At 52.9% G+C, this 69,743-nt stretch overlaps 2 protein-coding genes, 1 long non-coding RNA gene and 1 pseudogene across 3 annotated transcripts; 2 read left to right on the top strand and 2 right to left on the bottom strand.

Moving 5' to 3' along the window:
* Positions 1-9,575: 9,575 nt before the first annotated feature.
* On the bottom strand, positions 9,576-35,955 carry PLEKHO2 (pleckstrin homology domain containing O2). The gene is made up of 6 exons (XM_007112744.4): positions 35,811-35,955; positions 29,486-29,635; positions 24,482-24,598; positions 20,105-20,209; positions 18,507-18,605; positions 9,576-16,158 (listed from the first exon to the last, which is right to left on the bottom strand). Exons 1-6 carry the CDS (start codon positions 35,820-35,822, stop codon positions 15,142-15,144), a joined length of 1,500 nt encoding a protein of 499 aa, XP_007112806.2. The 5' UTR covers positions 35,823-35,955; the 3' UTR covers positions 9,576-15,141.
* Positions 35,956-37,699: 1,744 nt separating this feature from the next.
* On the bottom strand, positions 37,700-52,414 carry LOC112066270 (uncharacterized). The gene is made up of 4 exons (XR_002892516.3): positions 52,295-52,414; positions 51,667-51,766; positions 46,764-46,939; positions 37,700-42,560 (listed from the first exon to the last, which is right to left on the bottom strand). It is a non-coding gene; the product is annotated as an uncharacterized lncRNA (long non-coding RNA).
* PIF1 (PIF1 5'-to-3' DNA helicase) lies at positions 46,934-54,246 on the top strand. The gene is made up of 12 exons (XM_024128918.2): positions 46,934-47,704; positions 48,570-48,702; positions 48,787-48,912; positions 49,031-49,184; positions 49,276-49,390; positions 49,466-49,572; positions 50,789-50,928; positions 51,299-51,405; positions 52,104-52,191; positions 52,348-52,493; positions 53,113-53,304; positions 53,515-54,246. The coding sequence occupies exons 1-12, from the start codon at positions 47,060-47,062 to the stop codon at positions 53,572-53,574; spliced, it is 2,013 nt and encodes a 670-aa protein (XP_023984686.2). The 5' UTR covers positions 46,934-47,059; the 3' UTR covers positions 53,575-54,246.
* Positions 54,247-66,728: 12,482 nt separating this feature from the next.
* Positions 66,729-67,628, top strand: LOC102987890 (glyceraldehyde-3-phosphate dehydrogenase-like; annotated as a pseudogene).
* The last annotated feature ends 2,115 nt before the right edge of the window (positions 67,629-69,743 follow it).

Below are 69,743 nucleotides of genomic sequence, written 5' to 3'. Positions count from 1 at the left end.
CATCCCTGTGAAGGGAGAGCTCACTATTAGAGAAGAAGGTGGTTCCTTCCACCTAACTCCATCCCCAATTTCAGTACCAAGCGCATTGAGAATAGCCATCCTTGAAGCCTTAGTTGCCTATACCTTAGTGTGAGTGAGTGGATGATCATTGTGACCGTGTACCATAAATGTTTTCTCACTTAGCATCTTATTTAGTCCATGCCCAAAAGAGCAGATATCATTATGCCTATTTTACATCTGAGGAACACAAGACTCAGGGAAGTGTGGTGACGGGTTCCACAATGCCCTGGCCTGCACTGCAACCAGCCCCTCTGTTGGGTGGGTCAATCCATCCACCACACAGCCCTTCTCTCTCAGTACCTGTCTCCCAGAGCACATTTTGTTAAGAGGAAGGGGAGCCAGCGTGAGGAACCAGGACCCCAGAGAGAGAGGGCAATGAGAGAGAGAAGTAGGCTGCAAGGAGAAAACAGAGACTATCTGGACGATCGCAGGTCATCCTGATTTTGGCTGTCCTTGGTGGGCTTCTAGGGCTGCTTGCGGGAATGTAAGGGCCGCCCTTTATGAAAGCAAGACAGCTGTTCTGTGTCTTCTCCCCGAGAGCCCGCCACCGCCATCCTCTTTTCTAGCCATAAGACCTCCATTCCTAACCATTCCTCTTAGGACATTGCCTAATTACAGTGAGTATGAGAGAAACATGCGTACGACTCAAGGTTGTTTTTCAGTTACGTTAAACAATGTCAGTGCCTGTTTGGGGGAAAGGTTTCTCTGCTAATAGGATGTTAAAAGTGTTCACCTGGAGAGCTGTGGGTTGCTCACCGTCCGGTGATGGCAGGGAGTTGAATTTCACTCGAGTAAGTAAAATAAACAGATCAGCATTCAACTTTCTGATATAACTGGAAAATAGTTTTTAAAAAATCAGGATCCTCTCAAAATACTGCAGGGCAGGCCTAGATCAGGGGCTCGTACCCTTGTGTGTTTGTGCCATAGCTTCCTTTGTCATATGGTGAAGACTATGGATCCCATCTCAGAATGATGTTCTTAAATGCATAAAATAAATAACATAGGCCTACGAAGGAAACCAAATATATGAAAATGTAGTTATCAAACATTTAAAAAAAATTTTGATGTAGATGGTGCTTCCTAATTAATGCATGAAATATCAAGATCTAGCAATAGGTCTAATAACTACTGTAGTTTTAAAACAGTGGTTAATGTAAACCATATTTTGAAATATCTGAAAAAGTTAATTTGAAAATATCTGTAATTCTGTCAGTGACACCATCATGGGTCCTGCTAATACTGCTGTGGTTTGTTGCCACATCTTTGAAGAGGAAAAAAAAAAATTCAGGTAGAGGTCAGTGAAAATAAAGATGTATTTTTTTTCTCTTCCCGATTTTCAGACTCCTGAATTCTATCCTTTGATCTCTAGGGATCCCACAGACCCCAGATTAAGAACTCCTGGTCTAGTTCTATCTTTTATAGCACATATGTGTAATTGTAACAAATGCAGTTTTCAAAACCTGATTAAATTTACAAATAAATAAAGTGCCTTACAGGTAGGTCTCCATAAATGAGAATCTCTGTGCCCAGGGCCTGGAGCTCCTGCTAAGGTTACTCCATTCGTTCTTCTAGGGAAAACAGAGCCTCTGTTTGCTCACCCACAAAGTGGAGCTCCCAGAGCTACATCAAGACGTTGTGCCCCAGATGCCCGCAGACCGCTTGGCACTGAGCCAGGCCTTCCTCCACCAGAGGGGTCTTTGTGCCCCTCCTCACACTGATGCCACTTGGCAGGAGAAGAATTGCGTTGGGTCTGGGAAAATTTTCACTAGCCCTCGACCCTGGGAGGAGGGTGGCTTCACAACAAGCCCTGGGGAACCCCAGCCTCACAGGCACCCTGAGGCTCCCGCCCCCAGAGCCTCGAGCTGCCTGCATCCTGGGAATTCCCCGGAAGCCCTTAGGCACCTGCTTCCCCTCTTGACTCATTTGCGGTCACATGAGGAACACAGTCACGAGCCAGTGTGATCAGGTCATTGCTGACAGGCTCACGAGACACTTGGCCGGGAATCAGGCAGCAGACGGTGGCGGCTGAGCTGGAAGGTCCTCAGAGCCCAGAGGGCAGACGGAGGCCTACAGCAGAGGCTGACTCCAGGCCGTCAGGCTCTGACTCCCCAGAGTTCATGCCCCACTCCTCCTTTTCAGCCTCCCCACCATGGCCAAGCCACCCCTCCCCGTGCCAGAAATGTCAATGCCCTGGGGATCATGCTCTTCCCTCTAGCCAAGGTCTGACATCCAACTGCCCCTTCTCCGGAAACTTTTCCCCTCATCCCTTCCACTTTCCTATCAAAACCCACCTGTTCTGTGTCCCGTCACCCTCTGCTCTAAGGCAACTTCCAGTTACCTGAGGTACGAGGAATTCGGAGTTAAAGACCTTCATTCAGGAAGCAGGCAAGATGGCGGAAGAGTAAGACGCGGAGATCACCTTCCTCCTCACAGATACATCAGAAATACAGCTACACGTGGAACTTCTCCTATAGAACACCCACCGAACGCTGGCAGAAGACCTCAGACCTCACAAAAGCTTTTAAAAATTTAATATGTGTGTGTTTTAACTTTTTGTTTGTCATAATTTCAAACTTACATAAAAGTTACAAGAATAAAAAAATAAATAAAAAAAAAGACCTTCATTCAAGTCCTGGCTCTGACTAGCTATGAAGTCCTCTGCCTCTCTGAACCTTGTTCAATGTCCTCACCTATTACATGATGTGTTTAAATTGCTGCCCTACCTTTCATACCTGTTATGAGGACCAAGAACACTTTTAGATGTGAAATCACTTCATAAGCTGTAAAGCATTTTCAGAGCTGTAATATGGGACTAATCACGGCTGACAAGCTGATGTGTTTCAATTATCAGGGTCCTTCTGGAGAAATGACGGTGGTGGTGTTTCAGGAGGGGTGAAGATCCATTTACCTAGAGGGCCCTGCCACATAGTCCCACCCCATCCCCTAAATCATACCCCAAGCAAGACATGCTCTTGTAGGCAGAGTCTGGTCTTGGATCTGAGTGGGAGTTTGAGAACTCTGAAGAAATAAAACCCCCCTAAACCCAACCCAGGAAATTGATCAAGTAGGTGCTGGGGGCGATACAGATTTGCTTCTGCTTTAGATGTGATTCACCCAGTTTGTCTCAATCATTGTCAAGCCAAGAGGGAGACGGAAGGATGGAGCCTCTGTTTCTGAGGAGGGAAGCTGGAGAGGTGCTGCGCCTCAGGGGCTGAGGAGTGCATTTGTTGGCTTGGGGGCCTGGAGGGTGACCTGCTGGGAATCATGCAGGGTTTAGCGGCAGAAGGCCTGAATTCCAGACCCTGCTCTGCCATGCCGAAACTGTGTGTCCGTGGGCAGGTCACTGGCCATCTCTGAGCTTACACAACCTGTGAGTAAAAGGGCTGCGATAACCCCCAACTCAGCAGGGTCTTCCCAGGATTCATGAGTTCACTGCGTGAGACACAGAAATGCCTGCAGTTGGGTCGCAGGGTGAAGTGCCACCCACCCTGCCTCCCAGGGTGCCAGCCCCCCTGCTGCCACCCAGCACGGCACTTGTCCAGGCCTCATATGTGTTCATCTCCTCACTGGGCTGATTCCCGCAAGAGAGAACATTGCTTCTCATCTTATACTCACAACGCCGGGCACCTGTAAGCAGGGCCCAAAGCCCAGGAAGACCCCTTACCTCCCTGTGAGACTATGATCACATGTCTACAGTTGTATTGTTTTCAGATATTTCATTTAGCTTTCCCCTCTGGGGTCGCAGAAAACCTCAGCGCCAGCTGGCATTTCCCCAGCACCTGGGAGAGTTTCATCAATGCCCTCTCTTCCTTTTTTGGGGCTAGACTGTCTTGTTCAAATCCCAGCTTTGATACTTACTAGCTATAATCTTGGGCAAGTCACTTAACCACTCTGTGCCTTGGTTTCCTCATTTGGGAATAATAATTCAAACTACTGCTGGGTAGACGTATATTCAGCTTGACAGGAAAATGTCAAAATTTTTTCTTTTCTTTTCTTTCTTTTGGCCATGCCTTGAGGCATGCAGGATCTTAGTTCCCTGACCAGGGATCAAACCCGCACCCGCTGCAGTGGAAGTGCGGAGTCTTAACCACTGGACGGCCAGAGAGGTCCCTCAAATTGTTTTCTAAAGTGGTTCTGCCAATGTATATTCCCAATAGCTGTGTTTAAGAGATCTCATGTGAGTATAAGTCCATATCCTCTTCTACCTTTGTAATGTCAAACTTTGGCCAGCCAAATGGATGTAAAATGGAATTCATTATGGTGTGTGTTTGCATTTCCCTGAATGCTAATGAGGTTGAGTACCTCTTCATGCTTACTAGTCACACATATTCATATCTTTTGTTCATTTTTCTGTTGTATTGTTTATCTTTTTGTTAACTGATTTGTAGGAGTTCTGTTTTTTTCTATATATTCTTAATACTAATCCTTTGTTGGTTGTATAAAATAATTATCTTCTCCTCGTCTGTAGCCTTGTCTTTCATTTTATTCAAGGTGTCTTTTGATGAGCAGAAGTTCTTAATTTTAATGAAGTAGCACATCAGAAAGATATTCACCAAATTTTTTTTGAAAGGTTTTGACGTTTAACTTTTAAGTTCTTGATCCATCTAGAGCTGATTTTTGGTGTATGGTGTGAGGTGGGGTTTTTATCTTTTCCATGGGGATGATTAAATTTTCTAGCTGCATTTGTGGACCAGTCCTGCAACTAACTTTCTTTCCCCCCGCCACCCCCACCCACCGACCCCGGAGCCAATCTTAACAGATCTTGAGGGGACAGGAAGGGAGGGCCCAGATGAAGTCTTAGTGACACAGAATTCCCTCCTGACAAGGACTTCCGGAGGCGGGGTCACATCCAAGGAGGCTAGAGACAAAAGAAGCCACATGGCAGCTTTGCCCAAGCAGCCCCTGCCTGCATCTGAGCTCAGCATTAACTATTTTATTAAAGACGTAACACACAGGGCTTCCCTGGTGGCTCAGTGGTTAAGAACCCACCTGCCAATGCAGGGGACATGGGTTCGAGCCATGGCCCAGGAAGATCCCACATGCTGCGGAGCAACTAAGCCCGTGTGCCACAACTACTGAGGCTGCATGCCACAACTACTGAAGCTCGTGTGCCTAGAGCCCGTGCTCCACAAGAGAAGCCACCGCAATGAGAAGCCCACACACCGCAATGAAGAGTAGCCCACACTCGTCGCAACTAGAGAAAGCCCGCGCGCAGCAACGAAGACCCAATGCAACCAAAAATAAATACATTAATTTTTTAAAAAATGTAACACACAGATATGGCAAATAATGATAATAACAATCCAAATAGTGCTCAAAAGTATCAAATGAAGTTAAATTTTCCCACCTCCAGAACTCCTGCCCAGTGGTAATCACTTCAGTAGTGGCTTAGTAATGATTTTTAGCTCTCATGAATTCTCTCCTTGACTGCAAATAATGTGCTTGGTGCCTCTATTTCTTGATTTATCAACTCTAGAATAACTCTAGTTATTCTCTGCTGGAAAAGTTAGTTTCCTTACATCTACCCCATCTCTCTTCCCTTCTCACCACATTCTCAATATGTTTTTTTTTTTTTTGGAAGGGGCACCCAGATCTGAACCGGGGACCTCTTGATCCACAGTGATTTTTTTTTTTTTTAATGAATGCTAAATGTTATGTCAACTCCTGCAGTTGCTGCCACAGCTGTATTTCAGGAAGCCCAGCCCATTGAGGTTCCCACCCCCCACCCCCACCCCTGGCAGGAGGACGTCAGACAGGACACTTCCCATCACCCTGCTTCCTGATTCCAGGCATCAGCGCTGAGCTGGACATAAGGAAAACAGCCTTTCGGTGTCTGGGGCTCTTCCCAACAATGGTGCAAATGAAAGGACTGGGCCTGTTTCCTGAGTGGGGGTGGAGAGCCCTGGAGAGGGCGGGAGGAGAATGCTGCATGTGAATCCAGGCCGGTTGATACCCTGCCGCAGGCTCCCTGTGTGACCTTGGGCAAGTCCCTTCCCTGTCTCTCCATCTGCAAAATGCAGGTTACTGAGATCCCTCTCACCATGGACTTTCTGTGATAAGATCACAGTGGTGGCTCTGAGGAGACCTTCTGATAAAGGGTAGAAAAGGCTCTCCTGAGATGAGAGACAGTATACTACTAATACAATGACAATAAGAACAGCTGCTGTTTCCTGAGTGCCTCCCATGGGCCAGGCACTGTCCAGACAGTTCACTTGCCTGACCTTATGTAATGCTTATAACTTTCAGGGGGGCATTATTCTCCTCATTTAACAGATGAAGAAACTGAGATCAGTGAGGTTAGGCAACTTGTCAGAGGTCACAGTGCGGGAAGGTCTGTGCCACCAATCCAATCCATCACCTAGCCCTGGTGAAGAACCTGGATATTTGAAAGTGCTGAAAATCTCCAGGGTCCCTCTGGGTCTCCAGAAACAGGTTGCGAGGCCAGAGTTATCCCTTCCTGAGCTAGCGGATAGCCTGCCTCCCAGACCCACTGCGGAGACTGACCCTGGCCCAGGTCCAACAGGTGATTCGGAGGTCAGTTTCTTTCAGGAGGCTTTTGCATAGCCAGAGAAAAGTGGGGGGCTGTTTGGCCTGGGGATACCTTTGCTCACCCACAGCAGGGACCCCAGGCAGCTCAGAATGGTCTGGGGGCTATTTCTCTCTCTAGCCGTCCCCAGGGGCAGAGCTGTTCACACACTCCCCACCCACGGACAGGCACACTCTTGGCCACATCACGTCCTAGGGACTCTGGGGACCCACAGGCCTAAGCCCAGCATGACCTGGCACTGGCCGCAGTTGGGCAGGCCTGCTTCCCTTCAGACCCAAGGCCACAGGCCGGGAAGGAAATGAAGGTGGGAGGAGCCCAGAAACGCTGACTTTGTTGGAAAGCTGCCTGGGAGGGAGGAAGCACAGAAAGACCCGGCCCGGGGCTGTGGGCAAAACCAGCAAAGGCGCCCTGGCGTCTCTGTAGATTCAGGGCCACGAGGGCCTCTCCTGGGCCACCCAGCCCTGGCTTGTGGCTAGGAGGCTGGGGGAAGAGGCCTGATGATGTCGCACTGTAAATGAGGGACTGAGCCCAAGCCTGGCCCTGGCTGCCCAGACTATAGGGCTTTTTCCCTCACCAGCAGCCAGGGGCGGGGGGTAGCAGCTGGTGGGCAAAGAAACACCTATAGCTTAAACAAACCCCTTCCCTGAGAGTCCAGCCTGGGAATCTGCACTTCTGAGCCCAACATCAAGAAACGAATAAAACAAAGATACACAAATGAAACAAACAAAGGCCCTTCACTTTTGTAAGAGGGCAGAAGCCCCTCCAAGCTGAGGCAAATCTGACAAAACCCTTGAGCCTAGATCTGAGCTCCTGAACCCCCCTGACATGTGGCCTATGGGGGACTGGTGTCTTGCCGGCCCACAAGTGACTTGACCACTCACTCTGCACTCACTTTCCTGGTTGTGGCAATGGGACTATAAATTGTCTGCTGAGGTCAGGGTTTCTCAACCTCAGCACGACTGACATTTTGGGCCAGATACTGTGGATGGCTGTCCTGTGCCTTGTAGTATGTTTAGCAGCATCCCTGGTCTCCCCCGCTGGAAACCCCTCCCAGTTGTGACAAACAAAAATATCTCTAGGCTCTGCCAAATGTCCCCTGGAGGACAACATGGTCCCCAGTTGAGAACCACTGCTCTAGATCCATTCTTCCCTTCTTTGGTAATAAGACTTTTGATTTTCAGCTGACACATAGCCACCAGGATCAAAGACCAAGGAGCAAGACCACCCTTGCAGTTATGTGTGGCCATGTGACTCAGATCTGGCCAAGGAGAGGTAGGCAGAAGTGCAACTTCCAGGAAGTGTCTTTAAAGGGAAGGTGTGTGTCCTTATGACCTCTTCTCCATTCCCACTGGGTAGAATACAAGTATGATAACCAGAGCTGGGTCACTCATGGGTCATGAAGTTGTTGTCAAGTGCTAAGATGGCAGAACACATGGTAAGAGAGAAAGAGGCTGGGTCCTGGGTGACCATGGAGCTGCTGTGGTAGAGATGGGCTCTACCGCCAGACTTCTCACATGGGAAGACTGAACTTGAGTCACTGCTATCTTGTCTATCTCCCCCAGAGCCGATTTTAGCCTCTGATGAACTCTCCTGATGCCATGGCCTCTTGTCAGTCACAGTCAAATCTAATCCTGAGTAACTCATAAGATATAATTCTGCTATCCTTGCGGCTTCAATTACCCACCGTCTACATGTCCATGACCTTCAGATTTGCCCCAGCCCAGTTCTGGTAGTTCACTGGACTACTCCACGCAGCTGCTGTCCTCTCCCCAACCTGCCCCTCCCCGGATACTCCCCATCTCAGGGAAGGGCACCTCCACACCCCCAGCCCCCACCGTGAGGCATCTCTGATTCCCCTCCCCCGACTCCATCTCTCACATCCACAAGACCCAAAATCCCCTATTCTGCTTCCTAAAAAGGATCTATTCCTCCACTCCACCTCCAACGTCAGTGTCTCAGCTCAGGATCTCACCACTCCACACCTGGTCCATTGCAACCACCTCATGACTGGTCTTCTTTCCTCCAGTCCCCACCCTGCAGCCTGTCCCTGCCCTCTTTAAAACCCTCCCATGACTCCCTTTGGTCCATATTTTCTGGGGAACATCATGACCCCCTGCCTTCTGACACCTCATTTCCCATCCCCTCACCCTTCCCTCAGCACCTCCTACTACAGGATACTACACAGAATTTGCCCAGTTCCAGGAATATGCTGTGATTCTCTGTTTTTGCACATGCTGTTCCCTCTCTCAAATACTCTCCCCAGCTCCTGTTCGGTAAACTCTTACTCCTCCTTCAAGGCCCAGGCAAAGGTTACCTCCTCCATGAGGCCTTGCCTGATTCCCCCAGCAAAAGCGGCCTGTTGATCTCTCCTCTATGATGCTGCAGAACTTGCCCCTCTAACTCAGGGCTGATCCCACTGTGTTCACTGAGTCAGGATGGCTGTCTCATTTTATCGTACTTGGAATCCACAGCACCTAATGTAATGTTGGCAAGGCGTGGGTGTCCGACACACAGTACTGTTACCCATTTACTAAGCCGTTACTCTGTGCCAGCCTCTGAGCTAGACGCTTTATTGAAATTACCTCATTTTATCCTCAAGATCACGCTGCTGGGAGAGATGAGACTGAGATTCAGAGAGGTTGAGCAGCTACTTCAGGTCACATAGCTTGTGTACAGCCGTGTCAGAGACTGATTCTCCATCTGCTACACTTGATTCCCCCTTAGGATCTGGCCTCACCCCCACTTGCCAACCCGAGGGTCTCCAAGGAAGCACCAATCACCAGAGCTAACCAGACCTCCTGGGTGTGGAAAAAGCCCTTTGTTCTTTTCTTCAAGTAACAAGTTGGGATTTGTTGAAAAGGAACTTTAAATAGGAAACCAAGAAAAAGCACCCTCAAATATAAATATATATATATATATATATATATATATATATTTTTTTTTTTTTTTAACAAAACAGATGGGCAAGTTCAGGTCCTCCCTCTGAGCAGTTATGTTACTTCCTCCACTCTAAAACCAGCAGGAGATGGTCTCAGAGATCCTTATCAGTCCTGATATCCTGTGATTCCTCAATTAGTTTCTCAGATGGACCAGATCTTTATCAGTCCTGATAGCCTGTGATTCCTCAATTAGTTTCTCAGATGGACCGCGGGCTGGTAGGTTTTGTTGGGCCACAGCTAAGGAAGGAGGAGAGTAGGGTCCTGTTGCAGGCTGCTGAGCCCCCACCCAGCTCTCCTCCCCTTTAGGACTTGACCTTAGAGGGCGAAGGGAGAAAGACACTTGCCCAAGGGCCTCCTCCTGCCTCCTCCCGACTCTCTCGCCCAGACCTGCCTGACCAGCCTGAGGGCTGGGCTGGGCTAGATAGGCCTACAGCTTGGAGTCCAGACTGCATGCTTCCTGCAGGGCCTGCAAGAGTCCTGTCCCCTCTCTTGGCCTGTTTACTCATCTTCCCTCCATGGGTCACCACCCACTCTGACGTCCCAGGCCCTGGCTCCTCCTCCCCACTCCTGCCAGTGGGACCCTCTGGAAAGCCCCACTCAGAGCCGACAGGAAGGGGAGAAGGGAGGCTCGTGGGCGAGTTCCTGTGGAGGCTCAGGCTCTCAGCTGTAGCTGTTGGAGCCTGTTGTTTCCCTTACCCCGCCCACCCAGCCGGGAGGCCGAGAAGTTTCATCACTGCCGAGTTGTTGTCCTTATAAGGGAAGGGCCTCCCGAGCCTCTCCCTTGGGCCCTGGCTGGCTGGTGGAGAGCCAGGCCAGCCTCGGGGTGACCTTCAGGGGCCAGGAAAGGTGGGGATGCCCCAAGCCCCAAGTCAGCCCGAATTCCCCTGGGCTGAGCGTCCATCTGAAGTCAGAGACGCTCCAGAGAAGAAACAGGAAGCAGTCGAGTGTCACCCCAGGCCAGGAACCCAGAGGGTCAAATCCCAGGTCCCAACACTAACCTGTGGTCTCCTAGGCACGTTGTTTAAGCCTCAGTTTCCTAAGCTGTCAAAGGAGTGAACAGAAATACATCTTCCTCATGAGACCACTGGTGACAGTGAGAGACCAAAACAGGCCTGCCAAGTAGTAGGTACTCTGTGAGGCCGGGTGGCTGGGGTTTACTAACTTCATCTTCTGTGAGGCAGACCATGGGCTAAGCGTTCCACAACAATCCTGTGAAGGAGGGAGAATTAGCCCATTTGACAGACAGGAAAAACTGAGGCACATTTTACCTGTAAGGTCACTCATTCATGGCTGGGGTTTGAATCTAGATATGTCTGCCTGCAAATCTAAAGTCATGTTGTCATGTTTTTCTACTTACACCCTGCTGCTTCCTCCAGGAACTTTGTTCTTGTAAATACAATTATGACAACAGGGCAGAATTTCCACCATCACCTCTCCACCCTCCACGTCCCCCACAGAGCCTCCTCGTAATGTCACAGAAACCTCCACTTGAGTGAGTTCGTGAGGTCTTTTCTGACAGTCCTGCCTCATGTCTGGGACGTGAAAGTAGGGGTCAGGGAGGCTGGGAGGCAGGAACACAGGACTTGGAGAGCATAAAATATGGTGGCTCCAGAAAGACACAGGGAGCTTCCAGGGCCCAGGCTCAGGTGGGGGCAAAGGGAGGGGCAATCTGGATGCCCCCTTCCCCACCAGACCCTCCCGCTCTGTCCTGGGTCCCGCCCGAAGACAGCCACCTGTGTTTTGCAAAACCCCACAGGACTTCAGGCCACTGAGATATCGGGGATGTGTACTCAAAAGAAAAAGGCTCCGTTTCTCTGCACAGGCCTCCAGCCCCTAGGGCCAGAAGGAAAGAAAGTTCTCACCACATCCTTCCTCAGTCTTGCGGCTGGCTGGCCACTGACACCTTCCCAGCAGCTGCTCCCTTCAAGGCGTCCCTCGGGAGGAGACCTTGTTCCTGGGCCAGGGTGGGAGCACGCCCCTGTCAATAAAGGGACTTCTCTCCCTTACCTTGGTTCCTCCTTACCGATAAGGTGAAATGATCCGCCTGGGGTCCCCCACCTTCTGCAGATCACCCACTTCGTATGGTGGACACACGTCAGGCCAGTGGCAGGGGAATTCAGGAGGGATACGAAAGTCATAGAACAGTCTATAAGCCCGGGCCAGGTGCTTCCTGTTGTGTTGATCACCAGGCCTTTCCAGCAGCCCTCGCAGATAAAGAAGGGAGCCGGCCTTTGGGGAGCACTGTGGTGCCTTCCCACATGGGGAGCGGGTGGCACTGCAATCCCCCTTTTATGGGTGAGGAAACTGAGGCCCCGAGAGGCTGAGATTCACTGAAGTCCCTGGGTGGGACTTGACACCTTCCCAGCAGCTTGACTTGACTTGGAGCTCTGTCTACTGGCCCAGGGGCTTCCAAAGAGCACTCAGCAAGCCCTGGGGTCCTGCTGAGATGTGTTAGGGGTGCCACAGGCATAAGGCAGGGCCCAGGATCACCCCAACCAGGACCAGGCTCTGAGGTTAAAATGACAGTTGGAATCATTTTGAACCATCATAGGAAACACCTGCTCAGGCAAGAATCATCAATGGAGATTAGATCTAAGGGGAAATTTTGATGTGGTGCAACATATTTGTGCATGGTCTTTAATAAAAACTCTCCCAGATTGCTTATTAGTTACATGAGAAAAATATGAAACCATACAACAGAAAAATCAGACACTTTGACTGGGTGATCAAAATAAACATCACCAGTAAAAGTCGGATGGAGGTTGTGTTTCCAGATGTGATTCCCTGAGAAGGACCTAGTATCGCCTATGCAGCTCTCTGGCTGAGACTCTGTAACCTTGATCTAATTATGAACTAACCGCAGACCAACCCCAAATGAACAATATTCTATTAAAAAGCTGGGGAGGACTGTATTCTTCAAAAATACCCACATCATGAAAGATAAAGGCTCTGCAAACATTTCATTTTAAAGGAGACTCAGAGACATCTATGTAATATTCAACCCTACACTGGAGGCAACATGTGATTAAACGGTATTATTGGGTCTAACGACAAAATCAGAATATGAACAGTAAGTATTCTACTGGTGTTAATTTACTGAAGTTGATAACTGCACTATCATTAATGAGAGAATATGCTTATTTTTAGAATATACACACTGAAGTATTTAGGGGAAAGGGGCCATGATAACTAACTCTCCAAAGACTCAGAAAAAAAATTGTGTGTATATTACAGAGAGAAGGCACTCGAAAGACAAGCCAACAGGTCAATCTGAGTAGAGTTTATGCGTGTTCTCTGTACTATACTTACTCTGGCAACTTTTCTCTGTGTTTGAAATTATTTCCAAATGAAGTTTTTAAAAACTGAAAAGCATTGTTCCCTGTGACACTTAGCCTCCGGGCTGTAGAAACGTGTTGGGGGCAGGGGGTGAGACTGGAGCGCCTGGCCGAGTTTAGCGAAGGTGGAGCACTGAGGGAGGGCGAGGCCCCCAGCCTGACCTATGAGAAGTGGGCCCTTGAGAGCTTGGAGGAAAGGTGATGCCCGGTCAACCACCACCTACCCTCTGCTTCCATGAGGCCCTGGAGCTGGTCCCCACACCAACAAACAGGCTTGTGGCAGCAAAGTTCCATGAAAAGGGATTTATTGCCAAACTTCAAGAAAGGCGCTTCATAAGCAGAAGGCATGGAATGCCACCCTCCTCAAGGAGGCAGGCCAGGCAGCCCCTGTAAATTCCCGATCCTCTCCCCTCCCCTGGAAGCCGGCTTCCCCCTCGGGTCCAGGCTGCCAAGGCACAGGAACCCCACAGAAACCAACGGCATTAGGCCACTAAGGTGACCCCAGAGCTACTTGCTCAGCCTGGTCACTTATCAGAGGAGGAAACTGAGGCTCTAGTCCCAGGAAGGAGGTGACTTGGCTAATGCTCCAGCCAGCCCAGGCTGCTGGTGGAGCAAGGCTGTTCCCCAAAGGAAGACTGCAGGGGGCCACGTGACTGTGGGCCCCTGGTGACATTCTTGCTCTCATACTGGAGACAGATGGAGAGACATCAGACTGTGGCATGGGAGCCTAGTCTGTTCAAGGAGTGTGGCTTAGGGAGGCCAAGGCGGGCTCACGAGCCATGACCTTGCTGCTTGCCCCCACCCCTGCCCAGTACAGGCTGCAGAGTGGACACGTACCCCTCCCGATCCCTGGCCACTGCCCTCAAGAACCAACGAGAAGTAAAGAAGGCAGTGAGCTGTGCCGGCGGGCCTCAGAGGGCATGACTGGTGGCTGGGGGTGAGGCAGTGGGCAGGAAGGCCAGGCACGCAGCTGTGACCCTCCTTCTCTTTCAGTAAACAAAAGTGCACTTGCAGAAACCCCTGAGCAGGCCTGTCAGAAGCTGCGCCTACTCCCACAGGCCCCAGGGAGAGTGGCTGTGGCCCTCAGGGCCTCTGCACCTAGAGACTGCCCTCAGTCTGGCCGCTGCAGCAGGATGGAGACTGGATGTGCTCCTGGAGCCCGAGACGATGTGGGGCAGGGGCTCGGGAGAGGCCCAGGGTGCAGGCACAGACCACGGACCACGAAAGGGACAGGAGCTAATGCTCCTTCCACAAGAAGTTCAGGAGGAGCAGTCCCTCTAGCCTGAGCCAGAGGGGTGAGGGGAAAGGGGAGAGGGAAGTGGGTTCAGGTCCCAACACACTTCCATCGGCATTCGAAGAAATAACTGGGATATTGGACCTGTTTGGGTTGAGAAGCAACCACAGAGACCCAGATATAAATCCCATCTGGGAGGCACAGAAGTTGGGGCAGCTTCTCTTCTGAAGGTTGATTTATAATGAATTACATACAGGATGTTCTGATGTCGACATCGGGTTCACCTGTACAGGAATGTGCAAGGCTGGACACAAGCGGGTCCAGGGGCAGGGACTAGACTACAAGACCCTTCAAGATCCTCCTCCACCCTGGAGTCCTCCAATCACGGCTCACCAGAAGGGAAGGCCTGCAGAATAGGGAACAGGCCCAGGGAGGGGCCCCACAGCTAATGGCTTTCTCACACAGATGCCTCCCACTTGCCTTCAGAGGCCCTAGCTGGGTTCCAGGTCTCACTCAGCTGAAAGATGAACCTCTAGTCTAGACCCAAGGCCCCTGCAGCTACTAGGAATAGGGGGGTGGGGAGGGTTGCTTATGGCTTGAAGCTGCCTCTGCCTGGGAACATCTGGACATGGAGGCGGCAAGGGGGCTCAGCTGTGCTCTATTCAGAAGTCAGGAATGTAAACTATTGAGGGCGCGAAGCAGAGATGGCACCGCCCTCAAAAACCCAAGCGCTGTGCCAGGGCCCTGGGGCTGTTCGGAACGACCACGCCAGCACAGAGGTACCACATGTGTGCTCCCAGACCAAGCCCAGAGCTGGAGGCCCGGCCAGAGAGCAGCCCTGGGTGGCACTTGGCACCTCTGGCCAGGGCAGGGCGAGAAGGATCCCAGGAGTCTCTGCAGGTCCTGGCCAAACCCTGACATGCCTGATGGCCCTTCTACAGCTTGGAAAGAAGCACATTTCTCGGCAGGGCTGGGCTCCAATGGACTGAGCCAGCCAGGGGGGACCATGCTCTGGGCTGGCAGGCCCTAGGGTGCGCTTCTCCTGTAGAGGGTCACCAGCTCCTTCTGCTTCTCCCGGAGCCCAGGTGCTTCCTGGCTCAGCTCTCCCAGATCTCTGATCTCCTGAAGGACCTGGGTGGCCTGCCTCAGCTGCTCCACAGCCTGGCTGAGCAGCGCCTCGGCATTCCCAGCAGCCGGCTCATTGCCCAGCACCTTGTTCAACAGTTTCTCCGTCTGTTCCGAGGCCACCTTCACCTCCAGCTGGGCCCGATACAGCTGTTCCCTAGGCTGCCGTGGACGTCGGGGGCCTTCCCCAAGCAGGTCCCCCAGGGAGGAGCAGCGGGGATGGAACTGAGGCTGCAGGTCCCAGCGGGGCAGATCTGTGGACGTTGTTGCATCCTTTGGGGAAGTTCCTGGGGTGCCTGCATCCTGGGATGGCTTGATGGGCTCAGGGATGTCATCCATACCATTCACCGAGACCTGTGCCGGGCCTTGGGCAGAGGTCTCAGAGGCCCCAGGACTCTGGGCTGGCCCAGAAGCCTGCACGCCACTCATGGAGGCTCTCAGTTTCTCCGATAAGATCTTGGGTGGGGGTGTAGGGGGCTTCCCACCCTCCTTAGGCACGGCCTTGGAAGTCCCAGAATCGGGCACCTGGGGTGGTTCTGTACTTTCAGGGTCAGGGGGCTCCTCAGGGCTGGGGCTCTCCCAGCTCACCTTCAGTTTGTCAGGCAGGACCCTGTTGGGGGGCTGCTCAGAGCCCCTGTCCTCCCCCACTGGAGTCTCTGAGTCTTCTCGGCTTTCAGGGTGGGCCTCAGAGCTTGCTGGGACAGGGGTTGAGGCTCTCTCCCCTACAGGGGTCTCCACTCCGTCACCAAGACTGGTCGTCTCAGGCACTGCGGAAGTCTTGGTAGGAGGCATGGGCGGCTGGGGTGTCTCCCGGGGCTGGGCTGCACTGACATCATTGCTGGGGGAAAACACTGGCAGCCCGCTGTCAGGAACATCAAGGTCCAGGCGCGAAAGCCCATCGGATGCTGCACTGGCTACCTGCGTGGAGGGGAAGGATATGGGCATCAACTTGGATGACCAGCCACTGGGTCAGGTGTGCCCACCTACAAGGTATTCAAGCCCTCCCATCCAGGCTGCCCAGGCCCCTGGCCCCCTACTCTCCATGCCCTCTGCTCTGGTTTCCAAAGCCATCTGATTAGAAGCTAAAGTGATTCTCTGATGAATCCTCTCCTCTCTCTCACTTCCATAGAATTCCTGGTTTTGAAATCACAGGCCTGGAAGCCAGAGCTAGGGTGTCCTCTCAGCGCCCCAGCCTGGCTTCTTCCAGCCTGTGTGATAGGCCGCTCTTTTGAATGGCAATTGTGCTGGCCTGGGTGGCAGGGGACATGGTTCCAGCACTGTTTTCGGGCCCCTACCTGGCTGTGGGCCTTGGGAGGGTCCCTTCTCTGCAACCACCCACCCAGGGTCCCCACAGTCAGCAGGCGACAGGACCAGAACTCATATATGGGTCTCCTGCATCATCCCGAGCTCACTTGCCCTGCAGACCTCTGTCTGGTCTGCCAGCCCTCCGGGCCAGAGCTCTCCAGCCTTCGCCTGCCCAGCTGCTCAGCAGCCGGTGCCTACTCTCCTCGTGCTGTCACATGTGGCCCCAGACACGGGCAGCCCCAGACCACAGCTGAGTGCCAGAGGAGAACAGCTGCACCCAGCAGGCAGCTGTCCCCACCTGGCCCCAGGGGCCCACAGGGACACCCAGCAGCCCCACGGTCGTGGGGAAAACTCCCAGGGAGCTTCCGAAGGCCTGGAGCGGGGCTGGGCAGGAGGCCCTTCCCAAGGTCCCTCAAGGTCCCTCACTCCCTTTTACACACACAAGGTGACCTGGCCTACACATGCGCTCAGTCACTGGACACGAGTGCCTCCCTGAATTCTTCTCAAAGGGTTCCCCTCTCCAAGGCTGGCCTGCCCCCCAACCTCCTAGGCCTCCTCCCTCAGACATGCCTTTCCTCTCTGGCTACTTCAGTCACTCCCTCTGCAGGCTTTTTTCCCTCCGCTGACAGACATGAACAGGCTATCTCATCTCACCAGCAAACCCTCCAGTGACCTTGGCCCCTTTCTGTCTCCCTCTTTCCCCGCCATGGTCTATCTCCTTCTCTCCAGCACCCCCAGCTCTGCACCCCATAACAGCCCTAAGCTCACTCCTTCTCTGAGAAAATGTGCTGTAAACGTCACCATCTGCCTTTTCCTCAGTCCTGCCTCGTGACTTGTGGCTGCCAACCTGGCTGATGGCCCCCAGTCCTGTGCCCTTCTCTCCGGATGCGCCGCTCTCTGGCTTCCTCTTTCTTTGCTCCCTACTGCCCCCCATTCCCCAAAGGCAGCATTTGCCGAGGTTCTTTCCTGGCCTCCAAGATCTCTCCCCCAACTATCGACACCCATCAGTAACACTGGTCTGACGAAGGGCTCCTCCCTTCCCCCTCCCCCTTGCCCATAACTTCTCCCACATTCCCTGTGTCCAGGGCCTCCCTTCGCGGGGTCTCCAGGCTTGGGGGCACTCCTGACAACCCCCCCTCTTTGTCCAGTCCGCCTCCCGGAGTCCTGAATTCAATCACAAGCCCAGGTGGCTCTTGCTTCCCAGTGTCTCTCGCACCGGCCCCTCCCTTTTCACCGGCTCCTGGAGCCTAGAGGCCCCACCCCTGCCTCTATTTCCTGGCCCCCTGCCTTTCCCTCCATCAACCTGACCCATTCTACCCAGAGCCTCCAACTGACCTCTGGAACGCACCCTCCCATCCATCCTGCCCCCGACTCCTGCTTTCCAGGCCTCCACAATTTCCTCCCCTCAACCCCGCCTTCCCAGACACATCTCCCAGTCAAAGGGACCAGGCACACCTCAAACTCCCCTGCCCTGGGCCTCAAGCTCGCACCATTCCCTCCACCCAGGACCTCCCTCACTCCAAGTCTACCCACTGAAACCGTTCCCATGCTTCAAGGGTCAGCTCGGGTGTCTGTGTGTCCTCTGTGGTCCCTCCTGCTCAGCCTCCCTGAGCTGCCCTCTGTACCAAAATTAGACAGCGCTGCTTGGAGCAGTCCGTGGACAGGTCTCTTCTCCAGCTGGAAGCTGAGCTCTGAGAGGCAGGGACTAGCCTCAGGCCCTCAGTTTCCCTCCAGCACCAGCTTGGGTTAAGGCCCGGGGACTCAACACGGGAAGCAGGCGCACCCACTCCCTGAGGACATACAGCACACGCGCCTCCACACCGACACCCCGCATGCCACTCAGGCAGCCCGATACCAAGAGTGCTCGGGAAAAAGGTGGCCCAAGCCCGCTGGCACCTAAGGAGCTGTGGTCCCAGGCTCATCTGACTCCCAATCTTCCCAAGCTGGGGCCAAGGCCTTACCTCCTTCAGGTGGACTCTTGTAGGGGGCCGGCGCCGCTGACCCCCACGTACGCGGTCCCGAGTCACATGCTCCAGGGCACAGCTCTTGTCCACCTTTACCTGGGAAGGACAGGGAACCACGTCAGTCCCCAGCAGGCCTTGAGGAGAGGAGGAAATGCCCAGGCGTTAACCTGAGACTCGGAGGCAGGGTCTGCACCTGCATCCTTGCTTGACAGGGTCAAGTGCCCCAGCTGCCCCTCTCTTTGAGGCACCTCCCTGCTTCTACACAGCCTGTCGTCTCTCTGCAGTCTGAGGCGCTCCCTCCTCTGCAGCTGCTCGCCTTGCCTCAGTCTTCCTGCCCAAATGTGGGCTATCAGCCCTCACCCCTCAGTCCACTGCAATATGTAAGCAGCCCTGAGGCTGCTTTTGTGCTTAGCTGGGGGGGAGCGGGGAGAAGACACCCCATGATCCCCTTGTACCTGGCTTCCAGAAAAGACCTTCCCTGGCCCCAGTCACTCTCCCAGGACCCCTGGGGATAGCTCAGGAAAGAGCAGGGCCTCTACCCCCAGGGGTCAGGGAGTCTGGGGGGCAGCATCTCCTCTCTAAGGATAAGGAATGGGGGTGAGGAGTAGCCGGGAAGCCACAGGAAGAGTCACATGGGAAATCCAGACTCTGAATCCTGGAGCAGGCTGTCCCTGCGGTGGGGGGAGTGGGCTAAGACTCTTCTGCCCACAGGTGAGGCTCAGGCCCACCTGAGGGTCTGTGCAGTGGAGGAGCTGGTCCTGCTCCACCAAGGCTGTGGGCCGAGACCCAGCCCATGCTCCTGTGGCCTCCAACACTCTCTCCCCTGAAATGGGGACACTTCCCCAAGCAAGTGAAGGGCTGACCATGGCACAGTTACGTAAGACGTGATCCAGGAGCCATGAATGCGAGGCAGGGAACCTGGGTGTTAAGAGGGAACCTGCGTGGGAAAATTCGCTCCCCTTGGGTCTCAGTCTTCTGCAATCCAAGGGGTCACTCTAGGTGGCCCCCAAGCCCATTTTTGCCCAAACAGCTATGAATCCTTGATGTCAAAGATAAACCCTCCCTAGGAGATCTGGCCCCCTGGGACACCCTGCCTGCCCAAAGCCAGATCATGGCCCTGCTGCCATCACCACTACAGCACAGGGGGCTGGGTGGCCACTGCAGGCAGATAAGGAGGCCCAGGTTTAGAGACAGCCAAGCTTGGACTTCACCACCCAACTGAAGAGTGAGCTGTCAGGCTCTCAGCTCACCCACAGACCTCTCTGCTGTTTCCTGCTGTTCCCGGCTGGGGCTGGGTTGGAAAGGATGCATGGCTGCACCCAGTTAAATTCTACCCCACCACTTACCCACGTTTTAATTTAAAACAAGTTACTTAACTTCCTTACACCTCAGTGTCCTCATCTGTAACATGGGAACACAACCACCTACTTTGAGGGGTGTTGTGAGGATTAAACGAGGTAACAACCACAGATGCCCCAGTGTTTGTAGCAGTGACATAATCAAGGGGTTGTCAGGGTGGGGTGGGGCAGGGTCCACTCTGAGATCACACACGGTGGGAAAGGAGACCCAGAGCCATCCACAGGACCTCAACGCACCTCGTCGAAAGCCTTGTTCTTGCCTCGGTTGATCCCTTCATTGAGGGCTTTGATCCAGGATTCCTTCTCCTCCCCATTGGGTGCCTGGAACTTGATGTCGCTGACCTGCAAGGGGCATGCGCGGGGTGGATAGCAGATGTTTCAAAGGGTTCACATTTGGGGTCTTGAGGAAGCTTCCCACCCCGGATTGAAGTCTGCCCCCACACAGCTGGTCAGGAGCAAACCACAATGACCCCCACAGCAGGTCTGACACTGGGGCTTCAGAGCAAGAGAGGGGACAGATCCAGCAGAGAAGGGGCCCTCTCCATGTATACAGCTGCCAGAGATTTGGATTCGAATCAGCCTTGCCCAGATCTGGTCTCACTCCATGTGACTCCCCCAGGCCAGCTGCCTGACCTCTGAGTTTTCTCTGTAAAGTAGTACGAGTAGTCCCAGTCTACTTCCACCAGACTGAGTACAACGACAGAGGTGACAGGCATGAGGGGTGGCCATTGGTGAAGGCCCACTGGGACCAGGGCCTCCCGCAGCTGCCCAGTGGGCCCCACCACCAGTCCTGGACAAGTGAAAAAGTCCCAGGGTCTCCTTTCTGGCCTTGAATCACAGGCTGCAAGAGAGAAGGGGCATTAGGAGGTCAATTCCAGCCCCCTCATCATATAGATGAGGAAAAAGAGGCTCATCAGATGGGATGGGACATGGCCAAGGTGGCCTAAAGTAATCCCATGACTTGACCTCACACCCAACCTCATCCCACGCCCCGCCATGGGTTCCTTTCCACCTCAGGCAGGAGCTCCGAACTCCTACATTAGAATCAGAAGGCAGTTCAGAGAGGCCCCTTCCTGCCAGGCCCCACGGTCAGACAGGAAACAGTGGAAGGAGTGAGGCCACACAAACCAAGGAGCCGCACCTATGGTGGACACAGCAGTAGGGCCTCTGAGTTGGACAGACCAGCACTCACAGCTGGCTGACTCGGAGCCTCAGGGAGCTATGAAGATCAGTGATGTAGCAAAGTGTTAAACGTGGAAGTGGGCACAGAGGGGGTGCTCAGTAATAGGAATTATCACCAGTTCTCTCCTTCTGGACAAAACAGTCCTAGTTTCCTCACCTGGAAAAAGGGATGACACCGCCTACCACAAAGCAATGCTGAGGGAATTAAACATGACTAAAGCCACAGCCTGGCACATAGTAGGTACTCAGTAAATAGTTACTGAATGAATAAGCTAATCAATGAATGAACTGGCCCAAGGTTCCCGTTTTGGGGTCGCTGCCCACTCTGACCTCAAGATGCCCTAGTTCTTTGTCAGGCGGGTCACCAGCTGCCCACCCCTGCCTGGGTGTTAAGATAGCGCCTTCCCTCCTGCTGCTCTCCCAGTTATGTAACATGCAGCCCGCCTGGCCCCCCTCAGCATCCTCGTTATATAACTTCCTCCTGGCTGCCTCTGCCTTCTCCTCACACAGGGCCCTGGTCCCACCCACCTCCCCATGCCAGGCACAGCCAAATGCTCATTTGCATGACCAGGGTAAATTTGATCCTGGCAGCAGATTGGCAGCTAAGTCGAAAACCCCAGGGCACCTTGGCAACTGCCTCAGCCCTGCCATCAGGGCCGGTAGGGGCTCAGGAAGGGACAGCGCTGCATCTGGGCTCTGAAAGGGCCCACCTAACCCTGAATGGGGGCTGTGAGAAAGGTGGCCCAGGGCAGCCCATGAGCCCAGCTATGCTTCTCCTGCTCACAGGCCCTGAGTTGGTGGGGTCCCTGCCTGGTGCAGGACTTAGCATCCCAGAGAGCTTGAGAGGCATACACTTGAACTCAGCAACAGATGCAGCAAGAGAAAGAGCACTGGCCTGAGAGTCAAGATCACAGGGTTCTAGTTGCACCAACCTGCAACGAGACCTGCACAGGTCTCTTTATTATTCAGTGTCTCAGTGGGACAAAAACACAACCACTGGACTCAACCCAAACTGTGACCCTTTCCCACTGACAGCCCACCTAGGTAGGCTGGGGGGAGGGTGTTGGCCCAGGGGCTCCCCTATGAGAGGGAATACAAAGTTAGATGGGACCCAGCCTCACCCTAAGGAACCCTGAAATCCTGCTGAATGAGCCAGGCATCCCACAGGGGTGGTCCGAATAGGGACAAATAGAAGACCAAGAAGTTGCTCCTCTTGCCCCACCCCTGTGTCCTGAAGGCTGCACACGTCCCTCCTCAAGCCCTTCCTAGCACAGGCCCCGCTAGGAGGTTAGAAGCTAATGGGACTGGACACAGAGAAGGCCCACATGGCTGGAAAAGGCGGGAGGACAAAATGGCAGAGAGGAAAGAAGTGGGAGGGGGAGAGAGGAGGCAGGAAAGAGGAAAGGGCCAAGCTGGCTGAAACCAGGGGGGTAGCAAGGCCCAGCAGAGGCCACCCTGCTTCCTGGCAGCGTCTGCCTGTGACCTCATGGCAGGGGCGTGGGGACAGGGAGGCAGGAGGGAGAGGGGCATGCAAGACACTGGAGTCTTTGTTTATTTGATTAGAGGGAAAAAAAGGCAGCCTCAGGACCAGACAGCCGGGGTCATGTGACCTCCCGGCCAGCCTGCAGCCTCCCTGAGGAGGGGAACACCCAGGGCGATAGGAAAGGAGAGAGGATGCTGTGGGGGGTGGGGCCGTCTGCCATCTGGCCTTTGGAGAGCGCCCACTCTCTGTGTGAGCTCCTGGGTGCCGAGGGTCAGGGGCCCTTGAGACGGAACCAGGGTGGGCTGCACTCCCGCTGCCCGGCAGCCCCCACCAATCACCCCGCGGCCCCATCTCCCCGACCCTCGCCCTGCTCCCAGGGTCACCCAGAGCCGACCTGAACTCCTGGCGCGATTCAGGGATGAAAGGGAGGGTGCTGGCCGAAGCAGCTGACTATGCAGCTGCACAAACAGGCCTCTCGGAAGGTGACCCCCCGCCCTGAGTGGGGCCCGACCCACCTGGCCCACCCCCAGATGACTCTCAGAGCCATTAAGGGAGGTGGCCCACAGAACCGTGCTGGCAGAGGGCAGGGAAGCAAGGCCCCCTCCACCTCACATCCACATAAGCTCACTAAGGGACACATAAACACCCAGGCAGCCCCTGGGCCAGGCGAACACTCAGAGGCACATAAAGAGGTGCAGACACGCGCATCAGGCACACAGGCAGACCTTCACGTATAGCGCACTCTACACCTCTCCCAAATACACACACACAAATACAGCGCCACTGAGAGAGGAAGTGGGTCTCCAGGACAGGGTCGGGGCTCCAGGGCCTGAAAGATCAAAATGTGGCTCTCCCCTTCCTCACAGAGACCTAAGCATCAGAGGTCAATGAAACCTGCCCCTACCCTGGGCACACTGCCAGCCCCTGGGTCAGAGCTCCAAGGTGGCTCCCTTGCCCCCACCCACCGCCAAGTGGGACAGAGGGTAAGTGAGTAAAGCATCATGGTCTCCTCCAGGGCCCAGAGCTCCGGAGACCACAGAGGACTGGGTTCCTGGCCCTTAAACCTGCGAAAGAGACAGAATGGCTTCGGGCAAGCCCAGACGAGGCCCACTCTCCAACCCCCAGCCTCTGTGACTCAGCCCCGCTCTGCGAGGCTCCACGTGACATGCAGAGGTCCGGGCAAGGCACAGCCCAGCTGCAGATTGGTGTGAGCTGGCGAGAGGCGCTGTAAATGTCAGCCTCCAATCTGATCTCCCTCCTGACAGCTGTGAAACTCCACCACATGTTAACACCCACCCGGACTCCCTGCCAGAGGTGCGGGGTGCAAACAGTGAACTTCATCCACACACACAGCATATCCCAGGGCAAGAACCTCTGAGGCAAGAGACTTCCTCCAGCTTCAGCCAAGAAAGAACAGTGCAAAGGGAGGAAAGCTGGGGGGGCTGCAGGTCCGAGCACTGAGCCTAGGATGAAAGGTAGGAGAGGTGGCCCACCCAGGAAGGCCTGGGATGAGGGGAGGGTGTGGCCGCCTGACTACGTCAGGGTGTCAGAGGCCTGGTGGGGTGAAGGCCTCATCCCCAGCTTTCTTGCCTCAGTCCTGGGCCTCCTGGGTATGGGAGATGGCCATGGGCCCCACCTTTCAAAGGCTACTTTCCAACTACAGCCTGGGAAGGAGGCCCCAGGGCCTAGAAGGGGAGAGGGGAGCAGAGCTCTCAGCAGAGCTCTAAATGCGCCTCCTATCAACCAGGGGCTGGGTCGATTTCAAGATAAAACCAAGCCAAAGGTCCAACCTGTGGCAGCCCCTGGGTCTGAGCCTCAGCCACATTCAACAGAGAACCTGCAGACTTGCATCCAGGGGTCCAGCCTGTCTTAGAGAGCCTTCCAGGGGTGACCTTCCCGAGCAGACCCTGGCCTGGAAGGAGGTCAGTCAGCAGCAGGCCTAGCCCTACCTTGTTCCCTGGGGACCGCAGCAGGATAAAGCGGTGTTTCCGCTTGAGGAGGGCACGAAGGTCCTGGCACTTCTCATAGCTGCCCAGCTCCACTGTCTCCACACACTTCTGCTCATCCTGGGGAGGGAGACAGAGGGGACATGGTGAGAGCTAGATGCCCTAGACCCTCAAACACCCAGGCCCCGCCCCAGACCCTGATCCCACTCAGTGAGGGCACTGCTTGGTCAGAGGGGGCCCTCGGGCTGCCAATCAACCACCAAGATGCAGCATTCAGACCCTGGCAAGGAGACGGTGTTCAGTCCACGCTGGTTGGAGGGATGCCCTCAAGGCTCACCATCCATAGGAGAAATGGGGCTCACAGCCTGAAGGTGGGCAGCAGGGCTGACTCAAATGTGCCTAAGGTCGAAGGAGGAAATGGGGAAGCTAGAAAGGCTTAGGAAAGTGTGCCTGGGAGTCCATGCAGGCCCAGAAGCCAGGCAGAGACCTGTGAAAGAGGTGGTCTGGAAGGAGGAGCAAGTTGTCACAAATGAGGGGAAAAAAAGGCTTTCCAGGCAGAGCCACAGAGAGAAGCGTGAATAAGGCTGTTTGAGGTTACACAACCTGCCTTCACTACAGTGATCCGGAGTTGACTTCCCCACTTGGCATCTTCCTCTGCTGACCCTTGGCTTGGGGTGAGAGGCCACTCTCCATGGCCTGCACGATGGAGAAGGCAAGGGTTCCTTCAAGAGTACCCCCTGAGTCTGCCACCGTGAGGCCTCATCACTAGTAAGGCTGGTGGCCAGGACAGTGGCCAGCCTCTTCTCAGCCACCCCTGGACACTGGCTGGGCTGCCTTTCTGCCTGCCAGCCCTGGCCCTTGCGTGTTTTCTCCTCATGGGCTCTACCCACCAGGTGCCTCTCCAGCCAGCTGTCTGGGACACCCTCCTCCCTCAATGGTGGTCAGTTGGTTCCACTTCCAGGGGACACCCAGCTGGAACAGATTCCTGGGTGTGGCACACTCTCCCCCCGGAGACTCGAGGGAGGTAGATGCAGGCCCTGGAGACTGGCAAGCAAGTTAAGCAAACTCTTGCTTTTGGATATCATGCAGAGCATCCAACCAGGGACCGCCTCAGTGCTCCACAGCTTGGGATGGAAAATCTGGGAGGCAGTGACTCGATTATCTGCAGAGGAAATGCCCCTATTTCCCTCCATGATAAGTCGCATATACTAAGAAACCCTGATACTTAGCGAGCACTTTTGCATCCCCGATTCTCCTGAGTCCCTCAAGCACCCTGAAATCCTAGAGCCCCAGTATTTGTCTCATATTATAGAGGAAGAGAATGAGACCTGGAGGCGAAGAGATTTGCCCTTGGGCACAGACCCAAATATAAGGAGCAGGGCCAAACTCAAACACCCATCCTCTGACTCCCAAGCCAGAGCCCTTTGTAGCATACCACACTCCTTCCAGCCAGAGCCAGAAGCTAGACAGTGCCCTAGCAGCAGGCTGCTCTGCACCAGTGGTCCTCCAGGTGTGGTACCTGGGCCAGCAGCCGCAGCATCACCTGAGGACTTGTTAGAAATGCAAATTCTCTTGAATAAAAAAAATATATATATCCCATAAGGATTCAGAGGCAAAAAATACACAAATCAATTTTCACTGCGAAGTAAAGGAGCTGTTACAGTGGAGGATTACTGGACTGAATGTCAATATTATGACATAGTATGAGTGTGTTTCGTGTTTGGTAATTGCAATCATTGTTGCTTTTGTTGTGGTCATCCATTTACAATGCTTGGTGTCAGTTTATTTATCTCTTGTAAAAATAAAATACAGTGTGTGTGTGAAAAAAAAAAGTTAATGCAAAGTGTATCTGGGGACTGGCGCTGGTTTGCACATTATTTCCTACAGGTCTTCGTCAAGATGTAGTTTATATTAATCACATGTTCAGTGAATAATGGTACAGTTTTTGTAATCTTTTTTTTACCCCTATGTTACGTTTGTTCTGGTTAAATTTATTGAAATATAATTTTCTGTCTGTTAAATCTAATAATAAAAAATTGGATAACTGGAAAAAAAAAGAAATGCAAATTCTCAAGCCCCACCCCTACTGAAACATAATCTTGGGGGAATGGGCCTGGCAATCTGAGTTTTAACAAGCCCTTATGCAAAAGTTTGTGAACCTCTGCTCTATACCAGAGATTCTCAACCTTGGCGGCACCTGGTAGCTTTAAAAAACCCCAGTGCCCAGGCAACATCCCAGACCAATTACATCAGGATCCCTGGGGGATAGAGCTCAGACATCAGTATTTTTCAAAGCAGATGGTTGTACAGCTAAGGTAAGTAACCACTGACCTACTCTCTCTTCAGCCTTTCAGGGAAAGGAGAACAGGTGGCCAGGGTGACCTGATCTTTCCCATCTAGATTCAAACAGGTGTCTTTTCCCATTTTTGCCTCCAGGCATCTCTTTCCAATCCTTAGTCTCCAGTCCCTTCCAGGTTCCTGCACTCAACACACGGGCTGGTAAAATCCACCTGCTCCAGGAAGCTGCCCTGCTCACCCACAAGAGCCTAAGCCTCAGTGCTCTCTCCCTCCTCTAAGGGTCCCCATCAGAGGGCACTTCTGCAGGCATGTTACTAGGTGCTAGGGACACCCTGTCATGGGGAAGAATGGTCCTAACTCACTGCTGAGCCATCTCTCTCTACCCTCTGCTGCATGTATCTGCTCTCCTTTCTGTTCCCCCTACAGCACCCTACAAGGGGCAGCCCTCAAGAGGAAAAGTTTGCTGAACTGAATGCCTGACTCAGAGTGAGACTCCAGAAAGGACGTCCCCCTGACCCCCATCCCAGAGAGAGAGGCTCACCTACCCCATGGGCACAGGCCTCCCCCGACTAGGCAGCTACTAGCCCAAACATACCCTCCTCTGTCTGGAAACAAAAGTCACTCCATCTCCACCACCCAGCTCCCCCCAGCTGCCTGACCTGGGTCTCCTCTCAACCTGAAACGCTGAATCATCCGGCCCTTCTGCATCTCAGAAAAGTCGGATAAACCAGCAGGCACTGGGCGGGGGCAGCATTTTTGGAATGTCAGCCTCACTGACAGCAAAGAAACAGCCAAGAGTCATTCGCGCTCGCCTAGTTCCTTACATCAGAAAGAGGAATTGAACTAGTAAGCGTTTCTCAACTCCTTCTGCGCCAAGCTCCCCCACCCCCAAGTGCTAAGTTCTTAAAACTGCCCTGAGCTTTTTAATAGTGATTTTTTTTTTTTTAAAGCATGATTTAGACTTTTTTGTGTTTAGGGGATATGAAATCCTTCCTGCTTCCCAGACATGGGCCAGATGTAGAGAGGTGACCCAGGACAAGTCTGGTAGCGCCGGACGGGCTGACAGGTGGGGGGCCTGTCACTGAACTCTTATGGCAGCTGGGACTGGAGGAAGCTGCAACAGCCCCCTTTATTTATAAAAATAGCCCCCTGCTGCCGCCACAGCACATCCTAATTTGGGGACAGCAGCAGTAGAGAACATCTGGGGGGCTGTCTGCACCATTCACCCCCTTGGCCTCCTCCGGCTGCTTCTCTGACACCCCAACTCCATGAGCCTGGGGACTTGGTCAGGAAAGGTGAGATCCTTCTCAAAGGCAGCTCCTTTGAACACCTAGATCTTTCTTGGTCTGCGACAATTATGAATTTGCCAAGACAGCCTGAGGCATGCTGACAGAGTCTGATGGGGAACAGGCAGGAACCCCCTTCCTCTGCCCCCAGGCCAGTTCTTCCCCGTGTACTCTGTCTGTCAGAGTCATACAGTAATAGCCCAGTTGCAGTGGACAGGCCCTCTGAGAGCCTCAACCCCAGAACATAAACAACATCTCTAAGTAAAGGCCACCTTTTGGCCTCAGGTCTTCACCCAGAACTTTACTGACACTTATTTAATACACAACTTCCACATCCTGGGTTGTCCAAGTTCCAAACCTGCTGAAATGAAAAGGGGCACAAGTCTGAAGTGGGAAGATATGAGGACTGTGAGATGCACAAGGACGGCAAAAGCGGCAACTGGCAGCTTGATGTTAGAGGAGAATGCAAAGCAAAGTACAGTCTGGCAGTACGGATCAGCCTGATCATCAGTGACTCTGAGCCACCAAGGAAAGACTCCGTTTAGGCCAGTACCTTCTGTTGAAGGGCAGACAATATCCAACATATTTTAGAGGACTTCCACCAAGAATAAGTTTTAGAGTTTACTTGCTGGCATAGCTGGGTGGAGAGATCCCTGACTTTGGTTCTAGACCTGACCTTCATTCACTGAGATGCTGAACAGGATTTGAGCACCCTGGGCCTCAGGGTGCTCCTCTGTAGAATGTGACATGATGACCACTCTTTTTTTTTTTTTTTTTTTAAATCTTTATTTATTTATTTGGCTGTGCCAGATCTCAGTTGAGGCATGCAGGATCTTCGTTGCTGTGTGCAGGATCTGCAGTTGCGGCGTGTGGGCTCTTAGTTGCGGCATGTGACATCTAGTTCCCTGACCAGGGATTGAACCCGGGGCCCCTGCATTGGGAGCACGGAGTCTTAACCACTGGACCACCAGGGAAGTCCCCATGATGACCACTCTTAAGGGACTATTGTGAGCAACGTCCGAGAGGTATGTAAGACCTCCAAACAAGCATGAGCGATAAGCATTATTTCTACTATCATTACTGAGTGGAGCAAGCTTCAGTTTTCTGGAAACTTCACAGATGTGGAACCTAGCCCCGGGACAGGGAGCTGCAGTGTAGGTGGACAGCTGAGGAGACACACACATCCCTGTGCACATATGCTTCAAAGAGCCCCTCATCCAGGAGTCCTACACTCGCACCTAGAGGTATCGTCCTTGTACCACACAGACCCAGAGAAGACCAGGCAATCGCCCAAGGTTGCACAGCAGGTCAAAAGCGAAGCAGTCCTTCCAGTCCGGGTTCTGGAATCCTCTTCTGGCCTGGGCTGCCCTCACTTTGGTCCCTGACCCGGCACCGCCAAACTCAGGACCAGGCAGGTCCTTACCTCGTTCTCGTAGACCAGCAGCTGGGCCTGGCAGAGGAGCAGGTAGCGGTCTTTCCAGAGGCCCAGGAAGCCCCCGCTGCTCTTCTTGATCCAGCCAGCCTTGTCCACTGTCTGCGCTCCCCGAGGCTTCTGGCCCCCCTCCTTCACGCCCTGTAACATAGCATCCGGACACGTCATGAGGGTTGCTGCCGTGAGGCCACACAGGGATGTGTCCCTTTGCTGGATACCTACTGATATCACCCCATTTGAGCTTCCCCACAACCCCTGAGGCAGATATTCTCAATCCAATATCAGAAATAACAGTTAATAACAGCAGCCACAACAATAACAGCTGCAGTCACCTTATACTGAACCACTGTATTATGTTTTACCCAAACTGTCTCATTTAACCCATGCGACTACCCTCCAAGGTGGTAGCATCATTATCCACATGTCACAGCAGACTGAAGCTCCGAGAGGGGAGGTGACTTGCCGGAGTCACACCGCTGGAAGGACAAAACCAGAATTCAAACTGGGTCTCTCTGACCCCATGTTCACCTCTCCACCATTCTGCCTCCCGTGTATTCATTCAACCTCATCAACACACGCTGTACTGAGCACCTACAATGTCACGGATGCTGGAGTAGGCAGGGAAGAATAAAAATAACACATCTTTGCCCTCATGGGGCTGGCAATGCGGGGAAGGAGGAGCTGATCAAATAAACACCAGACATAAATACATTAACAACCATGAAATGCTATGAAGGAATCAGTGAAGGGGAAGTGAAGAGGAGGGAGCGCGAGAGGACAGCGGGGGACCTGGCTCAGGTCAGGGTGGCTCAGGAAGGCCTCCCAGAGGAAAGGACGTTCACGCAGGATCAGAAGGATGGGAGGAGGCAGGCAGGCAGAGTGGTAATCTTCCTCCCTACCCCTGCCCTTCTAGAGAGCCCACTCTGCAGCCCCTGCATCCTACCCCAAAGCAGAAGGTTCCGCTGCCCTCATCCCTGCCCCAGACCAAGACTTTAGGGTAGCCACCTTGTCTGGCGAGGGCTCCAAGGATGCTGCCTTCGACCACAGGCAGGTACAGGAGGTAAACTCAAACCCTTCTCTAGGACATGGCAGCCACCCTGGAGTCTCCAGGCCAGTCACTGACATCTTGTGCCTCTTGATTACCTGCTTGAGTAGCTGGGCGCCAGGTATATGCCTACCAGATGGGGTCGAATTCACATTTGGTCCCCAGAACCCAGTACCGTTCCTTTACACATAATGGATGCTCAAGAAATATCTGTGAAATGAAAATAAAAATACACCCAATTTGCTAACCACTTTGCTTCAATGACTGGTACCCACAGTGGTGAGTGTGAGGGGAGAGTCGAGGAGAGGGGGGCTAAGAGCATGTCAGAATCTACAGGATGCTAGAAGGCAATCAGCACTGACTACTTCTGACTGCTTTATAATTTACATAAAGCTTAAAAAAGGGGCTCCAGGGGTTTCCCTGGTGGCGCAGTGGTAGAGAGTCCGCCTGCCAATGCAGGGGACACGGGTTCGTGCCCCGGTCCGGGAAGATCCCACATGCCGCGGAGCGGCTAGGCCCGTGAGCCATGGCCGCTGAGCCTGCGCGTCCGGAGCCTGTGCTCCGCAACGGAAGAGGCCACAACAGTGAGAGGCCCGCGTACCGCAAAAAAAAAAAAACAAAAAAGGGGCTCCAGTTAAAAGGAGCATACCTCTCCCCAGGGATAGCCTGTGGCCACAGCTGCCTTTGAAGGACAAGTCCAGACAGAAGTGTGGTGGGCTGTCAGGGGCTGGACAGGGCATGGCCTCCCTGTGCTCCATCATGGCAGGGAATCCCCAGTCTGGTTCTTACTGTGGCCCCCTCCCCCTCTGAACTGCATACTCCAGTGGTCAGGAGTCTGAGCTTTGAAGCCCAGGTCACACAGACCAGAGGCAGGTCACTTGGTCTCTCTAAGCCTCAGTTTCTTCATCTGTGAAATGATGATATTAACAGAAGTTGCAAGGATTATAACTCCGTGAGAGCAGGTTTTTGTTTTGATTACTGCTGTATCCCCAATGTCTAGACAGTGTCTGGCACACAATAGGTGCTCAATAAATGTTTGTTGCTGAATAAAAAGATACAACATACAAAGCAATGCCTAAGATACCCTAAACTTAGTAAATGGCAGCTGTCATTATTGTTACTGTTGTCACTGCCATCCCCTCTGGCTCTCTGGAACCCTTTCCCTGGGCCTGGTTCAGAATTCAGGACAAGGCCTTTCTGGGCTTAGCTGCTGGGCCTCAATGCTCCCAGGAGTTCCAGGAATACGAGGTGCCCCCTCAGGGTCTCTCCCTAACTTGTAGATGGAAAGAGAAATGGAGAAGTGGAATGGTCACAAATGGTCTTCCAGGATGGAGAAATGAGGAAGTGAGAGGCTTGCTGACAGGCCAGTTATAAGCCACCCTGATCAGGGAAAGAGGGGAGACTTCAGGGCCCTTTGACAAGAAGGGGGAGGCTCTAGCATCCTACCATGCACCCAATGGCCCCCTCATCATCAGAGACCCTGTGTTCAGCCCCATGGGCTGTGTGACCCGCTGGGGCCTCATCCACTCAGAGACCCCTCTATGCTGGCCTCCACCAGGGCTGGAGGGGTAGAAGTGGGAAATGGGAAACCCCACCTCTACATCTGACATGTCACACCCCTCCATTAGCAACTACAGCAGGTGGCCACCCCCTAGGCCTGCAGACTCTAGGTTTCTCTTAAACAAGACCATGGAGCATGCTGCCCAGATCTACCTCTGAGCTCCAAGCTCGCCTCCTGTTTGCAGAGGCCCACCCACGACCCCATGGGATCTCACATCCCGCTCCACTTGTGACCTCCCCTACTCGCCTCACCCACAGCCTGAGACGTGAAAACTTCCTGCCAGCTGGAAGCTCCCGGGGGCCAGGCTGGAACCTGGTACCCTGACCACCATCCTCTCCGCATGTAGCGGAGAAATGCCCAGCGAATACCATGACTGGATTAGCTAGGGAAGCCAGACCAGAGCCTTTAGGGATGGGAGTACCAGGATGGCACTGAGGAGAGAAGGCACTTGAGGATGGGGGGAGTGACAGCTGAGGGGCTGGAGGTGGCATGAACTGAAGCCCAGGGGAGGGTCTCCTTGCCAGGAATCAGCCACAGCAACAGCCACCAGAAGACAGGACTGGCTGGAGGTCAGAGTCCTGCCATCCTTCACCAGCCCCTCTCCCTGCCCCTCAGACACTCTCCCACCAGGGGGCCGGAGATGCCCCAGTAAGTTTTAATAAGCGGGCCCTCCCCTTGGCAGGGCTCACAGGGGAGGTTTTGTCCTGCGCAGCCCAGTTTCTCGGCCTCCTCTCCTCTTATTGACCAGCTGACCACTGTTCTTCCTGTTTCGCTCTCTCTTCTCCCACCCATCCTCACTCAGGCCTTCCCCCCGCCCACCGCAAACAGCTCCTGAGGCACCCCTGGGCACCAGCCTGGTTCTGCTTTGTCTGAGATGGGAGGGCCTCTGGGTCATTCATTAAAAATTAAAAAAAAAAAAAAGGAAAAAGATACCAGGTCAGTCAGCCCAACACGGTACACGGAAAGGAGCATGTGGAAAGCCACAACACAAGCCATGACAGGGAGATAGAGACCAGCAGAAGAGAACTTGTTGGCACCTCACATCACAGGGAGCTTAGGATAATGACCTTTGCCCTTTGACTAAACCCCATGATGCCCTGACCAAACTCTGCTAAGAACCCACCATGTCAGAGCCCTGTGATGGGGCAATCAGAGACAGGAAGCACAGGCTCTGACCTGGAGAACTTCCAATCTGATGGGGGCAACACAGACCCTGCACAAGGGAAATCCCCAGTCTGGGGGTTGGGTAGGCATCCCCTGCTTGAGAGGATCCCAGCCCATTGGGAGGGCTCTAGCACTGACCCAGACGGATACCCCGGTCTTGGCTCCCTGGTAGGGGAAGGACTTGGGGTTGGTTTGGGAAGCCCTTGCAGAAGGAAGGGTTTTGGTAGGACTGTGACGAGGGAAAGAGACACACATCTTGGCCCAGAGAAGAAGGAAAGGCACAGAAGATATCAAAGACACTATACTCTCAACCCCTTCACTACAGGATGAGAAAGTGCAGGCCAGAAAGGGTCGAAGATTAGCTTAAGGTCACAAAACCAGTGCTGGGACAGGACACTGCCCTGCCTCTCTCTAGGTGTGTTAGGGCAAAGGTGCAGCCTGGTGCCACTGGAGGCCAAGCCAGGGAAAGGCATGACTGAGAGGAAGAGGGGCAGAACCCCAGGGCGGAGATAGAAAAGCCTGAGTCCAGTTGCAACAATACCTCACACTGATAACTGAAGCTTTCAAAGCTTTTGCACATAAACCATCGCATTTCTGGACTGCTCACCTCCCTCATTTTATAGATGGGGAAACTGAGGCCCTGAGAACACAAATGGTTAGATGCCCCATGCCCAGACCTGCACTTCTGCACCAAATCTCAGCCTGATGGGGACTATCAACCCATTGCATGCAGGGGGTCACTGAGGCTGACGGGGCTTGGCATCAGGGTTCCTGGGGCATGGGGAGGAAGTTCAAAGCCAGGGGGAGGACTAAAAGCAACCATTTGGGAGTGAGGTGATGAGGCCAGCCTGGGGTCATGGAGCAGAGCAGACGATTAAGATCTAAGAGGTGTTTTAGAGAAAGGAGGATGGGCACTGAGGCCTGGAGAAACAAGAGGAAGTTAAGGGGAAAAGAAATGAGAGGAAAAGAGCGATGTCAAAGGGGGGGCGGGGTAGGGAACAAGGAGCCCCCGGCTGTGTGGGGAGGTGGTGGGCAAGACCTTAGATAGCCCAGATGTGCGGGGAGCTTTTGGCATCTGGGAGTCAGTAAGTGGCAATGTTAGAGACTCAGGACCAGAGGGAGTACAGGGCTGGGCTGACCTCCAGACAAGCCATTGGCCCAGGAGGCCCCAGGAGAACTTCCCTTAATTGGGGGCCAGAGCAGATCAGGAGATGGAGTAATCCTGTCCCAAATCCCCTGGGAGAAGGAGAGGGGCCACAGCCAGACAGCCCAGCCCTCACAGCAGGGGTGGGGAAGCCCCACCCCTGTCAGCAAGAAACCACAGCCAATCATAGTGGCCTGACTTTGCCCCCTATTTCCACCCACTCTGAGAGAAGGGGCTACAATCAGGACCTGGGGAGGAGACCAGGCCCTATATTTTATAGAAGAGGAAATGCAGGCTTAGAGGGGAAGTGACTTATCTACCATCCCACAGAAATGCAGGGCCTGGCCTGGAGGGAACTCTGACAGATACCCCAGCTGCCCCTGGGCAGTGGTCCCACGAAGTATAGAGACGAGCACAGATGGGGACACAGGCAGCCTGGTCCCCAGCTGGCCAAGGTTGCCCCAAGAGTGAAGGTTTCATCTTTCCTCCCCACTTATCCAGGCAAAGACACATCTCCTCCCCTCGGTCTGGGAGGCGCAGAAGCTGAGACCCCCTTGGGGGACCAGAAGCAAAATCCTCTAGCCACAGCAGGCCCCTCCCTAGTTTATGCATTCCACAGTCACACATTAAGTGCTGGCAGTGTGCCTGGATGAGGGGGCTACTGAGAGAACTGAGTTTGCAAGTAAAGGGCAGGGGTCACAGAGTGTCTGACCCCACCCCAGACCAAGAGGGTCCTGACGGGGAAGAGGGAGGCTCAAGGGGCACTGCTGGTCCAGCTGCCCAGCTCCTCCAGGGAGTCAGCCCTCCAGGGATGTGGGGAAGGCAGGGGCAGGGATCAGCCCCTACAAGGGCTTGACACCCAAGCAGGGGAGAAGGTAGACTCACAGGGGAAAAGGGACTCACAGGGACTTAAACAGGGGAGAAAACGCAACTTTTCCAGTCCTGCGGCCACCAGACAGGGTCACAGCCTCAAGATTCCTTAAGACAGGGACTCCAGAACCCACAGACCCATCACAAAATACACACACACACACACACACACAGGGTGCCCTAAGGATCCGACGTGGACGGCACAGGGAGTCAGTGGTAACCAGGGTTCGAGCCCAGCAACCTAGGACACTTTCAGCAAATTATCTAACTGACCAGAGCCTCAGTCTCCCCATCAATCCAATGGGAACAATAACAACCACCATGCCCATAGTTGGTGAGAGAAGACAGAAATAATGAAAGAGGATGGGTCTGCGATCCCTACCCCCGCCCCTGCTCATCTCATTTGCCTAGGCTTTGCCTGGAGACCCGCGGGAGAGGGGCTGGCTGGAACAAGGGCCTGAGCCAGGGACCCCAACCGCCGCGAGGGTCTCGAAGACCCCAGCCCAGGTCCCCCGACTGGCCCGGCCCTCACCTCCTCTTCCATGACGAGTCCGCTGGGGTCCGGCCGCTCGACCGCTTGGCCGCTCACTCCCGGCGCCGCGCGGTCTCCGTTACCTCCATCCACCGCCGGCCGGGCGGCGGCTCTGTGCGTTCTGTCCCGCTGGCTGCCGGGGGCCCAAGAAACTTCGGCGGGGCGGGGCCAAGGGCGGGGAGAGGCTTCCGGGGGCCGGGGGCGGGGCCCGAGGAGGGGACTAGCGGGGCCCCGAGGCCCTGGTCTGGGGCGGGAAAGTAGGGCCGGGGCCGGGCTGAGGGAGGAGCCTGGGCGGGGCCGGGCGGGGGCTTGGGGACTGGATGGAGGAGCCGGAGCTGGAGGAAGACGGGGGTGGCGTGGGGAACCGAGCGGAGAGAGGTTTCCCTGAATCGCGGAAGGAGAGGGACTGGAAAGGGATAAAGGGTGCGGGGGACCGGCAGGGGGAGGGGGAGGGGGCTTCCGGCCAGAGGCAGAGGTGAGAAGGAGAGGGAGGGGAAAGGGAAAAAGGGTGCGGGGGACCGGCAGGGGGAGGGGGAGGGGGCTTCCGGCCAGAGGCAGAGGCGAGGGAAGCGGGCGGGGTCCGAGGGCGGGGCCGGGGTGGGGCGAGACCGAGAGAGCGCCCGAAAAGGTGGCGGCTTCTGCATTTCAGGTCTCCTGACCGAGTGGGCTGGGGTTGCCTGACCGGGCCAAGCCGGCCTGGGCGGCCCAGAAATGGGGGCATCAAGAGAGTCCTTCTTTCCTACCTGACGCTAGGGTAGTGGCGACTACCTGGTCCTCTTCTCCCTGGAACCTCCTGGCAGGACGGCGCCTGGAGCTCGGATCCCGTCCGGAGAGTCGTTTAACGGGAAGACCTGGGGCTGAGAGTCTGGACTCCAGGTCCCCTTTGGGGAAGGACGTCTGCCTCTGACTCTCGGGGGTCCCCAAATGCAGTGTTCTCCTGCCCTCTTTGGGCATTGCTCAGAGCCGTCCTCCTCTGGTTCCTATATCTGAGGGCCCCGCCCCCACCCCCATCCAGCAGTGAATCTTGCAGCCTTGACAACCTTGCCGAGGAGTGAAATGTAGGGACCAGATAATGGTGTTAGTTATACCTTGTACTCTCACTTTACACTTAGAGAATCAGAGGCCTAGGGAGAGAAAGTGACTGGCTACATCCCAGCCTCCAGCACGGTCCTGTTCCCTCCACACACACCTCTTCCCTCTTAGCTTTCTGGGTCAACCCTGCCCATTGCCTCTGCAGGAAGAATTAAGTGCGTGTGGAATCAATGGTGACCTCCTTTGGCTCTGGCTGCCATAGCAGCAGCTGTACCAGTTGACCCAGCTCCCCTTTCACTGCCTTCTGCTGGCCCTCAGGCTTCCAAGTCACTTCCAGTCAGCATGGAAAAGGGCAGCTTGGAGCTCCAGGGCCAAGGGGAAAGAAGATGGAGTCAGACTTTTTCTTCATACCTGGGCCTGGGTTCCTTTATCTAAAAGAATGAAGAAAACCCAGCCTGGGAAACTGAGAAAATCAGTATACGTGACAACAATCTCTTGTGGCCACCACACGGTTTTATTCCCTCAACTGGCAGAGCTGTGCAGCCGTTGTACCCTGTGCCTGAGGACTCAGAAGATCCTGTATCTGGAAACTCACGTTCCACCTGCTGGAGACCAGAGCCCCTGGGGAATTCATGTTGCTGCTCAGAAGCAACTCATGGTGGGTTGGGGGTGAGGTCAGTTTTGATATCCAGGCAGCTCTGTCCCTTGAGAGTGAGCCACTGATAACCACTTTGGTCTCAGTTTCCCCATTCAGCCCATACTGGCCCTCTGGTTGTTGCCTCCACACCACACGCATTTTTTTCATCACAAATATTTTATTTGCCTTGATTATTCATCAGGCCCTACACTAATGGCTGGAAGATAATGGCAGGACCCAGGGTCCCTGTCCTTTTTCAGGAGAGAAAGGCATGTAAACAGAGAAAACTATGTGTTAAATGTGAGGATAAAGGCATAGAGGAAGGAAGGGCACTAAAACCGGGGCAGAAGGAACAGGCATTCCAGGCAGAGGAGACAGTGTGAACAACATGGAGGCATGGAGGCATGAAAGAGTATTGTGTGTGTGTGTGTTTGTGTGTGTGTGTGTGTGTGTGTGTGTGTGTGTGTGTGTGTGTGTGTGTGTGTATAGGGAGGCCAGGCTGGAGAAGCAGACAGAGCTCAGTGTAGAGAGGACCCTGAAGCTGTGTTGAGGAGACTACATTTCAACCTCAGGCCAATGGGAAGTCACTGAAAGTCTGGGGCTGTGGAAGGGATGGAGTCTATTTTGCATATGTGCCATTTAATCAACAAAGTTTATTGAGTGCCTCTGAAGTGGGGTGTTTTCCAATACTTCATCCTGGCATTTATTTGTTCACTCAGAAGAATTTGGAGCACCTCTGTTATCTGCTCACTGTACGAAACTCCTCACAAAAGTAGGTACCCATCCATGAAATAAATAGAATTTTCATTCTCATTTTACAGATCAAGAATCCAAGGCTTGGACCTGTTTAAGGTCACTTGACTGGTAAGTGGTGGCCCAAGAATTCAAACCTGTCCTGACTCCAGTGCTCTCTCTAAATGATGTGTTTTGGCAGCCTTGTGTGACCAGGCCACAGAAAGGCCTAGGCCCTGCCTTGTAGAGCTGATGAACCAGTAGGAGGGTAGATATGTCCTGAGAAGGGTACACGGTGTGTGCTGAGAGCTGGTTCCCAGAGGGGCTGGAGTGACTAAGTTGTATTCTAGCAGGGTTCGATGGATGGGGGCAGGGGGGGTGCAGTGGGAATTTAGGAAGTGGGAACATCTCACAAAAGTAAGAACTTGTAGAAGACCCTGACTTGTTAGGGGACTATAGGCAGATTTCTGCGGTCATATGCATGTGATGGTGGTGGGGAGTTCGGAAAGATGGCACTAAGTGCTTTGAGTGCTGACCTGAAAGATTTGAAATTCCTCCTGCAAATAGCTGGGGGCCACTGAAGCAGTGAAGCAGGGCCTGACGAGATTTTCATTCTGAAACCTCATTTTCATAATTGCTGTGTGAAGAATGGTGACAGGGCAAGAGAGACATGGAGACCCATTGGGTCAGAGATTGTTACAGAAATCCAGGTTGGAGGTGACAGAACTTGAACCAGGCCAGTGGTTATAAGGATGGCAGGAGCAGATTCAAGAGATAGTAGAGATAGAGGGGTCGGGACTTGGAGAGAATGGTTTCATTATTCATTGATAAATATCCATTCAATAAATATCTGTTGGGCTTCCCTGGTGGCGCAGTGGTTGGGAGTCCGCCTGCCGATGCAGGGGACACGGGTTCATGCCCCGGTCCGGGAGGATCCCACGTGCCGCGGAGCGGCTAGGCCCGTGAGCCATGGCTGCTGAGCCTGCGCGTCCGGAGCCTGTGCTCCGCAACGGGAGAGGCCACAACAGTGAGAGGCCCGCGTACCGCAAAAAATAAATAAATAAATAAATAAATAAATATCTGTTGAGAGGCTACCCTGTCTCGGCACTGTTCTAAACACAGGGCACAAAGCCATAAACATGACAGGGGTGATCTCTGCCTTCTTGAAGCCGGAAGAGAGAGATGATAGGCAAATAAACAAATGACCACGATAACAACAGAATATGATAAATTCTCTAAGGAAAGTAAACAGGTAATAAAATAATAATTGGGGAGCCAATTTTAGATATGGTGTGAGTGGTGGGGGGGAGCTTTTCCACAGAGTGGAAATTTCAGCTGAAACCTGAAAGATGAGAAAGAGACAGTCACCAAAAAGAGGCAGACAGTCACAGTGAAAGGCGGAAGATATTTCATGCAGAAGAAAGAGCAAATGCAAAGCCTCTGGCATAGGGTCTTCAAGGAACACCAAGGAAGCCAGTGTGACAAAAGTATAGTGAGTAAAGACGAAAGTGGTAGATTTGAGATCACAGAGGAAAAAGGGGAGGGAGTTGGCCTCAGGCTATGGTAAGGAGGGACTGTGGATTTTATTCTAAAAGCAATAGCCTGGGGAGGCATTGAGAGCTTTTATCTAGAGCAGTAGCAAAATCTGATTTATGTGTTTGAAAAGATCCCACCTGCTGCTGTTCAGAGAAAGGATTGTAGGAGGACCAGAGTGGCATCTAGGAATCCAGTGAGATTATGAGACTACTGCTGTAATCCAGGGGAGAGCTGACAGGTTGCTAGTTCTAGGTTGTGGGGTGGAGGTGGAGGGAAGTGAATAGATTCAAAATACATTTTGATAACCTATAATGGAAAAGAATCTGAAAAAGGATATGATATATACATATATATATGAATCACTTTGCTATACACCTGAAACACATTTTAAATCAACTATATTTCAATTTTTTCTTTATCCATTTATCTGTTGGTGGCCATTTAGGTTGCTTCCATGTCTTGGCTATTGTAAATAGTGCTGCTATGAACATTGGGGTGCATGTATCTTTTTGCATCAGTTTTCTCCTGATACATGCCCAGGAGTGGGATTGCTGGATCATATGGTAAATCTATTTTTAGTTTTTTAGAGAACCTCCATACGGTTTTCCACAGTGGCTGCACCAAATTTACATTCCCACCAACAGTGTGCATTCTCCACACCCGCTCCAGCATTTGTTGTTTGTGGACTTTTTTTTTTTTTTTTTTTTCTGGTACGCGGGCCTCTCACTGTTGTGGCCTCTCCCGTTGCGGAGCACAGGCTCCGGACGCGCAGGCTCAGCGGCCATGGCTCACGGGCCCAGCCGCTCTGCGGCATGTGGGATCCTCCCGGACCGGGGCATGAATCCGTGTCTCCTGCATCGGCAGGCGGACTCGCAACCACTGCGCCACCAGGGAAGCCCGTTTGTGGACTTTTTAATGATGGCCTTTCTGACCGGTGTGAGGTGATACCTCATTGTAGTTTTGATTTGCATTTCTCTAATTAGCGATGTTGAGCATTTTTTCATGTGCCTATTGGCCATTTGTATATGTCTTCTTTGGAGAAATGTCTATTTAGGTCTTCTGCCAATTTTTTGATTGGGTTGTTTGGTTTTTTTGTTTTTGTTGTTATTACTGAGTAGTATGAGATGTTTGTATATTTTGGAAATTAAGCCCTTGTCAGTCGCATTCTTTGCAAATATTTTCTCCCAGTCCATAGGCTGTCTTTTTATGTCAACTATACTACAATTCTAAAAAACAACAAAACATTTTGGAGGCAGAAACAATAGGTTTCGATGGTGGATTGGAGGTGGTGGGTGAAGAAGGAATCAAGGATATGGTGTGGGTTTTTAACTTGAGCCAAAAATGGAGGTGCCATTTACAGAGATGATGAAGACAGGAGAAAAACAGGTCTATATGGTATTGGAGAAGGAGAGTAAAAGCTCTTGTTTTGGAGAGAGTGAGTTTAACATGCCATTTAGGGGCTTCCCTGGTGGCGCAGTGGTTAAGAATCCGCCTGCCAATGCAGGGGACACGGGTTCGAGCCCTGGTTCAGGAAGATCCCACATGCTGCAGAGCAGCTAGGCCCGTGCGCCACAACTACTGAGCCTGCGCTCTAGAGCCCGCGCTCCGCGACGAGAAGCCACCGCAATGAAGAGCCCACGCACCGCAATGAAGAGTAGCCCCCGCTCACCGCAACTAAAAAGAAAGCCCACGTGCAGCAACGAAGACCCAACGCAGCCAAAAATAAGTAAATAAATTAATTAATTTAAAAAAACACCATGCCATTTGGGCACCTGTATGGAGATATCATCAGGAGGACAAATGGCAATACAGTCTGGAGTTCAGGGGAGAAGGGCAGGCTGGGGTTATAATATTGAGAATCAGCATGTAGCTGATAATTAAGCCATGAGAGTGGAAAAGATAGGAAAAAAAAAAGAAAGTCCTCCCACATTGAGAGGTCTGGTTGAGGGAAAGGGATTAGCAAAGGAGACAGACATGAAGCAGCCAATACGTAGGAAAAACGAGGGGAGTATGTTGTGGAAGTTAAGAGAGTATTTCAACGAGGTATAATCAGCTGTACCAGAGGTTCAATAAAATGAGTGTCAGCTGCCCAAAGAAGAAGCAACACGAGGTGAAGTTCTCTGGAAGCTGGAAGACAGCGAAACACCCTTTCAGCTCCTCTGCAAGACTGTTGTAAGCTTAGGGCTGTAAAAGTGGGGAGGGCAAAAGCACAGCGAGAAAGGACCGCAGGGGGAGAGGAAGGAAGGGGCTGGCTCTTTCAAGTATCAAATGAGAAAACGCCGAAAGTGCAATTAGTAAGCCACCTAGTCCTGTGCTGATGTCGTCGTTATTATTAGTGAGCCGGGGATTGGACTGAGACCGCCTGTGGGAGAAAGCAGATAAGACGTGTAGAAAGAGTTCTGGAGGAGGAAATTTCATAGCGAAGAAAACCCGTTCCTCCTGACAGCTTGCGTTAAAACCAGGCTTTGGATTAGGCGAGGAGATCGGCGAGCAGTGTTGCGCTTCACTCGGAATTGACCCCTCGGCGGCAGCAGCGAGCAGAAGACCGGCGGATGCGAAGAGGGCCCAAAGCCCAGAGGGAGGAAGTCCGGCCCCAGATGTGAGGAAGTCCAGCCCCAGATGTGAGGAAGTCCGGCCCCAGATTTGAGGAGTCCCTCTGCCTCCGCCTCCCTCCTCCATCGGCCAGTCAGGATCCAGCTGACGGCCGGTGGCGCTGGGGCGGGGAGGAGGGCGGAGTCTGAGGACCGTTAATCCATCGCCAGGCGGTATCCAGCTTTCTCCGACTCCTTTCGCTCCAAAGACTCACTGTTAACCTGGTGGGCAGAAAACCACTTTGGAAAAAGCTCTTGCAGCTTCATATAAAACTAAATATAAACTCCATGACCAGCAATTTCTCACCTAGGTATTTATTCAAGAGAAATTAAAGCATAAATCCCAGAAAGCCCAGATCTCCATCAATAGGAAAATGGGTAAACTGTAGTATATCCATACAATGCAATACTACTCGGCATTAAAAAGGAACCAACTGGGACTTCCCTGGTGGCTCAGTGGTTAAGAATCCACCTGCCAATGCAGGGGACACAGGTTTGAGCTCTGGTCCGGGAAGATTCCACATGCCACGGAGCAACTGAGCTCATGCGCCACAACTACTGAGCCTGCGCTCTAGAGCCCGCGAGCCACAACTACTGAGCCCGCGTGCCACAACTACTGAAGCCCACAGGCCTAGAGCCCGAGCTCTTCAACAAGAGAAGCCACCGCAATGAGAAGCCCAAGCACCGCAATGAAGAGTATCCCCCGCTCGCTGCAACTAGAGAAAGCCCACGGGCAGAAACGAAGACCCAACAACGAAGACCCAACAACGAAGACCCAATGCAGCCAAAAATAAATAAATAAATAAATAAATAAATTTATTTAAGGAAAAAAAAAAGGTAAGCATAGGGACTTCCCTAGTGGTCCAGTGGTTAAGACTGCACTCCCAATGCAGGGGGCCAGGGTTGGACCCCTGGTCACGGAACTACAACCCGCCTGCTGCAACTAAGACCCGGCACAGCCAAATAAATAAATAAATTATTTTTTTTAAAAAGGTAAGCATAAACTCTAGTTAATTCTATGCATGTTGAAGTGTTTAGATGTGAAATGAACTGTTGTCTGCAACTTTGAAATGAATAACAAAAAATGGATTGACACTCGGTGCTTTGTGACCACCTAGAGGGGTGGGATAGGGAGGGTGGGAGGGAGACGCAAGAGGGAGGAGATATGGGGATATATGTATATGTATAGCTGATTCGCTTTGTTATACAGCAGAAACTAACACACATTGTAAAGCAATTATACTCCAATAAAGGTGTTAAAAAAATGGATTGACGAATGGGGAGATGGATAGATGGTTAGATGTGTTAAAACAAATAGAGCAAAAAAAACAAATAGCAAAATATTAATTGTAGAATCTTGGTGGTAGGTATATGGTGTTCACTGTGAAAGTCTTTCTATCTTTCTGTATATGTTGGGATATTTTCAGAATAAAATGTTTGGGGTACCAGGGGCTGAGAGGAGAGAGGAATGGGGAGTTGTCTAGTGGGTACAAAGTTTCTGTTTCGGAATAATGAAACTTTTCTAGAAATAGTGGTGATGGTTATACAACATTTGAATGTACTTAATGGCAATGAATTGTACACGTAAAAATAGTCAACGTGGTAAATTTTACGTTATGTATATTTTACAATTTAAAGAAACTTGAGGGAATTCCCTGGCGGTCCAGGGGTTAGGACTCGGGGTTTTCACTGTGGGGGGCGGGTTTCGATCCCTGGTCAGGGAGCTAACATCCCACAAGCCAAGTGGTGAGGCCCTCCCCAAAAAAGAAATTGAAAGCCAAAAGAAATAAAATGTTGGGGGAAAATTCATGTGGAAGCCTCCATGCTTTCTCTAGAATTGGTCTGGGGTACTACACAGAGAGAAGGGAGAAGGTAGCCAGCCAACAGTGTGAGTGTGCTAGGCCCACTTTGAGCAGAGGGTAGTGGGAAGAGAGAACACAGGCTTTGGAAATAGACAGACATGGGTTCATAATCCCAGCTTTCGCTTTCTAGCTTATGATTGTATTTGTTTCTTATTGCTATAGCTGCTGTAACAAATTATCACATATTTAGTGGCTTAAAACAACACAAATTTATTATCTTACAGTTCTGGAGGCCTAAAATGTGTCTCCCTAGACTAAAATCAAGAGCTGTGTTCCTTCTGGAGAATCTAGAGAGGGATACCCACTTCCTCATCTTTTCCAGCTTCTAGAAACCTCCTGTATTCTATGGCTTGTCTCATGGCCCTTTCTTCCATTTTCTAGGCCAGCAGTAACATCTTCAAATCAATCTTTCTCTCTCTCTCTGTCTCTCCCTCTTACATACACACACACACACACACACACACACACAAACACACACACTTCTGCTTCCTCCTCATCACATCTCCTTCTCTGACTCTCTAGCCTCCCTTATAAGAATCCTAGTTGAAAAAAAAAAAAAAAAAATCCTAGTTGGGCCTACCCAGACAACCCAGGGTAATCTCCCCATCTCAAGATCCTTAATTTATCACATCTGCAAAGTCCCTTTTGCCATGTAAGGTAACATATTCACAAAAGGAATCTGGGGATTAGTATGCAGACATCTTTGCGGTTTGCGGGGGTGGGTGGGGGTGGCGGGGGGTCATTATTCTGCCTACCACAGTGACATTAAAAATTTTCCTGTGCCACTAGTACTCATATGTCAAGACAACACATAAGAGGAAAAATATTTCTCATGATCTTTTCCTAACAGTTTTATTGAGATATAATTCACATACCATACAATTTAAAGCAAATAATTTAATGCTTTTTAGTATAGTCACAGAGTTGTGCAATCATCACATCTTCATCTTTCTCCATTTTTAAATATGAGGAAATAAAGGCTTGAAACATTAAGAAAACTTGCTTAGAGTAACATCTGACTGGCAGGCCTGGGGCAATGCAGTGGCTGTCAGGAGCTGAGATTCCAGTCCAGGGCTGGACTCCCTTCACCAAGTTAGACCAGTCACCTGGGAGCAGTGTGGTGTAGCAGTTAAACTAGCAGGCTTAGACTTGGGTTCAAGGCTTTGTTTTGCTATCTACAAGCTATGTGACATCTGGTAAAACTTCTTGGAGCCTTGGTTTCCTCATTTGAAAAATGGGGGCAATTCAATAAATGAGCAGGCTGACTCACCTGTAAGATACCTTCTAGCTATGTCATTCCAAGATTTAATGAGGGAGGAAAAAGATAATTAAAAAAATGAATTCCCTAAGCATTCAGTTCAATGAGAGGGATGCGAATTCCCTGAAGACAGAGGCCCACACACTTCCCTTGTACTCTCTGAGCACCTGGCCACAGGTCTCAAGAGTTCCTCATTGATGGGTCTCAGACACATGGGAAAGACAAATGCGTAAAATGATGGTTAACAGAGACATATAAGTGTGTAAAGAGCTGTTTGGGGCGGGGTGGGCAGCGAGAGCAGTAGGCCGTGGGGTGTGTGTGTGTGTGTGTGTGTGTGTGTGTGAGAGTGTGTGTGTGAGAGTGTGTGTGTGTGCGAGGGTTGGGGGTTCTGCGGGGTAGGCAGCGAGAGCAGTAGGCCGTGGGGTGTGTGTGTGTGTGTGTGTGTGTGTGTGTGTGTGTGCGCGCACGCGCGAGGGTTGGGGGTTCTGCCCAGAAATGGGCAAAGATCCTGTGAGTGTAAACAGAGATGAGAGGGATCAGAGGCAGCTCTTCCGCAAGGCCAAGTTCAGCCTTAGTGCGAGGGCTAGAGCGGAGGGAGTGTGCGTTGGAGGTATGGTTCTGAAAATAAACCTTCAGAGACGCGATTGGTGACACAACACCACGCGCGGCCCCTCCCACCACACCCACTAGTCCGCGCGACTTGGTATGCTCCGCCACCACAATAAGCCTCCTTCCTCCGGCGTGCTATTGGTACAGCCCAAGCCGGGCGAGTTGAAACCCAAAGAAAGACACGCCCGTTGTCACGCCCGCTGTCTCTGATTGGCTGGAAAGTTTAAAGATCCGGCCGGTGATAGGGTGATTCTCTACACCCAGTATTTGAAAGTTTCTAGTGTCCTACTTTTGACTGCATGCCGACTTTGTTCAGCGTGTTCGCCCGAGTGCTGGCGCAAGTGAGTGTTCACCCGATCCTAGAGGTGCGAGGCAGAGCGCCTGCTTCTTCAAGGGGTCCCTGCCGGGAGGGTGCGTACGAGTGGGTCAGACGGAGGGTGAACGGAAACCCGGACGCCAGGGTCTCTCCGCGATTTCCCTAGCCAAATATTTTCTACCCCATCCCACCTTGGAGATGGGAAGCGCCGGGGCTTCAGAATCACACAAGCCCTGACTCCCACCACCCGTTGTGGCCTCTCTCAGCCTGATTTCCACTTCTGTACACGGGGAATTAGTGAGACCTGCTTGGCTGCATATAAACCAGTGAACGTACCTGGAAGACAGAAGGCGCTGATTACATGTCAGTCCCCTGCTTACCTCCACACGTGAGAGTCCCCTGCTTCCTGGGGAGAAGACTCAGGATTCTCGTGCCCACCCTGGGTCTCTTGGAAGCAGGCTTCTTTTCTGCTCAGGGGATCCCTTCTTCTGTGGCCCTTGTCGGACAGCCGAGGTTCCCCAACTCTGGGTGTACCTGACGCTGCCCATCCGCCGCTCTGGAAATTATTGTGTAGGAGAGTAATTTCTAAGAGAATTTCCGGTTCCCCCCAGGACCCTTTTACCTTCTCCGTGAACTCTTTGTGTTACCAGTGACAGCCCCGGGACCCTTTGTGGCTATGACCCGGCTCCCCGTCCTGACCTCTATACCACCTGTGATGACCCCTGCGCTACGGTCTTTTTGCAGACCTGCAGAGTTGGTGGCGATGCTGTCGGACACCCAGGCAGTGGCAGCGGAATGCGCGGACGCGGAACTGCGGTGCCGTGTTGCTGTGGAGGAGCTGAGCCCGGGCGGGCAGCCGCGAAGGCGCCAGACCCTACGCACCGCGGAGCTGAGACTGGGTCGTAACGAGCGCCGCGAGTTTATGCTGAGGCTGCAGGCGCCCGGGTCCGCGGGGCGGCCGCGGTGCTTTCCCCTGCGCGCCGCGCGCCTCTTCACGCGCTTCGCCGCGTCCGGTCGCAGCACTCTGCGGCTTCCCGCAGACGGCGCCCCCCGGACCGGCGCCGTGCAGCTGCTGCTCTCCGACTGCCCCCCTGACCGCCTGCGCCGCTTCCTGCGCACTCTGCGCCTCAAGCTGGCCGTGGCCCCGGGTCCCGGGCCGGCCTCCGCACGCACGCAGCTGCTTGGCCCGCGGCCCCGCGACTTCGTCACCATCAGCCCGGTGCAGCCCGAGGAGCTGCGGCGCGCGGCGGCCACCAGGGTCACGGACTCCACGCCGGTGAAGCAGCCCACGGAGCCCCGGTCGGGGGCCAAGCTCAGCACCGTGAGGACAGAAAAGGGGGGGACGCCTTGGGGAGTGGGTGTGCCACTGAGACGGAAGAGACCGAGAAAGCCCAAGTGTGGGGGGAAGATGGTGGAGGTATTCGAGATGGCTACTGGTTATCTCAGACGAGATGCTCATCAGACTTCTGAGAATGACAGGCATATGGGAATTGTGCATGTGTTTCTCATGGTGCAATCCCTGAGATTGAGTAACGAGACTAGGAAAAGGGGGCCAAGGTCACATGAAAAGAGAAAGCAGAGAAGGTGCTTCAGAAGAAAAGTGGGAACTTGGTCGCCCTGGAGGAGGAGAGGAGGTTTTGGAGAGAATGAAGTGGTCAGCTGCGTAGGGGCAGCCAACAGGTCCAATCAGATAGGGGGACAAAGTCTGGTGGGTCTGACACTGTCCGGGAACTGGAACAGATGGATCACAGACCACAGAGGTTTGAGACAAGCTGGTGAGAAGACGGAGATGCGGCAAGAAGGGGCCCTACCTAGCTAGGCAGGGTTTTGCTTGGGTGTTTTGAGGCAAGAGAGACACATCTGTAACGGGAAGGGTAGTGCGAAGGAAGGATGGGTAAGAGAACCCGGAGAGTTAGGGAAACCAGGGGAGAAAGCTGAAGGAGAATCTGGACCTGCACACTGGGGTCTTCAGGGCACCAGGAGTCAGTGGAGATCCAGCCTCGGTCCCTTCCTCAAGGAGAGACCTGGACCCCTGTGGTTACTGGCAAGATCTCCAGGTGAACCAAGGCTGCCCAAGGGCTCCAAGGAGAGAAGCCAGCAGAGACACAAAGGGCTACCAGGCCAAGAAGGGAGGGGGCAATGCCTAGGGAATGTGGGGAGGCCCTGAGACAGCCCTATCCCCCCAGGAAGTCCCAAGGTGGCCCCTGCCTGTGAAGAAGCTGAGCTTGCCCCCCACCAAACCAAAGCTTTCCAGGGAACAGGCTGCTGTGCTGAGGGTTGTCCTGAAAGGCCAGAGCATTTTCTTCACTGGGAGTGCAGGTAGTGGGGGGCAGAGTGGGTGTGGGGGGAACAGAGGTGTGCTAGGATGGAGGAGAAGTGGCCCTGACTTTGCCTTCTGCCCAGGGACGGGGAAGTCTTATCTGCTGAAGCGTATCCTGGGCTCACTGCCTCCCACAGGCACTGTGGCCACTGCCAGCACTGGGGTGGCAGCCTGCCACATCGGGGGTACTACCCTCCATGCCTTTGCAGGTAAGTGAGAGCCTCTGGGGCTTAAGCTGGGAGCAAGCCAGGCAGGTGGGAAGAGAGGGGAGGTCAGGGTTGAGACAGGGCTGGGATCTCAGCCCAGGCTGAATAGTGTCACTCACAGGCATTGGCTCGGGCCAGGCTCCCCTGGCCCAGTGTGTGGCCCTGGCTCAGCGGCCAGGTGTGCGGCAGGGCTGGCTGAACTGCCAGCGGCTAGTCATTGATGAGATCTCCATGGTGGAAGCGGACCTATTTGACAAGCTGGAGGCCGTGGCCAGGTCAGCATGGGCAGTGAGGACTGGGTTCTGGTGGTCTTCCATGTGGAACTCGCTCACCCCAGCGCCTAAAGCACCACATGCTCCTCTCCAGAGCTGTCCGGCAGCAGAACAAGCCATTTGGAGGGATCCAGCTCATCATTTGTGGGGACTTCCTGCAGCTGCCGCCTGTAACCAAGGGATCCCAGCCCCCACAGTTCTGCTTCCAGGTAGCACTCACCCTCTGGCCCTAACCCCCATAGGGGTCTGCTCTGCTCCCTGACGCCCCACCTTGCCCCCACCAGGCTAAGAGCTGGAGGAGATGTGTCCCAGTGACCCGGGAGCTGACCGAGGTGTGGAGGCAGACAGACGAGACCTTCATCTCTCTGCTGCAAGCTGTGCGGCTGGGCAGGTGGGCCCTGGTGAATGGAGAAGGGGCCATGGGATGCGGATCCAAGCGTGGGTCAGAGAGGAGCACAGGAACCCAGAGAAGGGAGAGAAATGCTTCATGGCTCCATTGGGGATGGTCACTCCATGAGCACTGGGGCCCAGCCTCCCCCAGGGTTGGGTCCCTATCATCCAGCACAGGGCCTGGCACAGAGTACATCTCAGGGAATTATGGGCAGATGGAGACACAAGAGTTATTCAGAGATGTTAACACTCCCATTTTACAGATGAAGAAACTGGGGTTCAAAGAGGTGAAGTGACTTGCCCAAAGTCATGGCTAGTGAGTGGCTGAGCTGGGATTTGAACTCAGGTCTGACTCTAAAACCCAAGTTCCTTCTACTCTTTGAGCCTGTGCGGCCACTTGGTGGGGGAGAGGAGGTTGCAGACATGATCCCACCCCAGCTAGGACAAAAGGTTGAAATGCTACAGGTACTCTAACTTGGGAGTGGAAAGGAGGCCAGGAGGGAAGAAGATATGGACTGCAGCTGGGTCTTGGGACCCAGGTCAGATTGGGATGGGATGAAGGAAGCAGGTGGTGGTGGTGAGGGGCTTTCTATGCCTGGGGACAGGAGGCAGGTAGGAAGGTGCACAGCAGACACCAGCAAGTGTGGGGGACAAGAGAAAGGCTGAGTGGCAGAGCAGTGAGAGGTGTTCCCAAGTTCTTCCCCCTCCTCTCACTTGAGTTGCTGCAGCACCCAGGCTTCCCTGGAGGAAGGCTTGAAGTGGGGAAGATAGAAACACAGGCTAGATTTTTTTTTCCCCTAAGGCAGCAGGCAAGGGGCTAGAAAATTGTAGCTTGCAGGCCAATCTGATTATAGGGTACCAGTATCACAGGGTATCAACATCAGAGCCTCACCTTGGTCTCTAAATCTCTGGCCTATGCTCACTCATCATATCTAACTTCCTCAGGAGAGTGGCTAGCTCCAACCTGGGGGCAGACACAGGGAAGGGTGCCCGCCCATGATCACAGCCAAGCACCACCCCCGTGCTCATTCTTCATGTCTGGGGTCCAAGTGAGGAAGGCACAAGTTGGCCAGCTTGGGGAACCAGCAAATCTTGCCCTGGTGCCCCATCCAGTCCCCAAGCCTGGTCCACGGCCTGCTGCATGGGCCATATCACCCACGTGCCCCGCCTTCCCTGGTGTTCAGGTAGGCTCTGCCCTGATAGCCTGGCCTCCACAGGTGCTCAGATGAGGTCACCCGCCAGCTCCGGGCCACGGCTGCCCACAAGGTGGGGCGAGATGGGATTGTGGCCACGAGGCTCTGCACCCACCAGGATGATGTGGCCCTTACCAACGAGAGGCAGCTGCAGGAACTACCAGGTGAGCAGGGAGCTGGGGCTGGGCCAGACCAGCTGGGAGAGGCCATCAGGCAGGCATGGCCCCCCAGGCAGCCTGGGCCCTTGGTGTCATTTAGATATCTTGGTCGGTCCCAGCCTCTGTGACTATAAAGTCCCTGACATTTGTAGATGTAATTGTGACTTTGAGAGATGTGACCTTTCCTGGGTCAAAGTCATTCAGCCAGTAAACACTAAAAATGAGACTTGAACCCAGGCCTCTGATTCCAAAGCCCCAGCTAGGTTTGAGCTGTGCTCACTACCTCCCCTCCATGCCCTGGTCTAATATGTGTTTTTTCGGAAATTGAGCCACAAGTCAGTGACTTGTAATCTGTTTGCCCAACTTCTTTTCCCAGGTGAGCTACACAGCTTTGAGGCCATGGACAGTGACCCTGAGCAAGCCCGGACCCTGGATGCCCAGTGTCCCGTTAGCCAGCTCCTTCAGCTAAAGCTGGGGGCTCAGGTGAGTGGGAAGCAGGGCCTAGACCCTGGGAGCATCGGCCTCCCTGATCCTTGCCCCTCTGCACAGGCTGCTGCACAGCCAGAGGGCCCAGCTGTGACCATAGCAAACTTCTTCCCTCCTGTTCCCAGCCACCTTCCTGTCTTCCATTTTCCACTGCCCTCTTCCTCCACCTGAAGCTCCAAGCAGTGTTGCTTTAGACAAATCCCTTTCCTTTGCTGAAGCTGGGTTTCCCCATCTCTAAATTCAGAGTAAAATACCTACCGCACTCAGCTGTCTTCTGTAGTGTAGCCTCTACTGTGAGCATCCTCCTTCCTTCCACAATGGTGAGGGTGGGATCCTTTTCTCAGGTTCCAAAGGGCACCTAGGGGGAAATGCAGGCACAGTGGTTGGAAGAGGGCTATCCCTCAAGATTGAGGTCCATACACATTCCCTGTAATAGACATGGTCATTGTGCCCTGTCACCTTATTGTTCTTTACCCCCTCCTTCTGAGGCAAACTGAGCAAATGTCATTCCCCTTTGACACAAGGGGAAACTAAGACCTAAGGAAATAAAGCAGTTTGTCGCAGGGGCCCCAGCAGACTCAGTGCCCCTCCATGACAGACCCCAGCCTCAGAGATCTGCCGAAGCGACCCCTGGAGCTGAGGCCAGGCGTGCGGATGCCCTGCTGTCCATGCCTCCAGTTTTCCTTCTCTTGCAGGTGATGCTGGTGAAGAACTTGGCAGTGTCTCGGGGCCTGGTAAATGGTGCCCGAGGGGTGGTAGTTGGGTTCGAAGCCGAGGGGAGAGGTAAGTGATAGGGGAGCAGTCCTACTGCTTGGGTTTGCAGCAGGGCCCTGGGGTTAGTGTGCAGAGGAAAAGGCTAGCATGGAAAGGTGAGGCCTATCCTCACCTTGGAGCCCTGAAGTGGGACTGAAAGGTGGGACTTCTCCACGCCTCCCTCAGGGCTGCCCCAGGTGCGGTTCCTGTGTGGAGTCACCGAGGTCATCCGTGCTGACCGCTGGATGGTGCAGGCCACTGGGGGCCGGCTTCTCAGCCGGCAGCAGCTGCCCCTCCAGCTGGCCTGGGCCATATCCATCCACAAGAGCCAGGTGAGTGTGGGGATGGGGGCAGGATAGGCCTGGGGCATGTTGAAGGGTGGGGGGTCTTAGAGGCTTTGTGAGGGTTGAACTTGCCCTGGATGGAAAGTTCCAGACCAGCTGTAGAATAAACCTTTCTTTAGTGCATTTCCCATCCCACTTCCTCTCTCTTTCCTGGCCACATACACTTCCCCTCTGTCATCTCGGGCCCTGCCATTTTCTGAGCCACTATTGGAAATGTTAATTTTAACATATTATGACAACTGTAGGAGGTATAGTTGTAATAATCATTCTTGTTTTACAGAAGAGGAAACCAAGGCTCAGAGAGGTTAAGTAACTTGTCCAAGGTCACACAGCTAGGGCCCTGCAGAGCCAAGATTCATTTCCATGCCTGTCTGACCCAGACCTGAGCTCATTCCTTTCACCCTTATCCCTCTACTCTTATCTTGGCTCTGTATTTCCTGGACACACCCCTACTCAGACACCCATCATCCTGTCTCTCTGACTCAGAATCTCTGGACTGGGCAAGGAGATCAGGGGCAATAGCTGGGCTGGTGGAGGTGGGGTCAGGTTCTTGGGCACAAGTGAATTCAGGCTGAGCTGGCCCCAGCCCTGTCCCTTCATCCCCCAGGGCATGTCCCTGGATTGCGTGGAGATCTCTCTGGGCCGTGTGTTTGCCAGCGGCCAGGCCTATGTGGCCCTTTCCCGGGCCCGCAGCCTGCAGGGCCTATGTGTGTTGGACTTTGACCCCATGGTGGTTCGCTGTGATCCCCGTGTGCTGAGCTTCTATGCTACCCTGCGGCAGGACAGGGGCCTCAGCCTGGTAAGAGGGAGTCACCCAATGGTGGGCCATGTGGCCGTGGGCAGCCTGGGAGCTAGGACAGAGGGAAGGCCAAAGGATCATGGGGAGGGGGTGGCAGAGCCTCCTCTGGCTCCGTTGGCAGCAGGGGCAAGAGGAAGGAGATGCTGGCCCCCAGGCTACGACTCGGGGATGGCACAATTCCATTACTGGGTTTCTCTGGCTCTGATATAGGAGTTCCCAAATGACGATGAGGCAGCCTCAGACCAGGAGAACGTGGACCCGAACCTTTGATCTGCAAAGAGAAGACAAAGGGTGGTCTCCCCCTCTTCCTGCTCCCCGGTGGGCCAGGCCCCAGGGGATACCTGGGGGAGGGTAGTGAATGTCCCTTTCTCCCTTCATCAGGGGCTCTCAGCCTCCTGGCTGGGCTCAGGAGAGAGTGCTTCCCATCCATTTGCCAGCTGTGCCTCAGTTTTTCCCCTTGCCCTGGGTGAGCTGCTTCCAGGGTCAGGAGTTGGCAATGGGCCTACAGTGGTAGCTGGTGTTATAGGACAGAGCTCTCTGCGAGGGGCTGGCCACAGGGCCACACGGTTGTGAATGCCACTCTCTTTAGGCTGCAGAGAGGAGAGGTGGCAGGTCCTCCAGGAGCAGGAACAGGCTGTAGGGGTCCTGGCAGGGGACTCAGGTCCCAAGCAGAGAAGGGAACCTGGGGGTGGTGGATCTTCACAGCTAGACCCAGCCCAGCACAAGCCAGGGCAAACACCCTCCCGAGCTTAACCTGAGAACATGCACTGCAAACTGTGTGTCTATATCTTACGCTGCTCTTTCGGTGAAGAAATCGTGTGTAGGAGTATTGAAATGGATGTTCTCAGACTGTATTTATTTTGGACAAATAAACCTGTGAACTGTGTGAGGACTGTGAGTTGAGTCTTATGCTCCCTTTAAGAACCCCTACCTGGGGCACTGGCTGACCCTTTCCGGGGTGCTACCCCTACCCCACCACGCCTACCTGGTCACACAGAGGTGTCTGTTAACGCCTTGATGGCTGAGCTCAGCGCACCCTTATATGAGGTTTTGTTGGTATCACTGGTTATTTGCCAAAGTTGAGTTACTTGAGGTTGGTGACTCATAGTGAATTGCCGTCACCCAACAGTCTGACAAGGACACACTAGAGAATTCACGATGGAAATGGGCCTATCACAATGTCCAAATGCTGGGGGCCTCGGTTGAAACTTTCTCACTTTGTGCCTTGCTGGGGCCCCAGCTTGGATGTTCTGATCATCATAGCTTCAGCTGATCAAAAAGCCTGATGGAAATTGCTCAGGGGCCCTCATAGGCTGGCAAAGACTATTAAGGTTCACTGCTTATTAGTGAAAAGGTATCAGTTCTGGCTGATAAATACAGGTTATAGTGGAAGTGTGCAGTGGCAGCTCTAGAGAGCAATGGTTAGTTAAATGTAAAATTGCCAATGGTGGGAGACCTCAAGAAGGCGGAAACCATGCTGGTTGCTAGGGGACGTGAAATCTCGGGTGCTTGAAGGTGTTTGTCCTTGTCTCCCAAAAGCCAGCAGAGGCCCCAGCGCACAAAGATTGGGTGCTCAGGGAGTGTCTGCTTAAATGGGGGCTCAGTGCCATGGTGTTTCAGAGGGGCTACAGGGCCTCAGACCTTCACGGTGGGCTTCGTGGAGGAGGCACAGCCTGTGGAGAATTTGACTGATGGTTATAGATCGGGGAGAGACCTGGCTTTCCATCCTGATTTTACCACTCACCAGCTGTGCAACTTTAGGCATGTTACACAACCTCTCTGAGAGGGTTTTCTTACCTATAAAGTGCAGGTGGTAACTGACATCCACATAGGTTTGTTGGGAGAAAGGCCAGCCACATGGCAGGAGGTCAATCAGTAGCTGTTATTAACATTTATGGGACTTCCCTGGTGGCGCAGTGGTTTAGAATCCGCCTGCCAATGCAGGGGACACGGGTTCGAGCCCTGGTCCAGGAAGATCCCACATGCCGCGGAGCAACTAAGCCCGTGCGCCACGACTACTGAGCCCACGTGCCGCAACTACTGAAGCCTGCGCGCCTACAGCCCGTGCTCCACAACAAGAGAAGCCACCGCAATGAGAAGCCCGCGCACCACAACAGAGTAGCCCCCGCTCGCCACAACTAGAGAAAGCCCGCGTGCAGCAACGAAGACCCAATGCAGCCAAAATAAATAAATAAAATTTATGATGACTAATGGTTATCATCACCGTGGTGTCTGTAGAGCACAGTCCTGCCTGTTTCTACACTGGTTCCTTTGGCAAACAAGATGTGGGGGCTTAGAGGGGTGCCAGCCGGGCCCCCTGGGTGACCCCTGCCTGTCTTGCACTTGCCACCACCCTTCCTGACCCTGAGCAGTCAACTGTTTTTCTGTGGCATGAACCCTTTCCTCTGCCCCAAATACAAGACAGTCTTAGGAGAAGCCAAGCCCATCAGGGTGATCCCCCCACACACAAGTGGGCAACCATGGGGGCTTTTAAATGTGGTGCCATTCAAGGATCAGGGTGTTCCCAACTCAAGATAACTTGAGCGGGAAAGGAAGGTGGCAGAACAGAAGCCTAGCTCAAAGAACTGATATGAAGCCCAGAAACCCAGGCTTGGGAACCAGTGGGAACCAGGGAGGCTAGTCACTGAAGGTGGAGCTGGGAGCAGCTGGCCAGGAGGACCTCTGCGGCCACCCCTGGACAATGAGCACAGCCACCAGGGAAGGAGTCCTGAACTACACAGGTGGGCATGTCTCTGGTTGAGCTTGGTCTCCTGCGCAGAGCCTGCAGCCCCTGGCAAGGGCTGAATATGCCCTCAGGGTGCAAGAAGGACCAGGGCTTCTGCCCAGAGATGAATCTCCCATCATCCTCCAGAGCCAGGCTCTTGAAGATGTCTTGGAGATGCAGTTATTTCTTCTGTACACTATCCTGGGACTCTCCTCTCTGATCCCACCCCTCAACTTACACTGCTGAGGCATCCCCACCACCTCCAGCCCCTTTCCCTTTCCCAGGGACTGATTTCAGCTTTCCCTGCTCTCAGATGAACTCACCCTGCTTAAAGATGTCTTCCTCATGAGACCGTCTGGGCACCAGAAAGTCCTGTCCTTATCAATCCTCTCTCAAGATGAAGATGCTCTCCAGAAGGCCCCTGGAGGAGGGCAAACATGTTCATAGGAGGGGGAGCTCCAGACATCCCTGCCCCTCAGGCCAGATCATGAGAGTAGACTGCCTCATGAAGGAGGTGTGCAAGGAAACTCCCAGTTCTTTTTTTTCTTGGCATCTCATTTAATTTAACTTTAAACCTGCACCCCTGGGGGTGTAGGGAAACCCCTATCTCAGTCAGGATTGGGGGCTCCCCACCCTCAGGGTCATATAGGCAGGAGTAGGCCTCATAGGAGCAGGCCTCTCAGCTCCAGGGCCTCATGGTAGCTGCTGACACCCACAGTGACCAGCATCCACAGGCCATAACTCTGCCCAGGCCCAGGGGCAGGGTGGGGGAGGGCTTTCCCAGAGCCATAACCTCTCTGGGAGCCTCACACCATGCCCTCTGGAACCCTGCATCTCCCTGTGGTACTCCCAGGGGACCCTCTGATCGCTGGCCCCGCCCCTGTCTTGGAGACCTTCCTCTCTGATTCTCCTTACCCCCAACATAATCCCCTCAAGGAAGTGGACCTAGGATGCAAAAGCCAGGAAACATTGTGTCCTCAGATAGCTTCCAGATTTGAGACAAAAAAGCCTGGTGACCCCACTTAGAATTTGGGGGCAGGGATGGAGGGATAAGGACAGACAGAACCAAGAAAACATCCTCAGTAATATCCTGTCACACTGGGATAAAGGAGACTTCCTGCCCGTCTTGTGTGTTCATTTATTCATGCATTCATTTCCAAAATATTTATCCAGGTGCTGGCTAGACACTGGAGACCCCACAGCAGCAAGAGACCTGGCTTAGATATCTTCAGGCACCAAAGCACTGAGCACAGTTACTTTAGAAAGGAGACACTTCATAAAATGTTTGATATTTAAAGAATTCAGGGACAGTGCCATCCCCTGAGAGGCGGGGATTTTTACTCCCATTTTGCAGAGGAGGTAGCTGAGGCCTGGGGAGCTAGGCAGTGGCAGAGCTGGAACTGGAACCCTGTGCACTCCACTGGGTGCTCACGGAGCTGTCCAAAGGGAGTAAGAGGTGGGGCTGAGACAGAGGGACTGGTGGAGGGCCCACCTTTACCCTACCCTCAGTCGGAGGCCAGGGGAGGGTTTAACGAGGCATGACCTGCTCCTTTCTGAGATCCTGGCACAGTTTGCTCACCCCTACAGGGCCAATGGTGGTGCTCAGACCCCTGCATCCCAGAGTAGTGGGCCTCCTGCTCCCCAAGCACCACACACCAGGCACCACTAGGTGGCGCCAAGTGGTCATTCGGTCTCTGCCCAGAGACCTGTCGGGTCCTTTGTCTTCCAGTCTCTGTGCCTGGGTGGGCCACCTCAGGACCTGGGGCGGCCAGTAGGCATAGGGAAGCTTCTTTGTTGAGAAGCTAGTACCAGGTATCTGTTGAGTGTCTCATGGTTTGAGTTCATTAGCCTCCTTGTTTTTCCACAATAACCCCAAGAGGAGAGTGGGACATTATCCCCACCTTATGGGGAAAGGAAACTAATCCCTTGTAAGGTTAGGTGACTTGGCCAAGGTCACACTGCAAGCTGGGTCTGGAACCCAAGTCCCAGGGTCCTGGGATCTTTGCAAGTTCAGCAGAGGGCACTGAAGCCAGATACTGGCTCCACCACTTGCTGTGTAACCTTGGACATGCTGCCTAAAACTTCAGCCCAAATTTCATCATTAGCCATGGAGTTAGGACAGGTAAAGAGCTGGGGTGGGGACAGGCATGTGGTGAACCCTCATGGTTAGCTCCTATTGGCCTTTATTGCACTTACCTGAAGAGGCCACCCTGCAACCCTCCTCATCTCTCCCTCCCCACTGTCCCCCGGCCTCTAGGGTGGCCAGAGAATAACAAAGACAATTAGCAGGAGCCCAGAGTAAAGACTCTCTTTCAGTCTTCCCTCCTGGAGGACCCAGGCTGTGCCCAGCCTCTAAGGGGAAGGGGAGAATGAGGTCTTGTCCCCTCTCCTTCCCAAAACAAACGAGTCCCAGCCCTGGTCCCTGGTCGGTGACTGTGTGTATCATAACTGCCCCTCTTCTTGCCTCTGTCCACCTTCTGATGACTCTACGAGGGGGATCTTTAGACCTAGTTTACAGAGGAGGCTCACAGAAGGTGGGCAGCTCAAGGTCACAGGGCTGTAAATGGCAGAGCCAGGATGGCACCCGGGTGTCTGAAGCCTCACCTTGGTGTTCAGGACCTTCACAAAAAGGAGGAAGCAGGCGCTGCTTCCTTTCCCCTAGCTTTGTCCCTGAAACCCCACACTCAAGACTCCATTTCTTTAGGATTCCAAGAGCATCACCTGCTGAGACATAAATGGCTGGGAGGGGATGAGATGGAAGGGGAGGGGCTTGGTAGGAGACCCTGAATGGGGCAGTGAACCCGGGTGCCAGACTAGCCCTGCTGGGAGGAGGCTGACAGTCAGCCCACCTTCCACTCCTTGGACTCCCACCACCTCCAGCTCCCTCCTGCAGCCTCGCAGCCTCCCGGCAGATGCCTGCCCCAGGGGTGCCCCCTCACTCCCCTCCCCCAGCTGGTGTTGGGTTCAGTAAGCAGAGCCCCAGCTCGCCTGGGAAGGTGTCAAGTGAGGAGGGCATCCAGTTACAAGCTGGGGCTGGGAGGGCAAGCAGGGGCAACCCAGGGGCAGGAGCCAAAGGCCTGGGACCTGGTGGTGGGAGTAGGTGTCAGGGGGAGGCCTCAAGACCTACCCCCAACCCTGCAGGAGCCCCCCCGCTGCTGCAGGAGGCCCCAGCTCCTGGGGGCTGAAGCAGAAAGACCATGGCATCCTCCTCAGATGCCACCTGGCAACTAGCACACCCGTCAGTTCCCTAAGCTAGGCCTCAGTTTCCCCATCCTCAGAATGGGGGTAGGGTGGGAATAAGCCCTGTGTAACCGATCCACCACAGCCCAGGACTAATCTGTGTAAACTGTGAAGGGCTGTGCACACCCTTAGGGAGGGTGTTCTCCTCTCTGTTCAGCTCCAGTCCTTTCTCTCCAACACCCAGGGTGGCCTCCTCCCCCACCCTGCACCCTGGGCCCTGGCGCGGCACTCCATGCCTATTTAAGGCAAATCTCCTGATCTCCTTTTAAATAACATTCACTCCTTGTTGTGGAACAGACGAGCAGGGCCTGAGCTTAGAAAAAGGGGAGGGAGTTGCAAATATCCCATCAGAGAGTGGGGAGAACGGGAGACACGGGGGTGAAGCAGGTATGGGAGGGTCCTTGCACTCCCTACCCCAGCTTCCTATTTGGTCCCCTCACTGCACAGGCCCTGGATTGGCTCCAACCCCTTTAGAGGGACTGGGGCACTCCCAGAAGGCTTCCTGTAGCCCCAGGGACTGTGGTGGTGTGGGAGACTGAGGAACAATGCCACTCCGAGTCCTGGGGAGTGGCGTGCTTGGGTGAAGAAGTGGCATTTGAACAGCAAGGGGAGTGGGGGGGGTCTGGGGTAAGACTGACACCTCATCTCACAGCCTGCCCAGTAAGGATGAAACAACTGCTATTCGCTTCTAGAATCTGAGGCTCAGAGAGGCCAAGAGACCAGCCCAGGGCCACACAACTAGTGAGTGGAAAGGTCTGAAATCTAGGCCTGGCCCTGCTCCAAATTTATGCTTTCTGCCCCTCCATGCCAGGTCTCCTTGTGTCTGGGGCTGTATGTGACACCAGACAGTGACTCATCAGGGACCAGACATCATTCAAAGTCCCCCACACGGGACTTCCCTGGTGGCACAGTGGTTGGGAATCCGCCTGCCGATGCAGGGGACACGGGTTCGAGCACTGGTCCGGGAAGATCCCACATGCCGCGGAGCAACTAAGCCCATGCGCCACAACTACTGAGCCTGCGTGCCACAACTACTGAAACCTGTGTGCCTAGAGCCCGTGCTCCACAACAAGAGAAGCCACCGCAATGAGAAGCCCGCGCACCACAACGAAAAGTAGCCCCCGCTCGCCGCAACTAGAGAAAGCCCGCGCGCAGCAACAAAGACCCAATGCAGCCAAAAATAAATAAATAAAAAATAAAATTAAAAAAACGAAAACAAAAACCAAGTCCACCCCCCCCCCAACTCTTTCTGCCTGCATAGCTCCCAGGCAGGGACCCTGACTCCTTCGCTTCTGCCTCCCTCTTCTTTTCTCCAGGCCAACCACACCTCTCCTTCCCCTCCTCCCAGGTTCCTGGCCCAGGCATCCCCCTGCTTCTGGCCCGGCACCCAGATTAGCTCACCTTAACTTGGTCACGTACTCAGAAACTTACAGCCAGAAAGTGGCATGTCCCACACTCCTCCGAAGAAGTGAAGCAGCAGGCTAGGCTCCTTCCCACTGCAGGACCCCTGCAGGGCCCTTCTCAGCCACTCTTTTCTTCCCCCTTGAGGCCCAGAGGCCCTCCCTCCCCTGCTTCCTTCTCTCCCTCTTTCCCCCAGGTGTCCTGGCCGCCTCCCCAGCCTTCCATCTCAGAGTGGCTAATCCCCCTGTGGTCCTCACATGATGGAGACGCCCTCTTTGGGGTTCAAAAGGAGAGGGTCAGGGATCCTTTACAGATCATGTTGCCTCCCCAGGCATGTGAGTCCCAAGAGGCCAGCCCCACCCGTGTGTCAGTGTCATGCTGGACTGGGGGGGGTGGGGGACCAGAGTGAGGAAGAAGCCCTAGCCTTGTCTTCCTCTGGGCACATAGAGCAGATAGGGGCCAAAGCGGTCAGCTGGTCCCATGGCCTCATTTCACAGATGAGCAACTGTGGCCCAGGGAAGAGGAGGAGAGGCCCCGGGGGCTCACAGTGAGACAGAAGCTGAGCTGGGTCTTACTGGGACCCCTGGTAACCTCAGGTGGGGCTTGATCCCAGGGGAAGGAGGGTCAATTATAGGAGGAAACTCGGCTCAGTGTTTAATCGGGGTGGGGTGTCCTTGAACTTTTCAGGGTCTTTCTAGCTTGGCTCTACCTTTTACCTCTTGTTTGCCCTTGGACAATCCCCTTTCCCTCTTTGGGCCTCAGTTTTCTTGTGTAAAACAAGTGGGTTGGGTAGATGGTCTTTAAGATCCCTTACTGTTTACATCTTCCGCACCTCCCATCAGCCCAGCCCCATCGCCCAGGCCTTTCCCGCTCTCACCCAGGCCCAGGTCTGCCTCATAGCCCCTCAAGATTGCTCCAACAGGGAATTCCCTCGTGGTCCAGTGGTTGGGACTCGGCACTTCCACGGCAGGGGGTGAGGGTTCGGTCGGGGAACTAAGATCCCGCATGCTGTGTGGCACGGCCAAAAAAAAAAAGATTGCTCCAACAGCCTCGACACTGTCTCTGGCCTCCGCTCTTGTCCCCTGCAATAAGCTGCCCCAGACATTGCCCAGGTAACCTACTGATGCTTAGGAATCTCCCATGTCCCTTCATGGCCTCCCTAAGAATAATCCAACTCATCCCCTGGCATTCAGCACATCCCACACGCAGTCTTGGACCCTGGGCTCAGTTTCTTCATCTACCAAGCACTAACGACCCCTCACTTAGGGACTGTGGTGTGGACACATAGTGGGGCGCAGGCCAGGAGCCCAGCAAAGGCGGGATGGCCTGAGTGGCACTCAGCGCTTCTCTGTGCTGAAAAGGCTGCCCATCCCACCCCCACGCCTTCATCCAAATTGGTGAGGTGCTCCAAGGCTGGTTCAAGCTCCCTCCCCTCCTAGAGAGGCCAGGCCCCCTGGGTGGCCCCATCAGAGTGACCTGGTCCATGTGGAGCTCCCAGGGGGCCAGATTCACTCGCCTGCCTGTATCTGCAGCTCCCGCCATCCTGTGGGGAATGTACAACTGGCCCGCTCCCGGAGAACCAGCTGGCAGGCACTTGCTGAGCGAACCCTTGGGTCTGTGGGCTCCTGCCCAACCCCTTCTCCTTCCCCCAGGGCGGTGTTTTTAACATGGGATTTTCTTTGACTCTCAGAGACTTCCTCACTGCCAACTCCGCAAGCTCACAGCTGGGCCTCAGGGCAGACTCTCAGCTGGAGATTTTAGACCCTGTCTTGCCCTGATCCAGTGACTGGCCAAATGGACTCTCAGAAACCTTCCCCAAAGGCCCAGGAAGGAGTAACTGGCAGGAAATACCACTTATTAGAAGAGAATGCTAAGGGAAGAGAAGCCAGGACCTAGAAGCTTGGAGACCCCCCACCCTGGGATTTGAACATTGCTTCAGCCACTTACTAGTTTCAGGGTCTTGGGAAAATTACCTAATGTCTCTGAGCCTCAGTTTCCTCATTGGGAATAATAACAACTATTTCATCCTATGATGAGAGAATTAGATGATGCACGCGAAGTGCTGAGCTCATGGCCTGACACCTCGTAAATGCTCAAAAACTGGTAGCTATAATCCTTACTGAGGACAGATGGATCAAGGCCCCCAGCTGAGGGGGTGCAGGCTGTTGGTTGTTCAGCCAGAGGTAGGCAGCTGGTTAGTAGCTAGAATACAAACACAAAGTCCCAAGCCTGGTGCTAAGCAGTCTCCATACATCATCTCATTTAAACAGTCCCTTCCTCTGTCAAAAGTAGGGGTTTGGAACAGAAATTTCCTAAGGCTCAGTGAGTACTTGTAGAAGGTCTGCAGTTTACAAAGTACTATTTACTTTACAGAGCCAACCTCTAATCCTGTGAGCATTCTAATAGTTGTCAACAGTCACACAACTAGATCTGGGACAAGAACCAGGGGATGGCTCCATCTTTCCCCAGAGGCTGGTGGCAGATACTCTGAAGGGCTTGGTGAGGCCTGAAATCCCCACCAAGGGCCTAGGGTGGGACAGGGGCTTTGTAGACAACAGTGTCATGGAAGCTTGGCTCTGGTTCCTGCCCGGCATCTGGTTCTGTGCTGGGCGGAGACCTGGGTCTGCAACTCATCAGCCCCACCTGTCAGCCCTCCCAGGCAGGCACGTGGGGCCTTCGGTTATCACTAAGGAGAGCGCAGCTGAGGGGGGCCTCAGGTCAGGGGCCTGGTCTCCCTTCCTTGCTGGGCACCTTCAGGCAGGGAGCTGTGTTCCCACCGGCCAAGCACCTCCAAGTTGCCTGGGCTCTGTTATATGACAGGCACCCTGAAATATGCAAAGACCTCACTCATTCAATAAATATTTATTGAACACTGACAGTGTGCCTGGCCCTGAGCTGGCTGTGGGGAATTGGACAAAAATTCCTGCCTACATTCTAGTAAAAGAAGCTGTAAAGGAAAGCATAAGTGTGATGGAAATAAAAGAGAGCAATTAGCTTTACACAGGTTAGTCTGAGAAGGCCTTTGAGCTGAGGGAGGGAAGTACAGCTAGAAAGAGCATTCTAGACAGAGAAGAGGGCCCACGCAAAGGCCCTGAGATAGGAAAATTTGGAGTGTTTGGAGATCAGCAAGCCTGGTGTGAGGTGGGCACACAGCAAGCTTGCCCTCAATAAATGCCAGCTGAACAAGTCAACCAATGATCATAAGGATTTCTGCATCCAGCTGAGATGGAGTAACAGGGACTGGATTTACATCCTCATCTAATACAACTAAAATACCCCGCAAAATATATGAAACGGTGGTTCTCAAGACATTGGATGCCAGACAGGGAAAAATAGTGACTTCTGGGAGTAAGGAAACAAATGAGGTGAGCCCTATAAATGCCCCACCTCACTGCCTGAAGAACGTTTCCAGACGAGAGCACAGCGAGAGGGAGGCAGGTGAAGTCTGGCAGCCTCCCCACACTGAGAAGACACTGAAAAGCTGGGAGTACCGAACACAAGGCAGAGAACCAAAAGGGCAAGACCGGCACACAGAGAACTCTAGAGCTCTACACAGGGTACCTCTGCAGTAATTCTGCTCAGTGCATGCATGTGAGGAAACCACCAGAAAGCACGGTAAGCACCACCCAAAAGGATGAGGGAGAATAATCCTTGGAGCTCACAGAGAGCTGCGAATAAGTGCTGGTTCCCACAAACCAGAGTAGAAACCACACAATTAATGGGACACTGAGTAGAGCCAGTGTCAGAAGAATTTTTGGCTCAGAAGTGGGAAAAAACTAAACACTGCTCTGGCCCCCTCTAACAAAAGTAAGATCTGAAAGGACCAAACTGTTTTCAAGTAACTTTTGCACCCCAAGACAAAGCTCAAGGACATTTATAAGAATATACACACACACACAAATCCAGCAACTGATAAAATAAAATTCTTAATGCCTGGCAACCAATAAAAATTAGCAGGTAAAAAAGAAACAGGAAAATATGACCCGTAATGAAAAGAAAAACCAATCAATTGAAACCTACCTAGAAATTACCCAGTTGATAGAGTTATTACAGACTTTTTTTGTTTTGTTTTTGGCTGCACAGCATGCAGGATCTTAGTTCCCCAACCAAGGATCGAACCCGTTCTCCCTACAGTGGAAGCACAGAGTCTTAACCACTGGATCGCCAGGGATGTCCCTATCACAGACATTAAAACAGTTGTTCTAACTATATTCCATATGTGCAAGAAGATAAAGAAAAGATGGACCATGTTAAGTAGAGATACAGAAGGTATTTTTTAAAAGACCCAAGTTGAAGGCTTCCCTGGTGGCGCAGTGGTTGGGAGTCCGCCTGCCAGTGCAGGGGACACGGGTTCGTGCCCCGGTCTGGGAGGATCCCACATGCCGCGGAGCGGCTGGGCCCGTGTGCCATGGCCACTGTGCCTGCGCGTCCGGAGCCTGTGCTCCGCAGCGGGAGAGTCCACAACAGTGAGAGGCCCGCGTACCACAAAAAAAAAAAAAAAAAAAAGACCAAAGTTGAAATTAAGAAAACTATAATGTCTGAGATAAAAATACACTAGATGGGGCTTCTCTGGTGGCACAGTGGTTGAGAATCTGCCTGCCAATGCAGGGGACACAGGTTCGAGCCCTGGTCTGGGAAGATCCCACCTGCCATGGAGCAACTAGGCCCATGAGCCACAACTACTGAGCCTGCGCGTCTGGAGCCTGTGCTCCGCAACAAGAGAGGCCACGATAGTGAGAGGCCTGCGCACAGCAATGAAGAGTGGTCCCGGCTCGCCTCAACTAGAGAAAGCCCTTGCACAGAAACGGAGACCCAACACAGCCAAAAATAAATAAATAAATAAATTAATTAATTTTTTAAAAAAAGCGAGTAGCTCCTGCTCGCCACAACTAGAGAAAGCCTGCACACAGCAATGAAGACCCAGTGCAGCCAAAAATAAACTATAAATAAATAAATTTATAAAAAAAATACACTAGATGGATTAATAGAACACTAGGCATGGCAGAAGATTAGTGAATTTTATTTTATTTTTTTTTTTATTTTTTATTTTTTTTGGTATGCGGGCCTCCTTCTGCTGTGGCCTCTCCCGTTGCGGGGCACAGGCTCCGGACGCGCAGGCTCAGCGGCCATGGCTCATGGGCCCAGCCGCCCCGCGGCATGTGGGATCTTCCCAGACCGGGGCGCGAACCCGGTTCCCCTGCATCGGCAGGCGGACGCGCAACCACTGCGCCACCAGGGAAGCCCCGATTAGTGAATTTTAATACATAGTAATAGAAAGTATCCAAAATAAAACACCTAGAGAGAAAAGGCTAAAATAATAATAATAATAATAACATGGCATCAGTAAGCTGTGAGATGACTTCAAGTGACCTAATATTTTTATATATGTAACCTGAGGGAAGAAGACAGGAAAAAATATATGAAGGAAAAAATTAACTGAAACATTTCTAAATTTGATAAAAATGATAAATCCATAGATCTAAGATAATTAACCCCAAGCACTATAAACATAAAGAAACTATATCAAGCTCTCTGGTCTTCCCCATCCAACAGAAAGCACAAGAGAGACCAAGATTGAACCTGGGCCCTTGGCAGTGAAAGCACAGAGTCCTAACCACTGGACCACCAGGGAATTCCCAAGACAGCTGCATCTTCTTGTGCAGTGCCAGCCGTGTCACTGAGACATGATGGTGAAGACTGGAGTAAACGAATACAGCTGTATTGGGTGCCTGGTCACCAGGATTACTTTTTTTTTTTTAATTAATTAATTAATTTTTGGCTGCCTTGGGTCTTTGTTCCTGTGTGTGGCCTTTCTCTAGTTGTGGCGAGCGGGGCCTTCTCTTGTTGCAGAGCATGGGCTCCACGTGCTCGGGCTTCAGTAGTTGTGGTGCACGGACTTAGCTGCTCCTTGGCATGTGGTATCTTCCTGGACCAGGGCTTGAACCTGTGTCCCCTGCATTGGCAGGCGGATTCCCAACCACTGAGCCACCAGGGAAGTCCCACCAGGACTACTTTTAACTCTGGCAAAGTAGATAATGTCTCCATCAATGACCCCTTCATTGACCTCAACTACATGGTCTACATGTTCCAGTATGATTCCACCCATGGCAAATTTAATGGCAGAAAGATGAGAATGGGAAGCTTGTCATCAATGGAAGGCCCATCTCCATCTTTCAGGAGTGAGATCCCACCAACATCAAATAGGATGATGCTGGTGCCAAATATGTTGTGGAGTCCACTGGTGTCTTCATTATCTTGGAGAAGGCTGGGGCTCATTTTAAGGGTGGAGCCGAAAGGGTCATCATTTCTGCCCCTTCTGCTGATGCCCCCATGTATGTCATGGGCATGAACCATGAGAAATATGACAACTCACTCAAGATTGTCAGCAATGCCTACTGCATCACCAATTGCTTGCCCCCGCTCCCCCCAGCCAACATCATTCATGACAACTTTGGCATCATGGAGGGACTCATACCCACAGTCTATGCCATCACTTCCCCCCCAGAAGACAGTGGATAGCTCCTCTGGGAAGCTGTGGTGTGATAGTCATGGGGCTGCCCAGCACATTATCCCAGCTTTTACTGGTGCTGCCAAGGCTGTAGGCAAGGTTATCCCTGAGCTGAATGGGAAGCTCACTGGCGTGGCCTCTCATGTCCCCACCCACAGTGTGTTGGTTCTGGATCTGACCTCCATTTGGAGAAAGGTGCCAAATATGATGACATCAAGAAGGTGGTAAAGCAGGTATCAAAGGGTCCGTTAAGGGCATCCTGGGCTACATTAAGGAACAGATTGTCTCCTGAGTCTTTAACAGTGATACCCACTCTTCCACCTTTGATGCTAGGGCTGGCACTGCTCTCAATGACCACTTTATCAAGCTCATTTTCTGGTATGACAATGAATCTGACTATAGCAACAGGGTGATGAACCTTATGGTCCACATGGCCTCCAAGGAGTAAGACCTGGACCATCAGCCCTACTAAGAATACAAGAGGAAGAGAGAGGTCCTCAGCTGCTGGGGAGTCCTTGCCTCAACTCAATCTCCCAAGACTCTGAGAATCTCTCGTTCTTGACAGTTTCCAAGAACAAGAAACTGTGACCCCATCACAGTTGGGGCTCTCCCAAGCCCTACTTTGGAGGACCCCTACTTTGTCATGTACCATCAATAAAGTACTCTCTACTCAGCCAAGAAAAAAAAAAAGAAAAAGGAACCTATACCAAAGTATATCAAAATTGTTTTTAAAAAGTGATAAGAAGAATTCTCAACCTTTCTGTGGTTTGGGGTTGCTGTCTGCCTCATAAAGCAAAGTAGAGGGTTTGTCTTCTGGGAAGACAAAAGTCGTCTTCTCCTCTGAAAAAGGCTCTTACATAGTTGGCTTTGGCATCTTCCAGGAATAGGAGGGCAGGGATTGAGGCCTCATGAGCCTGGGATTTCAGTTGGGATAGAGAGAGAAGACAGTGGTTATAACCAGAAAGTCAGAGTGGGGTGTCATTACCTCCAGAACTCATCACTATTAACTTATTAACTCAGCCCGGGCTTCATAAGTCATAGAAGTGGATTCCTTAATAAAATAATAGTTTCAAAAAAAAAAAAAGCGATAAAGAGAAAGACTTAAAAGCAGCCTGAGAAAAAAAGACACACTACATACAAACAGACAAAAATAAGGATAGCAGATTTTTTTTTGTCAGAAACAATGCAAGTGTACCTGTTATACCTGGGTTAATACTTCTGGGAAAGTTGAAACTCAGTTACATAACATTATTGAGCAAACTTGACTTAAGAAGATGACTCTTTCAATAAGGTCTTTCTTTGACTTATTTGATTCTTTTTTTTTTTTTTTTTTTTTTTTTTTTGCGGTACACGGGCCTCTCACTGTTGTGGCCACTCCCGTTGCGGAGCACAGGCTCCGGACGCACAGGCTCAGTGGCCATGGCTCACGGGCCTAGCCGCTCCGTGGCACGTGTGATCTTCCCGGACCGGGGCACGAACCCGTGTCCCCTGCATCGGCAGGTGGACTCTCAACCACTGTGCCACCAGGGAAGCCCCAACTTATTTGATTCTGATTGGTTTGGGTCTTGGGGACCATGGCTCCAAAGTATACTCCAAACACTGGGAATTCTCCTGCTTATAGTTATCATAAAAATCCCCTTGGTGCATTATATTCTCTCAAAAGCTTTGAAATGCGTGTTTACAGCTGTTAAATGTCAAGCAAATGATCTCCCTAAGACTGGGATGTCAGAAAAGGAACAAGGAGAATGACCACTTTAAGGATTAGGAAACTGGAACCATGACCTGTGAATGTCACAGAGATTAAACAAATCATTATGATCTGTGGATACCACACCAAACATCCGTAGATACATAGCTCAGAGTGGCACTAATACCTTAAATTTTGATCACATCTCTCAGTTAGGGTGAGAGTTTGATCAAAAGGGGGGAATTGTTAAAAAAAAAAAAAAGGTGGGGGGGAATTGTTAAAAAGAAGTATCAAGCCCCAAATGGAGTTATTTGCCCCCAGGACAGCAAACCAAGACTTAATTGTACTTTCAACCTCTCCCAGGAATGTGGTTTTTAAATAAATACCTTAAATTTCCTAATTAGCACTAATCAGTGAGACAATCTGCATAATGAGACACCCCCACACCCTTCCCTTCCCTGCCAAAGAAGATGACCTGGCCTGAAACAATTCTTTCTTTCCTTTTGCTAGTAACCTCCTTGCCCCACCGTCCTTCTGCCTCTAAAAGCCTTCTCCTCTGGGCCTCCTTCTAGTTCCTAGATGGAATGCTACCTGAGTCGTGAATCACCTAATAAAGACAATTAGACTTTCAAAAAGATACATAGTGGGGCTTCCGTGGTGGCGCAGTGGTTGAGAATCTGCCTGGTAATGCAGGGGATACGGGTTTCGAGCCCTGGTCTGGGAGGATCCCACATGCCACGGAGCAACTAGGCCCATGAGCCACAACTACTGAGCCTGCGCGTCTGGAGCCTGTGCTCCGCAACAAGAGAGGCCAGGATAGTGAGAGGCCCGCGCACCGCAATGAAGAGTGGCCCCCGCTTGCCACAACTAGAGAAAGC

This window comes from Physeter macrocephalus, unplaced genomic scaffold (assembly GCF_002837175.3).
Source record: "Physeter macrocephalus isolate SW-GA unplaced genomic scaffold, ASM283717v5 random_370, whole genome shotgun sequence".
NCBI classification, from domain to species: Eukaryota; Metazoa; Chordata; class Mammalia; order Artiodactyla; family Physeteridae; genus Physeter; species Physeter macrocephalus.
The sequence above is the reverse complement of the archived record's forward strand: the minus strand, read 5'-3'. Positions and strand labels throughout refer to the sequence as shown.

Coding starts and splice junctions, on each gene's coding strand:
- PLEKHO2 (XM_007112744.4), bottom strand. Junction 20,210..24,481: donor TGCGGTCCCCAGGGAACAAG/GTAGGGCTAGGC, acceptor TGCCCCTTGCAG/GTCAGCGACATCAAGTTCCA. Junction 18,606..20,104: donor AGAACAAGGCTTTCGACGAG/GTGCGTTGAGGT, acceptor TGTCCTTCCCAG/GTAAAGGTGGACAAGAGCTG.
- PIF1 (XM_024128918.2), top strand. CDS start 47,060: ATGACCCGGCTCCCCGTCCTGACCTCTATACCACCTGTGATGACCCCT. Junction 50,929..51,298: donor GCAGCTGCAGGAACTACCAG/GTGAGCAGGGAG, acceptor TTCTTTTCCCAG/GTGAGCTACACAGCTTTGAG. Junction 51,406..52,103: donor AGCTAAAGCTGGGGGCTCAG/GTGAGTGGGAAG, acceptor CTTCTCTTGCAG/GTGATGCTGGTGAAGAACTT.